The 70,870-nt window shown below is 43.5% G+C and overlaps 3 protein-coding genes across 5 annotated transcripts; 2 read left to right on the top strand and 1 right to left on the bottom strand.

The window, feature by feature from the left end:
• Nucleotides 1-16,400: 16,400 nt before the first annotated feature.
• PYROXD1 (pyridine nucleotide-disulphide oxidoreductase domain 1) lies at nt 16,401-34,616 on the top strand. The gene is made up of 12 exons (XM_054168032.1): nt 16,401-16,556; nt 20,279-20,359; nt 21,838-21,957; nt 25,134-25,262; nt 27,014-27,087; nt 28,046-28,206; nt 29,100-29,200; nt 30,283-30,412; nt 31,383-31,495; nt 32,505-32,627; nt 33,357-33,494; nt 33,958-34,616. Exons 1-12 carry the CDS (start codon nt 16,476-16,478, stop codon nt 34,204-34,206), a joined length of 1,500 nt encoding a protein of 499 aa, XP_054024007.1. The 5' UTR covers nt 16,401-16,475; the 3' UTR covers nt 34,207-34,616.
• A 3,360-nt stretch (nt 34,617-37,976) lies between these two features.
• On the bottom strand, nt 37,977-57,154 carry RECQL (RecQ like helicase). Of its 2 annotated transcripts, none has more exons than XM_054167956.1 (15): nt 56,888-57,154; nt 54,773-54,845; nt 52,744-52,941; nt 51,476-51,655; nt 50,623-50,729; nt 49,305-49,503; nt 47,894-48,060; nt 47,288-47,369; nt 45,567-45,715; nt 45,116-45,233; nt 43,436-43,574; nt 41,778-41,869; nt 39,926-40,145; nt 39,055-39,184; nt 37,977-38,854 (listed from the first exon to the last, which is right to left on the bottom strand). In XM_054167956.1, exons 2-15 carry the CDS (start codon nt 54,786-54,788, stop codon nt 38,681-38,683), a joined length of 1,971 nt encoding a protein of 656 aa, XP_054023931.1. In that variant the 5' UTR covers nt 54,789-54,845; nt 56,888-57,154; the 3' UTR covers nt 37,977-38,680. The 2 variants fall into 2 exon arrangements, with proteins under 2 accessions (XP_054023931.1, XP_054023932.1); XM_054167957.1 differs by lacking the exon at nt 56,888-57,154 and adding an exon at nt 56,399-56,533.
• A 304-nt stretch (nt 57,155-57,458) lies between these two features.
• On the top strand, nt 57,459-69,808 carry GOLT1B (golgi transport 1B). 2 transcript variants are annotated; one of them, XM_054168202.1, is made up of 6 exons: nt 57,459-57,559; nt 63,191-63,282; nt 65,041-65,219; nt 67,003-67,084; nt 68,043-68,076; nt 68,431-69,808. In XM_054168202.1, the coding sequence occupies exons 1-5, from the start codon at nt 57,535-57,537 to the stop codon at nt 68,049-68,051; spliced, it is 387 nt and encodes a 128-aa protein (XP_054024177.1). In that variant the 5' UTR covers nt 57,459-57,534; the 3' UTR covers nt 68,052-68,076; nt 68,431-69,808. The 2 variants fall into 2 exon arrangements, with proteins under 2 accessions (XP_054024177.1, XP_009904464.2); XM_009906162.2 differs by lacking the exon at nt 68,043-68,076.
• The last annotated feature ends 1,062 nt before the right edge of the window (nt 69,809-70,870 follow it).

Below are 70,870 nucleotides of genomic sequence, written 5' to 3'. Positions count from 1 at the left end.
TTTTCCTCATCTTCAGTCACAGTGTTCCCCTCCAGGTCCAGTAAGGAGTGGAGGTTCTTCTTGCCCCTCTTTTTAGCATTAATATATTTGTAAAAATGCTTTTTGTTATCTTTCACAGAGGTGGCCAGCTTAAGTTCTAACTGGGCCTTTGCCTCTCTAATATTTCTCCTACATAATCTAACAACTTCTTTAAACATATCACGAGAAGCCTTCCCCTCCTTCCAAAGGTGATACAGCCTCTTTTTTTCCCTTAAATCCTCCAGGAGCTGCTTGTCCATCCAGGCCGGTCGCCTTCCCCGCCGGCTCATCTTTCGGCATATGGGAACTGTCAGTTCATGTGCATTCAAGAGCTCCTGTTTGAAGTAGGTCCAACCCTCCTGGACCCCTCGGTTCATGAGGGTTGGTACCCAGGGAACTTTACAAATAAGTTTCTTAAACTGGCTGAAGTTTGCCCTCCGGAAGTCCAAGGTGAAGCTTCTGTTGGTGCTCCTCCTTATCTCCCTGCATATTGAAAACTTCACTATCTCGTGGTCACTGCACCCTAGACAGCCTCCCACCTTCATGTCACCCACCAGCCCTTCTCTGTTGGAGAACAGCAGGTCAAGCAGAGCCTGACCCATGGTAGGCTTACTTAACAGCTGCATCAGGAAGCAGTCCTCCATGCGCTCCAGGAATCTTCTGGACTGATTCCTCTCTGCTGAATTAAGTTCCCAGCAGATATCTACAGGTTAAAGTCACCGACAAGGACAAGATCTGATGATCTTGAGACAGCCTCCAATTGTTTGTAGAAAAATTCATCAGCCGCCTCATCCTCCTCATCTTCCTCATCCTCCTCATCACATTTGTTAGGCCTCTCTCTGATCTTAACCCACAGGCTCTCAATCCTTTCATCCTCCACCTCAAGCTCTGTGGCACAGAGTGACTCCCTAATATGCAGAGCCACCCCTCCTCCTCTTCTCCCTTGCCTGTCTCTCCTCAAGAGCCTGTAACCCCCCAGTGCAGCACTCCAATCGTGTGTTGCCCCACCATGTTTCTGAAATGGCAACTATATCATAGTCATCCTGGTGGACCAGGACTTCCAGTTCTTCTTGCTTAGTGCCCATACTGCGTGCATTGGTGTACATGCACTTCAGCTGGGCTCTCGATTTCTCAGTTAACCCTAATTTGTGTCCCACTCTCTCCTCTCCAGAGAGACTGGTTTCCTCATCCACCCCCTTCAGACCTAGTTTAAAGCCCTCTTAATGAGCCCTGCCAGCTCCAGTGCTAGTACCTTCTTGCCCTTTCTAGATAATTGGATGTCTTTCCCACTTGTCTCCTGTTAGGCTCATGTCAGCTTCTAATACAGACAGCTCCTGGCAGCCTCCTGTCACTCCAGAAATCCAAAGAGATTCAGCACCTCTGTGTCCTGATGGCATCAATGTACATTGTGCCCCTGTATCTACCAATGCCTTATATTTCTGTGTCTCTGATGTGCCAGGCCATCGAATCCACACAGTCCAATACACTCTGTCTTCCCTCTCCTCCTCCTGGACAAAGGCAGGGACCCTCTACTCCTGGTCCTCATTAGAGCATTCACTATCTGATCTGCGTGGTACCTGACCCAGAGGTCCCCTCATCAGGATCAAAGGATGTAACCTCAGTTCCTTTTCTCCTGAGAGATTGTTGATTACTCTCTTGGCTTTTTACAGCAGATACCTTTGCTGTTTTCTTAAATGATCCCTTTTTAACTGTTGTTTTCCCTTTCAGTTCACGCACCCGAGCTTCCAATTTATAAGTGGGTTCAGCATCCCACTTCCTCATGTCCTCCCCCTGGTCGCAAAAGAAAAACCATAGTACTCCATGTGGTGTGCGTTTGGGGCTCCCTTTCCCTCTGACTGAGGCAGGAGGGGATGGATTTCTTGGAGTACACCTGGTCAATGAGGCACTGGCTCGTGGGAATGAGTTGGTACAGAGGTTATCTTCAAAATTCTGGAGCCAGGCTGACACAGTCTCCACAGACCGTGCATCCTCCTCCAAATAATACATCAGTTAGGCTGTTTGAATACAATGCTGGAGCACCTTGGATCACTTTCCTCCCTATGGCCCATGTGCATGGGACATCCTCTGGATCTGTGGATACACTTTAATCATCTAAATCACTATAGATAACTTCCAACACAGCTAATTCTCTTAATTTTTGGAATCCTTCATCTGCAGTGTTCCACTTCCCTGGAGAAGTCATGAGGTCCTCCTTGCATGGGTACCTGGCCCTCCAGAGGCTCCAGAGGCTGCATATGCCTGTCTCTTTTGCAATGCCTTTCTCAATGCCTCTGTTTCTAGCAATGGGTCCCAATTGTTGGGCCTCTTTCCCTTCCAGCAGTTGGCTGTCAGCCCCATTATCCCAGCACCAGAGCAGCCAAGCAGCAATCCTCTCTCCTGGCTGGTGACTATAATCCTTGCGTATGTCTCTCAGTTCTGCCGAAGTTAAGGACCGAGTAGTCTCTGCTTCTTGTTTAATCTCACTCACTTCCTCTAATTTCCCACTTGATGGACCAACCTCTTGATCATAATCTTCCTCATCCCTTACCAATTGATGAGAGGGACCTGTTGACCTCCTTGTCCACTGCTTCTTTTTTACGACTGGGGCAATCTCTCTGGTTGCTGTTTGGGTCCCCATCTCCACCTCAGGTAGTGTTTGGTTGCCTGCCTCAGCCATAGTCCTCATAGAGTATTGAACTGTGGCTCGGTGAGCACAGGCCAGGCCCCAGTAGAGTGCAAGAAGTTGTTGGTTCTCACTGGGATAAGCGAGGCACCCTTCCATCAGATGGCAAGTCAGTTTAGTAGGATCACTCGCCTCTTCTGGGGTAAAGTCCCAGGCTATGGGAGGTGATAGCCATCCTAGGAATCTACCCAAGTCCTTCCACACACCCTGCCACCCAGGCACTGACCGCCTCAAGGCACATTTCAATATATCCCCACCCAAAGGCTGTCTCCTTTCATGCCATGATGGAACCAAACTCCACAAAACCTGCAACATGCCAGTAATGTTGATTAGCAGTACTAAAGAGCTCATGTAAGGATGGATCAAAATCTTGGGGGCCTGCATAATAAAATTCTCTACATTCATTTCAGGTGGGGAGAAAGAAATGATGACCTCTCTAGCATAGCTCCCACAAAGCAGCAGCCCTACAATCAGGAGAAAGAAACACATAGCCATTATCTGCTTTGGCATGTTCCTAAACAAATGAAGTATTTCCAAAACAAAGCAAAAGTTATCAACAAGCCACATGACCAGCACAGAAGCCTGTATCATAAGCAAGCTTATAGAAAAATGGCAGAAATTACAGCTATGTTATATTTCATTTCCCAGTCAGGGAACCAAAAAGGACTGTGGTGGTTTGGCTCTGGCCTGGAGGCCAGATGCCCACCAAAGCCACTCTATCACTCCCCCTCTTAAGTGAACAGGGGAAGAAGGGAAGAAAATATAACAGAAGCCAGGAATAACATAGGAGCAATTTAATAACACTAATAAGCAAACAGCAATAGCCCACACAGAAGCAAAAAAAAAGCAGAGAGAGAGATGTTAGTCTCTACTTCCCATCAGCAGGATGATGGTTGGTCTCGGGCAGCAGGGCTCTCTAAGCTTGGTGGTTCCTTGGGAGGATAAATGCCATGGACGAATCCCCACATTCTGCTTTCACTTCATTCTTATACCTGGGCTGACGTCATATGGTATGGAATACCTCTTTGGCCAGTCTGAGTCAGCTGGCTCATCCGTGTCCCCTCCCAAGATTTTGCCCACCCGTCAATGTACTCTTGGGGCAGGGAAATGTTGAAAGGACACAGCCTGGATACTGGATTCAGCAGTAGCCAAAACACTGCTGTGTTATTAGCTACTGCTGCAAAAAACTACAGCACTAGAAAGATGCTGTGAGGAGAATTAACTCCAGCTCAGTTCAACCCAATACACCAGTGCAGTGTACAGGGGCAGAATGACCTCCCTGCTCCTGCCAGACACACTATTCCTGATACAGGCCAGGATACCATGGGCCCTCTTGGCTGCCTGGGCACACTGCAGGCTCATGTTCAGACTACCATCTGCCTGGCTGCTCTCCAGCCACTCTGACCCCAGCCAGTAGCACAGCATGGGGTTTCTGTGGCCAATGTGCAGAACTCAGCACTTGGATGCATTAAATCTCATACCCTTGGATACTGCCCATTTGTCCAGCCTGTCGAGGTCCCTCTGCAAAGCCCCTCTACTCTCCAGCAGGTCAACTCATGCCCCCAGCTTGGTGTCGTCTGCAAATTTACTGATGATGGACTCAATGCCCTCATCCAGATCATCAATAAAGATCACAGTATCACAGCATCGCCAAGGTTGGAAGAGACCTCGAGGATCATTGAGTCCAACCTGTCACCACAAACCTCATGACTAGACCATGGCACCAAGTGCCACATCCAGTCTCCTCTTGAACACCTCCAGGGATGGTGACTCCACCACCTCCCCGGGCAGCACATTCCAATGACGAATGACTCGCTCAGTGAAGAACTTTCTCTTCACCTCGAGCCTAAACTTTCCCTGGCACAGCTTGAGACTGTGTCCCCTTGTTCTGGTACTGGTTGCTAGAGAGAAGAGACCAAGCCCCTCCTGGCTTTCAGGTAGTTGTAGAGGGCAATGAGGTCACCCCTGAGCCTCCTCTTCTCCAGGCTAAACAGTCCAAGCTCACTCAGCCTCTCCTCTGGGCTTGTGCTTGTGCTCACCAACCTTGTTGCCCTTCTCTGGACATGTTCAAGTGTCTCAATGTCCTTCTTAAACTGAGGGGCCCAGAACTGGACACAGGCCTAGCTAGTGCAGAGTACAGGGGCACAATGACCTCCCTGCTCCTGCTGGCCACACTATTCCTAATGCAGGCCAGGATGCCATTGGCCTTCTTGGCCACCTGGGCACACTGCTGCCTCATGTTTAGGTGGCTGTCAATCAGCACCCCCAGGTCCCTCTCTGTTTGGCAGCTCTCCAGCCACTCTGACCCCAGCCTGTAGCACTGCATGGGGTTGCCATGGCCAAAGTGCAGCACCTGGCACTTGGACTTGTTGAATGCCATCCCATTGGACTCTGCCCATTTGTCCAGTCGGTCAAGGTCCCTCTGCAGAGCCCTTCAACCCTCTAACTGACTAACATCTGTTCCCAACTTGGTGTCATCTGCAAACTTGCTGATGACTGACTCAACCCCCTCATCCAGATCATCAATGAAGATGTTAAAGAGGATGGGGCCCAGCACTGATCCCTGGGGGACGCCACTGGTGACTGGCCGCCAGCCGGATGTGGCACCATTCACCACCACTCTCTGGGCTCAGCCCTCCAGCCAGTTCCTAACCTAGCACACGGTGTTGCGGTCCAAGCCACGAGCTGACAGCTTAGCCAGCAGTTTACTGTGGGGGACGGTGTCAAAGGCCTTGCTGAAGTCCAGGTAGACTACATCCACAGGCCTCCCCACATCCACCAGACGGGTCACCTGATCATAGAAGGAGATCAGGTTGGTGAGGCAGGACCTGCCCTTCCTAAATCCATGTTGGCTGGACCTGAGCCCTTGGCCATCCTTCAGGTGCGCAGCTATTGCCTCCAGGATAATCTGCTCCATCACTTTCCCTGGCACTGAGGTCAGGCTGACTGGCCTGGAGTTTCCAGGTTCCTCCATCCGTCCCTTCTTGTGGATGGGCACCACATTGGCCAGTTTCCAGTCATCTGGGACCTCTCCAGTGAGCCAGGACTGGAGGAAAATAATGGAGAGTGGCTTGGCCAGCTCATCTGCCAGCTCTCTCAGCACCCGAGGATGGATCCCATCCGGTCCCATGGACTTGTGGGTGTCCAAGTGGCTCAGCAGGTACAGAACTAATTCCTCATGGATTTCTGGGGCATTACACTGCTCCCCGACCCTATTACCCAGCTCAGGAGGCCACTCATCCTGAACTCCTACCTTGCTGTTAAACATCGAGGCAAAGAAGGCGTTCAGGACCTCAGCCTTTTCCTCATCTTCGGTCACCATGTTCCCCTCCAGGTCCAGTAAGGAGTGGAGGTTCTTCTTGCCCTTCTTTTTAGCGTTGATATATTTGTAAAATTGCTTTTTATTGTCTTTCACAGAGGTGGCCAGCTTCAGTTCCTACATAATCTAACCACTTCCTTGAACATACCTCGAGAAGCCTTCCCCTCCTTCCAAAGGTGATACAGCCTCTTTTTTCCTCTTAATTCCTCCAGGAGCTGCTTGTCCATCCAGGCCGGTCGCCTTCCCCGCCGGCTCATCTTTCGGCACATGGGAACCGCCAGTTCCTGTGCCTTCAAGAGCTCCTGTTTGAAGTAGGTCCAACCCTCCTGGACGCCTCGGTTCATGAGGGTTGGTACCCAGGGAACTTTACAAATAAGTTTCTTAAACTGGCTGAAGTTTGCCCTCCGGAAGTCCAAGGTGAAGCTTCTGTTGGTGCTCCTCCTTATCTCCCTGCATATTGAAAACTTCACTATCTCGTGGTCACTGCACCCTAGGCAGCCTCCCACGGTCACACCCCCCACCAGCCCTTCTCTATTGGAGAGCAGCAGGTCAAGCAGAGCCTGTCCCATGGTAGGCTCACTTAACAGCTGCATCAGGAAGCAATCCTCTATCCGCTCCAGGAATCTTCTGGACTGCCTTCTCTCTGCTGAATTAAGTTCCCAGCAGATATCCGGCAGGTTGAAGTCACCGACAAGGACAAGATCTGATGATCTTGAAACAGCCTCCAGTTGTTTGTAGAATAATTCATCAACCTCCTCATCCTGGTTGGGTGGTCTATAACAGACTCCAACCAGGATGTCAGATTTGTTGGGCTGCCCTCTGATTTTAACCCACAGGCTCTCAATTCCCTCATCTTCCACCTCAAGTTCTGAGGCAGAAAGTGTCTCCCTAATATACAAAGCCACCCTTCCACCTCTTCTCCCTCGCCTATCCCTCCTAAAGAGCCTGTAGCCCCCCAGTGTAGCACTCCAATCGTGCCTGTTGTCCCACCATGTTTCTGAGATGGCAACTATATCATAGTTGCCCTGGTGGATTAGGACCTCCAGCTCCTCTTGCTTATTGCCTAGGCTGCGTGCATTGGTGTACATGCACTTCAGCTGGGCTCCCGACCTCTCAGTTGATCCTACCTTGTGCCCTATTCTTACCTCTGCAGAGGGACCGATGTCTTCACCCACCCCTTCAGACCTAGTTTAAAGCCCTCCTAATGAGCCCTGTCAACTCCAGTGCTAGGACTCTCTTGCCCCTTCTAGATAAATGCACCCCATCAGGACCCAGCAGGTCGGGTGCTGTAAAAGTTGCCCCATGATCAAAGAAACCAAAGTTCCTCCGCTGGCACCATCCCCTGAGCCACTTGTTGATGGTGTGGGTTCTCCCGTTCCTCTCAGTGTACTCCCCTGCCACTGAGGGAACTGAGCAGAACACCACTTGAGCTCCTGCCCCATCAATCAATTGCCCAAGGGCCCTGAACTCCTTCTTAATTGCCCTGGTGCCCTTCCTGTCGATCTCATCACTCCCAGCCTGTATTACCAGTAGAGGGTAATAGTCAGAGGGACTGATGAGCTTGGGGATTCCCCTTGCAATGTCCCTTACCCGCGCCCCGGGTAGAGAGCAGACCTCCCTGTGGGATGGGTCGGGACGACATATGGGTCCCTCAGTACCCCCCAGGAGAGAGTCCCCAACAACTATAACCCTTCTCATTTTCTTTGTGGAGCTGGTCGTTATAGCTGGTGGGAACTGCTTGGCCTTAGGCTGCTCCCTGGAGCTGGTTGTTACAGCCGGCAGGGACCGCTTGGCCTTGATCTCCCCTCTGGATGGCTGCTCCTCAGCCCTCTCATCCCCACCGCCCTCAGCCTGCAGGGCCTCATACTTATTATGCAAGGGCAGCGGAGGAGGAGGAGAGGGCCGGGGTGGATTTCTCTTGCCACCCTTGGCAGGGACCTGTGTCCATCCCTCTCCGTTTTCAGGGGCCCTTCCCTCAGCAGGGGAGATCTGCAGAGCCTTCTCCGACAAATCTAACTCCCCTTCGCTTTCTCTTATTGACCTCAGCCTAGACACCTCCTCCTTCAGCTCAGCCACTTCATCCTTCAGCTCAGCCACCAGGCTGAGGAGAAAGTTCACCTGCTCACACCTGACACAGGTGTCCTCTCCCTCTCCCTCTATTCCAACTGCCAGGCTTAAGCACTCTCTGCAGCTGGCAGCCTGGACTCCAGCATGCTGGAGAAACAACTCTGTCTGGGTAGATGCTGTTTTTCTACCCTTGGTCCGAGTAATGACCATGGTGCAGCCGAAAGGCTCTCGAGCCAAACTGGCACCACACGCACAGCCCGCCCGGGATTTAAATCTCCCGCGACTGACGTCAGGCACTCGCTCCCGTGCACGCTCGCGAGAGCACGAGCCCGCCTCAATCCCTGCCCCCCAGGAGTCCTCCCGACCCGCAAAACCCCGAAAGCAAGGCGAAAAGCCAAGCAGAAAGCTCACAAACCAAGCGGAGCTGTCCCGAAGCAGTGGTGCCGAGCGGCTATCGAGCCAAAATGCGGGTTACTACATGGAGGCTGAGGGGCTTGCTGATGGGAGGGTATCAAATTCCCTGTTCCACTACGAGTTACCCCCTGTTATGGTTTTGTAGAGGTTAGATTATGGAAATAGTCAATTTTCTTTTCGCAGTCTCTTATAGTTCCTAGCCTTTCCGCCTCTTCTTTTAGTTCGGCCACCATGTTCATCAGATCCCTGATCTGCTCACACCTAACACAGGTGTTGTTCCTGCCATTTTGTGCCCTTTTTTTTGCCACTTGTTCCCTTTTTTTTGAGGGAACAACTCCTGATGAGGGGGGCAGGCTGTTTTGCTTTAGGCAACACCTCGGATGGTGTCTCTTCTGTCATCAGAATCACCTCACCCTCAACTTACAGTGCCCCGTATTTGTTTTGCAAGGGCAGTGGGGAACTTTTTGTGTGACAGTGTGTCTAGGAGCTCCTTGCTCATCCAGGCTGGTCTCCTAATATTCTTTCCTCTTTGTTGGTATACTTTGCTCCTGGGCACAGAGAAGGTGATCCTTGAATACAGAACCACAGAATCACAGAATCATTCCAGTTGGAAAAGACCCACAGGATCACTAAGTCCAACCAATAATCCTACTCAATAAAGTTCACCCTTAAACCATATCCCAAGCACCACATCCAAACCACCTTTAAACACATCCAGGGTTGGTGACTCAACCACCTCCCCGGGCAGCACATTCCAATGCCTGGACACTCCTGTGAAGCATTTTTCCTAATGTCCAGTCTAAGCCTACCCAATTGTAGCTTGAGGTCATTCCCTCTTGTTCTAATACTAATTACCTGTGAGAAGAGACCAGCACCAGCTTCTCTACAATGTCCTTTCAGGTAGTTGTAAACAGCAATGGGGTCTCCCCTCAGCCTTCTCTTTTCCAAACTAACTATCTCCAGCTCCTTCAGTCACTCTTCATGAGATTTATTCTCCAGCCCTTCACAGTTTCCTTGCCTTCCTCTGCACTGGTTCCAGCACCTCCACATCTCTCTTGTATTGAAGTGCCCTAAACTGGACACAATACTCAAGGTGTGGCCTCACCAGAGCTGAGTACAAGGGGACAATCACCCCCCTACTCCTGCTGGACACAGCATTTCTAATACAGGCCAGGATGCCATTGGCTTTCTTGGCCACCTGGGCACACTGCCAGTCAGCTTTCCAACCACACCGCCCCAAGCCTGTAGCGTTGCTTGGGATTGTTGTAACCCAAGTGCAGGACCTGGCATTTGGCCTTGTTGAAGCTTATGCCATTAACATTGGCCCATCTATTATCAGCCTCTGGGGGCCCCACACAGACATGAAGGCCATCTAAACATCCTATTAGCTAATCCCTTTAGGTTCCTACACAGATGAATCAGCCAAGCCAGGCCATATGGCTGGGTATGAACTGCTGACATTGTACCTTCAGCCCTGCAGCAGGACTCAATTAACCTTAATGAGCAAAGGACAAAAAAACATGCATCCTGGGGATGGCAGTGAGCCACGCTGCCTGGCAGGTTCTGGCTCTACAGTGACTCTCAGGCAAATGCCATGAACCAATTGTGAGTATCCAAATAAGTCTAAGGAAAATTTTTACAGATTTTCTCATGGATGCAGGTGCTCAAATGTCAGTAAAACATAAAGAGACTGCAGAACACCTAAATGTGACCACCAGCTACTGCAAAATAGCCTTTACTGAAGTTGATGGGATCATAAAGAAATAGCCCACAGCGAAAAATTACTTTGTGGCTCCCAGGGGAGAAAAGGTTGACCCAATCTGAGATTGTCCTAGGAGCTGCTACAAAAACATATTAGGAGTTGACCTATTGTATGGCAGAGTGTGAAAACTCCCTGATGGAACAATATGGAGTTTGGTGGGATGAGGTGAACTATCAATTTGCTAGAAATAGCTGTAGTTCTACCCCCATCAATAATGCTGGAAAATTCCATTGATTTAGTACCAGATGGGTAATGCCTTCTCTCTAACCCAATGTGTGCCGGCAAGACAGAAGCCGAGCAAGTCTCTTGTTTGTTTTTTCCAGGTTGTTGGTGCACCCAGACCTCAGAAAACTGCACCTGGAACCAAGGACTCTCCCAGTCCAACCTTGAGAATTCACAGAGATTGTTCATTTATATGTGTGGTGTGATTTTTGTTTTGATTTGTATAGCTGCTTGTAAACCAAATGCTTTGAGAAGGTAACTTTTGATTGTGAACAAGAGTGTTGGATTCAAGTTTCACATTCATGTGCTTAGTTAGGTAACGATTGTAGTTGGAATCAACAAACATGACATTTACAACCCATGTGGGGAAGATATGTTTTGCTTTAATATGTTATGGAAATGGATAGCACCCTGCTGGGATCCAGGAGATACTCAGGGTGATATTAAGTGAACTTTATCTGTCCAAACCCCCCCATGTCTTGACCTTGATACAGGGGGTTTGGGCATAAGTATGCTTGTTCCTGGTTTAGATCTGACAATGGCCCTCAAGGTTTTACACCATTTGACAAGGGATTCTCTTTTGCCCCAGTATCAAACTGGCAGTGTTGTAGACTGTCACTGTATAGGGATAGGGATAGGGTGATGGTCCGAGTGATGAAGATCAAATGCAAGCAGAGCATCTGAGCCAAAAGGCTCCATTTATTCCAGCAAGCAACTTATATTTGTGTGTGTTGTTAGTGTGGCTGCCTGCAATTGGTTAACAAACATGTCTAAAGGTTCTCACTGGGCACTGATAGCATTGCCATGGTTACTCATTCAGCCAGCCCAGGTGGCTCCTATCCCATCTTGTGGTTTCTCATCCTCAGACACTCAGTCCAGGGAGTTTCCAGATTCTCATGGGAACAGAGTGATGTTTTCTCACCAGAACTCTTCAGAAGGTTCACAGATACATCACAGTCCCCCACAGTGGACTTGTCAAAATATGATAAATTGTTCCAATTGGAAATAACGTCATTGTGTTGAATACTATTGGCCAGTTTACATCCCCCTAAAAATGGGCTGGCTAAGACAAAAGGCAGTCAGAGCAAATTTTGCACCCCCTAATGATTGTTGTGTTGCCTCTGGTGATGCTCTGGCTGGTTTGATCTGGGCCTACAGTGATGGTATGATGTATGTCTTTTTATGGGTTGGATTGCCTGAGCTTCAATGTACCTTGGGCCTCCCAGCATTGTGTCCCAAGTGAAAAGGATTTCTGTCTGACCTCACTGGGTGGCTTGCACTAAAAAGGCAAACATAAAACTAGGGTAGAAGGGTGGTGAGACCCAGGAGCAGCTACATGCATAGCCTGGGGAATGGAAGGATTTGGGGGATTAGGATTTGCTACTGTGCAAACACAGTCATAGATGAGTTAATTAGCCTGTCATGTGGAGAAATTAGCTACTGCTACTGATATCAGCCCATTCCAATGACGAACGACTCGCTCAGTGAAGAACTTTCTCCATACCTCGAGCCTAAACTTCCCCTGGCGCAGCTTGAGACTATGTCCCCTTGTTCTGGTGCTGGTTGCTAGAGAGAAGAGACCAAGCCCTTCCTGGCTACAACCACCTTTCAGGTAGTTGTAGAGGGCAATGAGGTCACCCCTGAGCCTCCTCTTCTCCAGGCTAAACAATCCCAGCTCCCTCAGCCTCTCCTCATAGGAAAGGTGCTCAAGGCCTCTCCCCAGCCTCGTTGCCCTTCTCTGGACACGTTCAAGTGTCTCAATATCCTTCTTAAACTGAGGGGCCCAGAACTGGACACAGTACTCAAGGTGTGGCCTAGCTAGTGCAGAGTACAGGGGCACAATGACCTCCCTGCTCCTGCTGGCCACACTATTCCTAATGCAGGCCAGGATGCCATTGGCCTTCTTGGCCACCTGGCACACTGCTGGCTCATATTTAGGCAGCTGTCAATCAGCACCCCCAGGTCCCTCTCTGTTTGGGAGCTCTCCAGCCACTCTGACCCCAGCCTGTAGCTCTGCATAGGGTTGCCGTGGACAAAGTGCAGCACGCCTGGATTTGTTAAATGCCATGCCATCAACTATAAGCTACTTCAAAAATGGCTCTACAGAACTGCATGGGACTGAATTAATGCTGTTACACCAAAATGGACTTTGTGGATACCTAAATCTCTCCAGTACAGACTGCTGCATTCACATCCCTGATGTTACACAGGACCATCGAGAGGTGATTCTGCCACTTAACTTTGCTCTGGTAAAACCTCACCTGGAGTACTGCATCCAGCTCTGGAGCCCTCAATACAGGAAGAACATGGACCTGATGGAGCAGCTCTAGAGGAAGCTCCACACGGCTCTGGGCAGCCTGATCTAGTTGAGGATGCCCCTGCTTACTGCAGGGGGAGTTGGACTAGATGACCTTTAGAGGTCCCTTCCAACCCAAACCCTTCTATGATTCTATGATTGTATGACCTCAACATCCAACTATCAAAACTACAGTAGTCAGCAAAGGACACCTGTGAACTCTGTGAATGGACTCTGTGAATGACAGATGGCTTTCTGGAGTGGTCAGCTGGTTTGGACTTGGTATTAGTGGTTGGATCCAATGTGTAATGCAATATGTGATGATAATTATACTATGTATAGCAAAATCTTGTGAAAAATCAACTTTAATGAAAACTGTTAACATTAAGATGATTCAGCTTGCTGCTTATACCCCTTTAATGGGAGAGGGTGACAAGGAGGATAAGCCAATCAATGTCCCAGGTACTGATTTCTGAATCTGAAACCAAATTTAAGTTTGGATGTGTCTGTAGCCATGTGATGGGAATGCTGGAAGCACAAACATTTGGAACAAGAAAGCATAACTTGCTGATAAGCATCTAGGTCTGAACCAGACACTGCTACTGGGTGAAGGCCCAGCTGTCTGTGTTTGGTGATGACACCCAAACAGGGATGTTGGCTGAGGCCAGGTGTGGCCCTGGAATGCCTTCATCTTGCTTATCACAGCGGTTAGCTGTTCCTGGCAGAAGAAATCAAGTTTCGAAGGCCATGAAGAAATGTTTGTGCAAGTGAAAATCCCACTTAGCAATATGGCTACAGTCCGACCCTCACACTTTACACAAGAGTAAACAGAGGTGCCAATATTTTGGAACCCACTTGGTGGATGAGAATTCGACAAACAAAACACTGGGGATACTTTGATGGGTTTGTCCTCCTCACCCTCCCCAGTGGGGATACCCTTTGGCTAAGCTGGGTCCTGGCATTACCAAGCGTACTCTGTCCTGGGTAGTTACGTGTGTCATTAGAATTTTATTTCCTTAAAGCTCTAGAGTGATTTCTGCAGCTAAGTTCCTATTCCCAGCAATCGTAAAGAACCTGTGTATATGTTGCAAGTGTAAATAAACCCTGTTACTCGTGCATCTGACTGCTTAAATGCAACCAAACCTACAGCAAAACTGAGCTGTTTGTGAAGCTGGTATCAGAACTATAACAACCCACCCTACCTGGCATCCTATTAAAAGATAAATCTAGCTGCCCCTAGCCCCTCTAATCTCTGAGGGCTGGCTAGAAAGCAAAGGGGTTCATCTCTTACTAAATCTACCCTGACTTCATGCAACAGCACCCCATGCCATCATCTCTCATACATCACCTAGATACAGGCAGCCTTCTGCACTCCTGCTGCTATCTTGGGTAATCATTTCACCCAGATAATTAGAGGATCTCCCCTTTCTCTAGGGTACACACCCCAGCCCAGTTAGCTAAACAGGACACTTGCTGGCCCAGAGCTCAGAAACACTTGAGATCCCCAAAAGCCTAGTGCCTCACCATCAGTATCTGATTGCCTCCAGTTAAAGAGTATTCAGTCTCACTTTCACTCATCTTACATAAAAACTTGTTCTGGAGCTCATTTAGCTCAAATCCTGGCCAGAGTGTGGTGTGGACCACAGTTTCAGGGGTTTCTGCCACATGGCCCTGTATGTGTTTTAATAGCAGGTTGCACATCCTTTTCCCCAAATTCCTCTGTTTCATCAGAAATACTTTGATCAGCATCTCTCCACATGTCTCCCTCTGAATCCTTGGGCTCTGTTACTTTTGGATTTGAAGAGCAAGTGCTGAGGGTGCACTCAATCCTCTCATCCAAATCATCAATAAACATTTAAACAGAAGTGGCCCCCATATTGAGCCCTTGTGAGCACCTACCAGATGGGTTTAAATCCTTTTACCACAACTCCTTGGGCCTGGATATTCAGCCAGTTTTTAATCCAGAAAAGAATGTACCTGGACATGCCATGGGCTGCAAGCTTCCTGAGGAGGATGCTGTGAGAGATCTTGTCAAATGCTTTACTAAAGTCCAGGTAGACAATGTCCAGAGGTTTTTCCTTAGTTGCTAGGAGGATCACTGGGTCAAAGAAGGAGATCAGGTTGGTCAAGCAGGACCTGGCTTTCATGAACCCATGTTGGCTGGGCCTGATCCCACCATTATCCTTGCCATGTGAATGCACCCAAGGTGAACCACTCCGTAATCTTCCCTGATAGTGAGGTCAGGCTGACAGGTCTGGAGTTCCCCTGATCCTCCTTTCAGCCCTTTTTGTAGATGGGTGTCACAGTTTGCAAGCCTCCAGTCATCCGGCACCTCCCCTGGTACCCAAAACTGCTAATAGATAATGGAGGGCAGCTTGGCAAGCCCCTCTGCCAGCTGCCTCAGCACTCCCAGGTGAATCCCATCAGACCCCATAAACAGTTTGTTGACTGCTTCCTCCTGCATTATGGGGAGTTGATGCTGCTCTCCATCTTTATCAGGCGGCTGAATACCCTGAGGATAATGGGTCTGACTATAAAGACTGAGGTAACCAAGGCATTAAGTCCCCCAGCCTTTTCCTCTTTCTTTGTAGCAATGTCCCCCCCTGCATCTCATAAAGGGTGGACATTCTCCTTGGCTTTCTTCCTGTTGTTAGTGTATTTGTAAAAACCTTTTCTGTTATCCCTAACAGCAATGCCCAGGTTGAGGTCTAGCTGGGCTTTTGCCTTTCTGATGGTCTCTGTGTGATCTAACTAGATATCTGCACTCTTCTTGAGTTGTCTGCCCCTCTTTCCAGAGGTGGTAAACTCTTGTTTGGTTGGTTGGGTTTTGTTTTGGGATTTTTTTGGGGTTTTGCTGTGGGGTTTTTTTTCCCCCCTTGAGCCCCTGCAAGAGCTCCAAGTTCAGCCAGGCAGGTCATCTTCCTTGACAGTTCAGTTTGTGACACATGGGGACAGCCTGCCCCTGCAAGGCTTTCTTTTGAAGTGCGTCCAGCCTTCCTGGACCCCTATGCTCTTCAGGACTCTGTACCAAGTCTGAAGTTTGCCCTCCAGAAGTCCATGGTAACAGTTTCACTAATCCCCTTCCTTACCTCACCCAGAATGAGAATTTTGTTATTTCATGGTTGCTAAGTCCAAGACAGCCTCCAACCACCACGTCACCCAGCAGTCTTTCTGTTGGCAGACAGCAGGTCTAGCAAAGCACCTCCAATGGCAACAAGAATGCGTGAAAAGACATCAGCCATAAGATAGCATCCTTTTCTGTAGTGCACACCATTAGTTTTATCTTTCTATAGCTTATTCTTTCCTCCAAGAGGAAAAAAAAGGATCAAACGTCAGATTTAGAACGAAAATCATACTTAGCAATATGCTGAAAACTCTTAAATCAGAGTTTTAAAGCCTGCAAATGCTTCAACTCATTTTGAGCAGTCCATACCGGCCTATAAGAGTGTAGGGCAGCTTTATCTATCTCGGTTATTTGGGATGCGGTTTCCGGGCGGGTGACACTCCCACTCCGTCCCGGACCTCGCGGGCGGAGCGGACCGCCAGTAGAGGAAGTTTGGGCGCTAAAGCGCACCGTAGGCTGCTGCCACCGCCTTCCGTGCTGTATTGTGAGCGCGAGAGCGAGATATTGTCTCCGTAGGGAGCGGCGATTTGTTTCTCTTCGTCAGCCGACGCGCTCGGGAGCAGGGGGGAAATGGCGGCTGCTCCCGACGTCGCGCGGAGCCGGTTCGTGGTGGTGGGCGGAGGAATCGCAGGGGTTACCTGCGCGGAGAAGGTAAGGGTCGCGGTACCCCTCCTCGCGCATGCGCGCGCTCTCCTCCAGCTGCCGGAGGGCCCCCCCCCCCCCCCCCCCCCCCCCCCCCAACCCCACCCCCCACCCCGCGCGGGGCCGGCTGCCGGGGCCCGCGCCGTGTTTGGCTGTGGCCGTGGGCGGCAGTTTCGGTCCACTCGTGTCGGCTCCGGCCGGGGCAGGCGGGGGCACTTCTGCCCTTAAGGCTGGAGTTTGAGCCTTGGACGCCCGGTGGAGGCTTTTCGGTCTTGTGGCGCTGTCGTAACTTCAGGAGGGTGTAGGCAGGTTGATACACTAATTACATAAGCGTTCTCATTTGTACAGTAATTACACCTTCTGCTCCTCCCTCCCGATTTGTTACAAATAGCTTGTATCTCTGAACACAACCAACCAACAGGGAACACAAAACCAACCCCAAACAAAATCAGCCCTAGGAAAACTGTGTTGTAACATAGCAGTATTTATTTCTCTGTCTGCAAATATTTCTGAAGAGGTTAAAAGGGTCCTGCAGCTAACCTAATAAGGTTTTATCGTTGCTTCATAGAAAGGGGACTGAAGCTTTGTAACGTGTCTGTATGTTAGTTAAGAGAACAGAAACTTGAAGGAGTACTGCATGCCTTACTGCCCCTTATGGCCATGGAGGATTGCACTGCAGCTAAGGTAAAGGCTGTTACTGTGCCTGAAAATCTCGGCTTCAGACTCTGAGACCAGTCTGAAGGCTGTGGGGAGCAAAAAGGCATTTATTTATGGCTGGGTGCATTTCACGAAGTTCGTGAATCGTGAGCAGGGTTTGGATACAGCCTTATGAAATATACATCAATACATACCTACTGCTTTGCCCCAAAATCTCCAACATACTCATTAGTCTTTCAAAGCTCATGCTAATACAGGCAAATGTCTCTTCCTCATGCACACTCCCATCCTCTGGCACATTTTGGGGAAGGGGCTTCAAGAAAAATCACCCTAACTTGTGCCCTGATGCTCTGATGTTCTTCATCAGCCTGGTCCCTAAGTGGCCCCGAGGTTTGTGCATGCTCAGAGAAAGGTGGACTCATTAGTGAAACTCATAATTGTTTGGAAGACTTTCTGCGATTTTTAACCTTAAAGAAAACTGCTTAGTTCACAATTTCTTACCTTTCCTTCTGTGATTCATCATCTCTTTATCCAAGGCCTACTCTTTTCCCAGTTGTATTCTGTGTTGCCTTAAACAAGCTAACAACTATGGTTTCTCTACTGTGCTCTAGTTACTTCATTTGCCTCTTCTGTTTCATGTGTATTTGTAAAGACTCATTTGTTTCATTGTCTTATTTTTACTTTGTTCAGTGTTTCTATTCTGTTTCATTTTCTACTTACATTTCTCCCCTTTTGAGGTTCATGAAGTAACCAAATACTTCCTGAGTCTCAATCTTACATTAGCTTACCAGAAACTTGAAGGAGCACTGCATGCATTACTGTCCCTTATAGCCACAGAGGCTTGTACTGCAGCTAAGGTGAAGGCTGATCTTTACATAAATATTGCTCTGTATTTATTGGATCCAGCTTGGGGCTGTACACTCGTGGAGATTGTCCAATCTCTTCAGCTTTCCAAGAGCTCAAACTCTAAAAAGAAGTTTGCTCATTTTTTCTTCATTTCAGTGTTTTTGATTTTTAGAAGTGACTGTAGCTAGAGGTAACCATGTGCCTATAATGTGGAATAATATTATATGGGTAGTAGTTCAGTAAAGAATATCTCTACTTAAAACTACAAAGTACTGTAGAGATGGTGTTTCAGATGCTTCTGTTCTCAAGTGATGCAGTGATACTTCATTTCTGACATAGTATAAACCACAAAGAGAAAAAAATACAAAAGATATTGATACTATTCTCTATGGAAGTGGTTCTACCATTCATTAGTTTGAAGGGTTTCTTCCATTTATTTGTGGTTAATGTAAAATATGGCCTCTGGTACTACAGACACTTAAATGCTATATTAGTGTGTATAATCACTTAAATGTTGAATAAACTATTCACATACTTAAGAGATGTATCCTTTTGTAGTTCCAAGAAGAAGGTTTGGGTTAGTATTTAGTATTTGTTTTACTGGATGTAATTTGGAATTGTATCAAATGGCTATGATGCTGTTTCACAGTACAGTTATTCCCAATATATACTGGATATCTGGAATCATTAAGATAGCTATGAAGGGACTAAAATCTATTACTTTCTTTAAAACATTTTTCTGCTGTGTTAGAGCCATGGAGTTTAGGCTTTGTTTGGGGCCTCTTTAGCTTGGAGGAGACTGAGGGCTGACCTCATTCATCTATAAAGGTGTGAAAAGCAGTGCAAGTAGGAGAGAACCAGGCTCTGCTCAGTGATGTCCAGTTCCAGGACAAGGGGCAATGGGTGCAAGCTGGAGCAGAGGAGGTGCCACATGAACATAAGGAAAAACTTTTTTACTGTGGGGGTGACAGAGCCTGGGAGCAGGCTGCCCAGAGAGGCAGAGAGGTTGTGGAGAGCCTCCTTCTCTGGAGACATTCCAAACCCGTGTGATCTACTCTGGGTGATCCTGCTCTGGCAGGGAGGTTGAACTGGATGATCTTTCATGGTCCCTTCCAACCCCTAGCATTGTGTGATTTGTTTTCTTCCAAAACTCATAGAGCACACCACTTGCTGCATTATTGCACACTTCTTATGCTCTTTCCTTTCTCTCACCTTTATATTTTTCCTGGAAAACCCAGATCAAATTGTTACATAATGGCTGAGGCTTGCCTTGTCACTTAGAACTGCAGGAAGCACATTTAGCAGAGTGCTTAGTAACACTCAGGAGATGATCATGAATTTATCACTTTAGTGAACATTTTAGTAGTAAATAGGAATCAGAATTTCCTCTGCCAGAATGGAATGGAATAGAATAAGAATAGAATAGAATTAACCAGGTTGGAAGAGACCTTTGAAATCATTGAGTCCAACCTATCATCCAACACCATCTAATCAACTAAACCATGGCAAGAAGCACCCCATCCAGTCTCTTCCTAAACACCTCCAGTGATGATGACTCTACCACCTCTCTGGGCAGCACATTCCAATGGCCAATCACTCTTTCTATGAAGAACTTCTTACTAACATCCAGGCTAAACCTCCCCTGACACAGCTTGAGACTGTGTCCTCTTGTTCTGGTGCTGGTTGCCTGGGAGAAGAGACCAGACCCTACCTGGCTACAACCTCCCTTCAGGTAGTTGTAGACAGCAATAAGGTCTCCCCTGAGCCTCCTCTTCTCCAGGCTAAGCAACCCCAGCTCCCTCAGCCTCTCCTCACAGGGCTTGTGCCCAAACCCCTCCCCAGCTTTGTTGCCCTTCTCTGGACACATTCCAGCAAGTCAACCTCTTTCCTAAACTGAGGGGCCCAGAACTGGACACAGTACTCAAGGTGTGGCCTAACCAGTGCTGAGTGCAGGGGAAGAATGACCTCCCTGTTTCTGCTGGCCACACTGTTCCTGATACAGGCCAGGATGCCATTTGTGTGTGAATGAAATGAAATCTTGACTTTCCAGATTGTGTTCATTTCAGGCATTATCAGAGTTCATCATCTTGAAGTAGTGGTTATCTAATAGGATTCTACAGAACTAATGTAGAAAGACCTGTTACTTTTCACCAATAATTTTATTAAGTCTTAAGTCAAAATCTATTGATAACTGTATTCACTCATCATAATTTCTGTTTCTTTACCAGCTGGCCATGGATTTCCCATCAGAAGACATTTTTTTAATAACAGCTTCCCCAGTTATAAAAGCTGTAACAAACTTCAAACAGGTAAGAGATACTTAATTTTTCTTATGGTAAGGCCTCTTCAGAAGTTTGTAAATATGCCTTAGAATGTAATCTGGAAAATGCTTATGTTTGAAATTGTTTTCACATTAATGTGGTGTTAGTAGGACTGGTGAGATATTTTCACAGAGTTGTAGGGGTTGGAGATCATTGAGTCCAACCACCCTGTCAAGGCAGGGTCACCTAGAGAAGGTCATACAGGAACACATCCAGGTGGGTTTTGAATGTCTCCAGAGATGGAGACCCCACCACCTCTCTGGGCAGCCTGTTCAGGGCTCCAGGATCTTTAAATTAAAGAAGTTGTTTAGATGGATCTTCTGATGTTCAAGTCTGTGCCCATTACCCCTTCTCCTGTCACTGGGCATCACTGGAAAAAGACTGATCCCATCCTCCTGACCCCTGCCCTTGAAGTATTGATCACCACTGATGAGATTCCCCCCTCAGTTTGCTATTTTCAAGACTAAAACCACCCAATTCTCTCAGCCTTTCCTCATAAGGGAGATGTTCCAGTCCCTTCAGCATCTTTGTAGCCTTTTGCTGTACCCTCTCCATCAAGTCCTTGTCCTCCTTGAACTGGGGAGCCCAGAACTGGATACAATGTACCAGATGTGGCCTTACCAGGGCTGAATAGAGGTGGAGGAGAAACTCCTTTGACCTGGCCACACCCCAGAATGCCACTGGCCTTCCTGACCACAAGGGCACATCGCTGGCTCATGATTGTGCTGCCATCCACTGGGGACTCTGGAGTCTGTTTCCCCAGAGCTGCTTTTTATGAAACAGTAGTTAAAACATACTGAAAAATTGATTTCCAGTCATTGGCAGCTTGGTTTTCATCTTGCTGAACATAGGGCATGGCCTGTTAGGTTTGCAGTGATTACAGTGTTTTACCTCACGTATTAAGCATGAGTGAGGACAGTACTCTCAAGCAACCTTACCATGCTGCTAAAAATACTACAGAATGTTTTTATGTCTCAGCAGGAAGTTTATGAACTTTCTGAAATCCTTCTACCTCTCAAGGTTGTGAACAAAAGTGTTGCAGAGTGTTAAAAGTGTTCTGGATTTTAATGAACAGGAATTAAAGATTATCATCATTTGCTGCCAAATAATTGCTATGGTCGAACTGCACAGTAGCCTAAGGCAGGAAACAGGTGCCTGGCTGAATGCAGAACTTCAGTATTTCTTAATCCCATTACAAAAATCCCAAATCCTGATTCCTGAGAATTACAACATCAACAGAGATGGCAGAAAACTACTAGCAGGTGCACATGGATAAACTCAGAGATAACTCTATGTGCTTTAACAACAGAGATCTTCATCCAAGGCCTATGATACCTTATCCTATTTGCAATGGAATCAAAAGGCCTGATGTTTTTCTTTGTTATATTCCAACTGAAAAGAAAAGAAAAAATATTTAAGAGAGAGCTAAATTATTAATATTTTGAATACTTCTATTTTTCTTGTAGGTCTCCAAAACACTTGAGGAATTTGATGTTGAAGAGCAACCAAGTTCTCTATTAGAAAAGCGATATCCCAATATTAAAGTTATACAGTCTGGAGTAAAACACTTGAAAAGTGCTGAACATGTAAGGAAACTTCTTTTTTACTTTTATGTGTTGGGTTTTTTTCCCCCCAAATGATTTATTAAAAAACTAATCTAAGAAACAGATGAATGTTTGGGATGTTAAATTCTGTTAAAGAATATTCTGGCCATTCAAGTGTTAAGATGCCAAAGTTAGGAATACTTCCTAACTTTAATTTTACTTATCACTTACACTGTTGTTCAAGTAGAGTTGTTGTTCAAGAGGGGGGGGAATTTTAGATTTAAAGAGACTTACTAATAAGGAAACTGTATCTTTTAGATTTAAATCTTTGATACCTTAGAGATACTACACTGGTTAGGAACTGGCTGGAGGGCCGAGCCCAGAGAGTGGTGGTGAATGGTGCCACAGCCAGCTGGCGGCCAGGCACTAGAGGTGTGCCCCAAGGATCAGTGCTGGGCCCCATCCTCTTTAATATCTTCATTGATGATCTGGATGACAGGGTTGAGTCAGTCATCAGCAAATTTGCAGATGACACCAAGTTAGGAGCAGATGTTGGTCAGTTAGAGGGTTGAAGGGCTCTGCAGAGGGACCTCGACTGACTGGACAAATGGGCAGAGTCCAATGGGATGGCATTCAACAAGTCCAAGTGCCAGGTGCTGCACTTTGGCCACAGCAACCCCATGCAGAGCTACAGGCTGGGGTCAGAGTGGCTGGAGAGCTGCCAAACAGAGAGGGACCTGAGGGTGCTGATTGACAGCCACCTAAACATGAGGCAGCAGTGTGCCCAGGTGGCCAAGAAGGCCAATGGCATCCTGGCCTGCATTAGGAATAGTGTGGCCAGCAGGAGCAGGGAGGACATTGTGCCCCTGCACTAGCTAGGCCACACCTTGAGTACTGTGTCCAGTTCTGGGCCCCTCAGTTTAGGAAGGACATTGAGGCACTTGAACATGTCCAGAGAAGGGCAACGATGCTGGGGAGAGGCCTTGAGCACAGCCCTGTGAGGAGAGGCTAAGGGAGCCTGGGTTGTTTAGCCTGGAGAAGAGGAGGCTCAGGGGTGACCTCATTGCTGTCTACAACTACCTGAAGGGAGGTTGTAGCCAGGTGGGGTCTGGTCTCTTCTCCCAGGCAACCAGCACCAGAACAAGAGGACACAGTCTCAAGCTGCACCAGGGGAGGTTTAGGCTGGAGGTGAGGAGAAAGTTCTTCACTGAGTGAGTAATTCGTCACTGGAATGTGCTGCCCAGGGAGGTGGTGGAGTCACCATCCCTGGAGGTGTTCAAGAGGAGATTGGATGTGGCACTTGGTGCCATGGTCTAGTCATGAGGTCTGTGGTGACTGGTTGGACCCGATGATCTTTGACGTCTCTTCCAGCCTTGGTGATACTGTGATACTGTGAATACATGATTGGCATAGGAGGGAAAACAGTCAGTGAAACCAATCCTGTATATCAGTGTAGGTATCTGAAAGTTTCTGCAGCCCTTGGTTGAAGATCTGTCAGATTCCTGAGGTACTGTGGGTTGCTACAGAGCAAAATACTAGAATGTCATGACAGGAAAAAAATGAATTCTTGAAGGAACCAACATTTCCACCTTTTTATCTTTCTTTGTAGCAGGAGATAGGCTGCAACTATGAACATTGTACAGTATCTAGGGATCCTTGTTACCATCTGTTTCAACTCAACATATTATTTCTCACTTTGGCATGATCAGAAACTCACATTGAGATCCAAAAACTGGGTTTGCTCACTTTAAGTCACAGAGATATGATTCCAGTTATATTCTGCTGATACTCTGAATGCAATGATATTCTCGTGTCATTACTTTAATGGTGTTTTAGTTTAGGTTTACCTCTGTGGACATAAATATTTGTTGTATATGGAAAACCACTATAATCTATTTGCACTCTATAGTGCAAAACCACTATAACCTATTTAAATTCTGGTTTGGAAAACAACAAATGAAGTCATAAAGTCTTAAAATGTAAGCATTACCTGTTTCACAATGATGTAGCTTGTGTAGTGCCTGCCCATCTTCTTTAGCCAAGAATGGAATTTGCAGTCTTTGTGAAGGGTATTTTATCCTGTGCCTGGTTAGCACATGTCTATCTTTGTTGAAACGTTTGGAATGAGATTCTTAATTGCTAAGGTGTAGTAGTGTATAGGTTTGCATCTCTGAATGGAGTGGGACACAGCCAGTGAGTGCAGAGTGCCACCATGTGGTCATCTTTGTTTCATCTGCCTTCGTGTGCACTTCAGTTTTATCAGTCATATGATGTCATCTATTTAGAATAGAATAGAATAAACCAGGTTGGAAGAGACCTTCAAGATCATTGTGTCCAACCTATCATCCAACACCACCTAATCAACTAAACCATGCAACCAAGCATCCTGTCAAGCCTTGTCCTGAACACCCCCAGCGACGGCGACCCCACCACCTCACAGTTTCACAGTATCACAGTCTAACTAAGGTTGGAAGAGACCCCAAGGATCATCAAGTCCAACCTGTCCCAACAGACCTCACGACTAGACCATGGCACCAAGTGCCATGTCCAATCTCCCCTTGAACACCTCCAGGGACGGTGACTCCACCACCTCCTCAGGCAGCCCATTCCAATGGGCAATCATTCTCTCTGTGTAAAACTTCCTCCTAACCTCCAGCGTAAACCTCCCCTGGTGCAGCCTGAGACTGTGTCCTCTTGTTCTGGTACTGGCTGCCTGGGAGAAGAGACCAACCTCTGCCTGACTACAACCCCCCTTCAGGTAGTTGTAGACAGCAATAAGGTCACCCCTGAGTCTCCTCTTCTCCAGGCTAAGCAACCCCAGCTCCCTCAGTCTCTCCTCATAGGGCTTGTGTTCCAAGCCCCTCACCAACTTCGTTGCCCTTCTCTGGACTCATTCCAGCAAGTCAACCTCCTTCCTAAACTGAGGAGCCCAGAACTGGACACAGTACTTGAGGTGCAGCCTAACCAGTGCAGTGTACAGGGGCAGAATGACCTCCCTGCTCCTGCTGGCCTTACTGTTCCTGATGCAGGCCAGGATGCCATTGGCCCTCCTGGCTGCCTGGTAAGTAATGCAAATAAATGACAGTGAAGGCTTGCTTTTTAAGTAGCCAGTGACAGCTTTTAATAGTTGCAAAACACTGTGACGTAAAGGGGAAAACGTTGCTGATGTTGTCTTGGATGTCTCCAGTAGCTTTTCTTTTTCTTTGGAATTTTAACAGAAAGTTCTCACTGAAGATGGGAAAGAATATATATATGACAAACTTTGCCTGTGTGCTGGAGCAAAGCCAAAATTAATTTTGGAAGGGAATCCTTATGTATTAGGAATCCGGGATACTGACAGCGCAGAGGTAAATGTTTTGAACATAGTAAGTTAATAGAATATTAAGTGTATGATATTCTTGCTTCTGATGCAAAATACTAGACATGATTATTGAGTGAAATGGAGAAGCATGAGATTATAGTTGTTGTTATATATCCTTAAATAGGAGCCCTTTCAGTAGCAAAGAGCCTTAAAATGCCATTAATTAATTAAGTAGTCCCTAAATTTATGAAGTTTATGGCTAGCTCATAGACACTACTTCTAAAATGATAATCTACAATAAATGGTATTCTTCTGACCTCCAGGCAGAGGCCAATCTGAAAATAATAACATGAAGTAGACAGCACAATGAGAAGTTGTATCTGGTGCATGGTACAAAAGGCTACTTCTTACAGTTAAAAGCTACTGAAGGACTTTTTTCTGTTTCTACCTCATCTTACAGAAACAGGTACAGAAGTTTTCACATGAGCAGTGACTTCACAGACTAGAGCTTTAGCTTGGAAGTGGAATGTGAAGTTTTGCTGCTGTAAGTCATCAGTGTTAGAGGAGGAATGGTGAAAGTGAACCCTGCTTCTCCATAATGTAAGAGCTGTAATTCATCAAATGAAATTTCACCTTGAGAATAAACAAGGAGTCATTTTTTCAAGCAAACTGAACACAACTATGGAATTGTTGTGGATGTTAAAACTTTACCTGAGTTTAAAAAAACAAGGTAAATAGAAGAAGGAAGATAGAAACACACAAAAAAAGACAGTTTTTGATAAATTTCTCTTGTCTGAAGAGAAAGATGCCACCGGAGCGGTGCTCAGGACAGCATTGCCATGTGTTTGTTGCCTTCTGGATGAAGCATCCGCTGTTGGCCACGGGGAAAGAGTAGACTGATAGCAGGCTATCACTTGTCAAAACTGATGTTGACCTTTGAATGAGGCTGGAAATCCTTGTTTCTTTTTGTTTGCTTTTAATGGTGATTGGTTGCATTCACCAGTCCCCTCTGATACAACTTCAGTGTCCTTCTTTGAAGGGATTGAAGCACTGCAGTTTCCCTTCTCTTTACAGTTTAGGTTCTGTAACACAATTAGGTAAACTGAAAGTGTGGGTGAACATATTTTTACAGTTGCAATAGCTGGTCTGATTGTCATGGTTCTTGCTTTCTTTGAAAGCAGATCCTTGAAGTGGTTATACTATGATCTAAAAATGCTGTCTCGGCTGTATTTTGTTAGTTTTGGGTTTGTCTCCTCTCACTACTAAGGTGAAATTTAGATGAGATTTGGAGACTTGTTTCTTTTGAGAAGTTTTTTGCACCAATTAACCTGTTCCTCAGATTTGCTACAATTTACTATTTTTTAAGTTCCTGATTTCTGATCAGCAGTTCCTGTATTTTTCAACTTATGTATCTTTGCTTGTTTTGCTGTTACACAAATTCCTGTGAAAGCTTTGCAAGTTGTGATAAAACTGGATTAACAGAGAGCACAATGCTAATGGTCACAGAGAAGTCTCTTGGATTCTATTAACACTCACTTGAATTGGCTTCAATGCAGTTTCTTAACTTCTCCTGTCTCAGCTGAAGACTTACAAGGCTATATCAATAACTTCATCCCTTCCACAGCTCTCATTAGCTTCTGTAACAGGCCTTAGCATAAGTAAATGTGTGTCATTAGTCTGAGAAATTCAAAGTAAGGTGACTAAGAGGGTAAGAAAATACTGAAAAGGATATAGTTGATGAGTGTGAAGGAACATATGATGTAAGTTGTTTGACTTTTTTGCCTTTTTTTAATGCAGGCTTTTCAGAAGAATTTGGCTCAAGCTGAGAGAATAGTAGTGGTAGGAAATGGTGGGATTGCACTCGAGTTGGTGTAAGTAAACAAGTTTTAAAGGTACAGATGTAAATAGAATCTTTAACAATGCAAACTTAAGTCTAGTCTGCATGACTTTGGGGGAAGGTTCACCTACAACATTGTAGCTTGAAGGCATTTAGTTGGAAAATTGATTAAAATCACTTTTTTCAAGTACAGTGGTGCTTACTGATGCATCAGAAGCAGCTTTGACACAGAGATATTGAGAACATGCAGCACTTTTGTGATCTGGCATCAACAGATTTCTATTAAGACTATCAAGGGCAATATTTAAGTTGCAAAATTTGATTTCTGGAGACAGAAGGTGTAATGGGAATGAAGAGGCAGCTTATCTTGCACTCAGCCTCATTTGACAGCTTTTGAAGTGTCTGACGTGGCCTTTGTCACAAGTAGGATACTGAACCATGTGGTCCTGCAGTCTTCTAGATTCTAGAACCACCTGTAGTATGCAATTATGTGGTCTTGGTTTGCATTGCAGGCATTAACTTTCTCACTTGCACTAAATTGTCCTCTCCGTGTCTCTACTAGTTCATCTACCAGGTAATGCAAACCAGATCCAAATGCTTGTTCTAAGCAGTGGGAGCAGTGGCCAAGCTGGCCAAAAATGCACTTTTTTTTTTGCTTTTTGTTGTTGTGGAAAGCTGGAAATACTAAGTAGAATGATTGTAATTTTGATCTGCCTTCTCTCACCTCCTACCCCAGTTCAGTAAAGGTTGTGCTGGTGAGAAATTACAACCTGTCAGCTTGAAGAGGTGCTTGGTTTTGTTTGTTTGTTTGTTTTAATGGGTTCCTGATGTAAATATTTAGAAGCAGTGGTGAATTTGCTAGCTTTAAAAGTAGCAGGTTTTATATTCCCAGCTTTTTGGAATGAAACCTGGCATGCTTCTAGTTGTGTTGCTAAGAGTCAGGATCATTTTCGTGTAGTTTGTCACTTCATGCATTGTTTAAATGTCCACAGGTATGAAATTCAAGGCTGTGAAGTAATCTGGGCTATCAAAGACAAAGCCATTGGGAACACCTTTTTTGATGCAGGAGCAGCTGAATTTCTCATTCCAAAGCTAACTGCTGAAAACCAAGAGACTCCAATTGAGTGCAAAAGAACCAAGTATACAATGGAAGGTAGGATGTTCTAGTCTCCTAACGCTGCAGCAGCAGCATTAAATATCAAAGGCAGTTAATTTAGCAGGCCATAAGGTTTGTTGTTGCCATCAATAGCATTTCATTCTTTAATAAAAACAGAAGAAGGTGATCTAAAAATCCATCCAGAATTTCTGTAGATGCCTGACAGCATGTAATACAGTTCCCTACAAACTGCAACAAATGTGTTTATAGCTGTGCCAAGTTTACATTTCATTTCCTGTATTCCATCCACTGTAATATTTTAACAGTTCATCTGACTTATGTCAGGAAGGAGTTCTCCTATAACCTACTGGAGGGCCAGGTGAAACCTCACAGGATGTTACTACAGGTGCAGTGAGACTGCAGTTTTAGTAACAACAGCTAGCTGGGAATGCATGAACATACATTACACAAACAGATTTATGACCAAAATAACAACAAACAAGAAGAACATGGTTCTAGGCTTCTGGTTGGAAGAATAAATTGCAAAAGAGTCAGCCTAAACATCACAAAAGAGCACCCAAAGTTCTTCATATGCATTATTCTATGTTAGAATTTGCACTTTGGTGCAATGGAGGGGACAGTGCATATATGCCAGCAAATGGACATCAGTTTGTGTGTTAGCAGTGATATTAAGCAGCTGAGTCTGCAGTGGCATGCTTGTTTCAAAGAAGAGTGAAGTCATGACATGCCTCAAGTCAAAAGGTGTTTAAAAATAGTGGCTTGGAGATAATTTGTCTGCAAAGCAATGTGGGTTTTTTTGTGGGGAATACACACTTTTGTCTTCCCTTTGGGCAACCAGATCTATTTCTCTTAATTGAGTCCTTGTTCTGAATTCTGCAGGCAATGAAGGATGCACACTAAATCTGACACTGCTTATCTCTTTCCTTCAGGAAGTGATGAAAAAGAAAGACCTATAGCAGCATCTGACAAACCAGGCAGTGCCTTAGGCCCTGATTGGCATGAAGGCTTAGCTCTTAAAGGAACTAAAGAGGTATGGTTATAATCTTGCTTATACATTTGTTCAAATGTTGCTTCAAGTGGGTAAGGTTGAGAAAACTTTAAATGTTACATTCAGCATTACTAGACCCCCAAAAAGGGAAAAAGGGGGCTAGTCAATTCCACTGGCATGGCTTTAGCTCTTCAGATTGTAACACAAATACTGGTTTGATGTTTCTGGAGAACTGGTGTCAGCCTTAGCTTTAACCAGAAGCAGTGGCACCTTTGTTGGGCTGATTTTAGCAGCCATGAAAAAACAGAGCACAGTAGAATTTGTACAGAGGTAACAGAGAACAGCAGTCTCTTGGCACAGATGATAATAAAATGCAAAATCAGTGGTGGACATGAGCACTGTGAAGAGTTTCATGTTTAAAATAAAGCAAAAATCCTCTTATTTCATCCTTTTTTTTTAATGAGGTTTTCATCTATTAATTTCTGAGCTGTTGGGGGTTTACATCTGTTGCATGCAGTTAAATAAAAAAGACCTTGCAAACGTGATCAGCCCTAGATTTGGCAGAAGTGGCTTTACAATACCAAGTAAAGAATGTTTAGGGTATTCAGCAGATGAATGGATGGTGTTTTGACTGTTGAAGGTTGTGGAAATGTTTGTGTAGTGGAGAATGAAATAGCTCAAGGCCTGAACCAACAAAATAGTTCAGAGAAATGGGTAACTTTCCAGTTCAAGCTCAAAATAGGAGTGGTTGCAACACAGGTTGGGGGAACAAAATCTATTTTCTTTTTACAGCCTTTAGAACATAAACTTACTGTTTCCAGAATGTAATCTGTGAGGGAAAAGTGAAGGATTTGAATTCCTGAAAGATAGCAAAGATGAGTGTTCTCTTCCTGTAAACTCAGAAGAACTTGATACCTAGATTGTCTTGGAATTTCAGGGACCATCTGCTGAAAAAGCAGGGAAATCACCACTTGCTGTTGTTAGATCTGTGCCACAAAAGGAAAAGGAGCTTGGCTAATGTGTTCACTTTAAGATGGAAAGGGGGGAGGTTTAGTAAGTGGAGATATCCTTGCTATTATAAATACTACTATTGCTGATCATTATGTTTACAATTTTTGCTTTAGTTTTCTCATAAAGTACATATTGAAATACTGTGTGAAGTAAAGAAAATACACCTGCAGCAAGAATTTCTACTACTGCAGCAAACTTCTTTGGCTTTTCCTAAGGAAGGACAAAAAGCAGAACCAGATGAGGGTAGGTAGCAATGCTGATTAGATGATGTTGAAGATAAAGCAGTGCTGGAGCATGCTTGATCTTGTTTGCTGGTTTAGAGCAAAGACACATCTAGAAAATAAATCTCTTATTTCTAGAAATTAACTGGAGGTTGAGCAGTTTCTAGTAGTTGAGAATGTGATTTATGGGTTGCAATTAAATTACAAAATGTTAGGAGTCAGGCTCTTTTCCCACACACACTCAAATCCTGTATGCAGAATATTCCCTCCTTGTGTGATAGTCTAATAAAATCATTTACTAACAGTGAAGTTAAACAGAAGCAAAAAAAACATTTAGTGTCAAAAGTGAAGTAATCCTTCAAAGAAAGAAAATATTGTTTCATAAACAGTTGTATCTCTAAGTTCCACTGAAAGAAAATTAGTATTAAAGTACTGTTTTAATAGCCAGTTACTTCCAGCATAACATCCTTGGAAGCCAAATCTTTGATCATAGAATGGCCTAGGTTGGAAAGGACCTTAGAGATAATCTACATCAACCTCCCCACCATGGACAGGGACGCTGGCCTTGAACACTCTCAAGGAGGAGGCATCCACAACCTCCCTGGGCAGCCTATTCCAGAATCTTTTTGCTTTCATGGCATTTCCTCTGTATCTGTAAATTTACAGATATAAAAGAGTATTTTGCAATTGCATAGTTCAGAGAACATCCCACAGATCTGAAGCAGTGGCAGGACATGGTATTTTTCCCCCCTACCAATGAGGGTCTTTGAGGAAAATCCCAGAGAAAGTTAACAGCAAGACATGGGGCAAAGCTCCAAAATCTCATGTTTTACTAGTCCTGGAATGAAGGTAAGGGATGTGATAGGTAACCTCTTTTTCTTCTTTCGATGCATTTCTTTTTATTTAGTATCTTGATATATTAAAGACATAATTAATAATATTATTAACTTCTGTTGATTACATTCTCAGGGCAAAATTTTCCCCTTTTTCAGTTCTGTGGCCTGTATATGTGGAATTAACTAATGGCAACATTTATGGATGCAATTTCATTGTCAGTGCAACTGGAGTCGTGCCAAATGTTAAACCATTTCTTGATGGCAATGATGTAAGTATACTGATTTCTTTCAGAGTTTAAGTTGGGGTTTAAGTCAGTTGAAATAAGTGTCTTCAGCTGATTTATGCTTTTATTCTGACATGAAACATTTGTACAGCGTTTCAAAATGGCTGCCTGGGGAAGTGGTGGAGTCACCATCATTGGAGGTGTTCAGGAGACTTGATAGGGTGCTTGGTGCCATGGTTTAGTTGATTAGGTGGTGTTGGATGATAGGTTGGACACGATGATCTTGAAGGTCTCTTCCAACCTGGTCTGGTCTGGTCTATTCTATTCTATTCTACTCTACTCTACTCTACTCTATTCTACTCTAAAATAAGGTAGGTGTGGCGTCACATGGAGTACTGTGTCTAGCTCTGGTGCCTTCAACACAAGAAGGACATGGACCTGATGGGGTGGGTCCGGAAGTGGGCCATGAAAATGATTAAAGAGCTACAACACCTCTGCTACAAGGACAGGCTGAGGGAGATGGGGGTGTTCAGCCTGGAGAGGAAAAGGCTCTGGGGAGACCTTAAAGCAGCTTTCCAGTACCTGAAGGGGGCCTACAAGAAGGCTGCAGAGGGACTGTTTCCAAAGGCCTGCAGTGATAGGATGAGGGGCAATGGTTTGAAACAAGAGAAGATTTAGATTGGAAGTTAGGAACAAGTTCTTTGCCAGGTGGGTGCTGGGACACTGCAACAGGTTGCCGAGGGAGGGAGCTGAGGCCCCATCCTTTGAGATATTCACGATCAGACTTGATAGGGCTCTGGGCAGCCTGATCTAGTAGAGAATGTCCCTGCTCATGGCAGAGGAGTTGGGACTAGATGATCTTTGGAAGTCCCTTCCAACCCAAACCATTCTATCAGCCCATGTTTTGATTAAGCAGAATAGTGAATTTACTAAACTTTTTTAGAAGTCTGCCTTTACAGAGTAACAAATGAGATGACTGCTTAACATGGATCAAGTTGAATTACTTGGTTTAAATGATTATTTTTCTTGCTGCTGATCTGTGCAAATACTTTAGTTTGATGTAGGTGAAGATGGAGGTCTGAAGGTGGATAAACACATGCACACATCCGTGCCAGATACATACGCGGCTGGAGATATCTGCACAGCATCGTGGGAACCTAGTCCGGTGTGGCATCAGGTACACCCAAACACAGGAGCTCAGCAGTGGGCTGATCTACAAAGTAAATCATCATGCACTGCTATGGAGGCAGGAACTGATAAACAGCTCTAGAGCCTTCAACACAGGGACATGGACCTGTTGAAGTGGGTCCAAAGGAGGGCCATGAAAATGACTGGGGGGCTGGAACACCTCTCCAAAGACAGGGTGAGGGAACTGGGCATGTTCAGCCTAGAGAACAGAAAGCTCCAGGGAGACCTAACAGTGGCCTTCCAGTACCTGAAGGAGGCCTACAGGAAGGCTGCAGAGGGACTTTTTCCAAAGGCCTGCAGTGATAGGGCAAGGGGCAATGGCTTGAAATTAGAGATTTAGTTTGATGTTAGGAACAACTTCTGCACCATGAAGGTGGTGGAACACTGGAACAGGTTGCCCAGGGAGGTATTTGAGGCCCCATCCCTGGACATATTCAAGGTGAGGCTCAACAGGGCTCTGGGCAGCCCGATCTGGTGGAGGATGTTTCTGCTGACTGCAGTGGGGCTGGACTAGATGACCTGTGGGGGTCCCTTCCAACCCAAACTGTGCTGTGATTCTATAATCCCAGGTGTGTTAATGGCAAGCACCTCCCTTTCTGGCTGAAAGCTGGGTGCAATGTAAATCCATTGTATGCCCTGCTGAGAGCTGTGAGTGTGGGGCACTGCACACTGACACAGTTCTGTGCTTGTAAAGTCTTCTAATGGTGTTTTTTTTCAGATGAGACTGTGGACTCAAGCCAGGCAGATGGGATGGTATGCAGCAAAATGCATGGCTGCAGATACTTTAGGGGAATCTATTGATATGGATTTCTGCTTTGAACTGTTTGCTCATGTTACAAAGTTTTTCAATTACAAGGTAAAGTCCAATAGTGTTAAACTATGGAATAACACAGAGTGCTGTTTGTATTCCCTTGCTAATACTGAGCAGATGCTTTAATGAGAACAAACCAGTTTGCACTGTATAATAGTCTTAGTTTAGATTTTCTCCATTCATACTAACTTTGAGTGCTGACCCTGAAAATTTTATTTGGTGACTGACAACTGATCTGCTTTGCATCTTTGTATTGCTCATTTCAGTAAATTTCTGTTCATGGATAAATTCCACACATTTGAGCATGCTCCCTGGGTCATTACTGGGGGGTTGTGAATGGTATTTCAAGATGAAGATTTTAAATACTCTGGAAGGGAGGGGGATAGTCCCCAGGGACAAATAGTTCCCTGTTTATATTTGTCTTTTAAAGCTTGGAACTGTTATCACTAGAAACACTAAAAGCCACTGCAGCGTTCTTACCAGTGCTTTTCCTTTTTCCTTCTGTTAGGTGGTGGTTTTGGGAAAATACAATGCTCAAGGCTTGGGTTTAGACCATGAACTGATGCTGAGGTGTACCAAAGGACAAGAGTATGTTAAAGTGGTGATGCAGAATGGCAGAATGATGGGAGCTGTGCTGATAGGTGAAACAGACTTGGAAGAAACCTTTGAAAACCTAATTTTAAATCAGATGGACCTTTCAGCCTATGGTGAAAATCTCCTCAATCCAGATATTGATATAGAAGATTATTTTGATTGAACAAAACCCCATTGCCCTTTTGTGTAGTGTTTTGACAAAGAATGTCTTATAAAACCCTTTCCTCAAGATTACCAGAAATGAGAGATAAATGCATTTCCTTAAGATCTTGTGTTGATCTTGTCAAGATACTGGCTGGCAAACTTGGTGTAGAAATGCACCAACAAAAACAAGTGGTTGAGTGTTGGCAAAGAGGTTTCATCTACATTAGATGAGTCTGTGAGAACAGAGCTGCAAAAGTCTTAAAAAGTGGCCTTCACAGTGCTGTTAAGACAGGACTGCAGCCACCTGAATGGGAGGCAGCCTTCACTCTTTAAAAAAAGTAAATACATGTTAAACCCTGTGTCAGCATCATAGCTCACTTCTTCCCCAAACCATGCAGAATTCACCTGCCATGGTTAGTAAAACCCTGTTTACCCATGGCTCACGAGCGTGCAAGTTCCTTACATCAGCCAGGGATGCTTTGATGTGATGGTGCTGCCTTTACCTGCCTCAAACTACCTCCAGATTTGGGTGGTGTTGATATGGGCTAGGATGGGAAAGCCCTTGCTTCCTAAACCCACTTGCTCAGGTGAACATTTAGAAGGTAGCCATGCAATGGGGTACCATTTCACTAGCACCCTGCCACTGCTCAAGCCCGTGAGTACCTGCCACATGTTTCAAGACTCCTGTTACAGCTAATCCTGTACAATCGCTGCGGAGCTAACTCAGATTAACAGAGGATACCTTTAGGACAGAGGGCATTCAGAGCTCTCACTACCTGGAATGGGGCCTGCAAATAGATGGCAAGATGAATGCTTTATCTGTTTGGGGGTGGGGGGTTGTGTGTTTATTTCTCAAATAAATATATTTTCTACTCAGCTAAGTATGGAACACAAAAAACTTTGACATCTGGTCCTGGCTTTCATTGCTTAGTTGAGAGCATGTTTTTTACAGCTTGTCACTGCAGCTCTTCAGACATTGCAGTAGAGCGGCACTGCTGCATCCTATCAGCTCTCCAGCTGGACCCAGGTGCAGTGCACTCCAAGGACAGGCCAACACAACAGCACTGGTGGATGGCACCTGTCAAGAGCCTGTGGGGCAGGCTGCTGTATCCTCCTTACGTGGTAGGGGATAACATTTTGGATGAGTCCTGTATCCTGATGGGATTCCTAACAGACAGCTCCTAGAGTCACTTGATGGAAAAGTCCATGGGGATTATGTGTCTTGAATACTTTCTGCCCTGTTCTCATTTCCACCATCAGGCATTTTTGCAGGTACTAAAGTCCAATTTGACTTGTAACTAGTGACAGAATATCTGGCTAGTAAGTTGCAAATGTGTGTTAAAGCTGTTCTCAATCATCACTAGCCCCCTGGCTACAGGTTTAGTTACACAAAATGCACTCTTTACGTGCAGGCTCACTTGAGTTAAATTCCTTTTTCAGTTGCTAGGCATAATTTAGTGCCTAGGTCATAAAGCCCAACAGTTTCAGCTATTTCTTAATATCCTATTCCATAGTGAATTAATTCAGTTAAATAGATGAAATACTAAGCAATGTTGGACAGCAGCAGGAGCTGTTGGGCTGGCAGCACAGTAACTTTCTTCTGGAAACACTGGTGTTCATCAAAGGCAGTCAACAGGCATTCAGAGGCTGCTTCACAGAGGTATTCTCCCTGCTGAAATGAGGGGCAGGAAAATTCCATAGCTGAAGATTTTCCTTGGTCTGTAAAAATTGCTGAGGAAAGAGATTGTGACCCTTAATGCAGGGCAGCCATGGCTTGGCTAGCAGAATGTAGAAGTCATTGGGAATTCCAGAACCCTGAGGGGCAAGGAAAGGACCACTTGCTCAAATTTGTTAACTTTCACATGGCTCAAAGGTTCTTTTTAATAAATAGCACAACCACAATATCTGCATTTCTGGATTAAACACTGCTTAAAGGTTAAATGTAAACAAAAGGAAAGCCCAACAGCTGTTGCTCCTCAGGCACTGGAAGTGTGGGCAGAACTGCTCTTCAGGCCTCCTCCCTCAACCCAGCTCTTCCACTCCCAGCTCTGACCAACACAAGTGGAACTGAAAGCACTGTGTTCACAGTAGCAGCAAAGGCTCTGCTGGTTACCAGCACTAGGATTCCATCACATGTTTTTCCAAACTTACCAAGGTAACAGCTCAAGCATTCCTTTTATTGTCTAGCCCTTTGCACCTAGGTTTCCCATGTTCAGTCTCAGGTTCTGGCAATGTTCAAATATAATTTTTTTGCCTTTTTAGGGACAAAGAAAAGGGGGAAAAAAAAAAAAAAGAGTTTCAGCCTAATTCCAAACCTCAACCTCCTCAAAACACCAGTAGTCAATTCCTATGTGTGAAAGGTTCTGCAAGCCAGCACAGGTGAAGCGAGTGCTCAGCCAGCCCACGCACAAAAAGAAGGCAGGAGGTACAAGGTACCCAGAACAGAGAGACATTGCCTGAGCATGCAGGAAGAGAGTTAGGTGGAACTAGAAAAGGATATGAAAAGCAGTAAAGAAGCTTCTCGAAGTGTATTAGCAGTAAAAGGAAAGGTAAGAAAATTATGGTCCCACTGCTCAGAGGGGTAGGGGAACTAGAGACAGCCCATGGAAAAGCCCAAGGGACTCCCACTTTTTGCCTCATTTTCACTGGTAAAGTCTGCCCTGAGACCTCTCATGTCCCTGGGCCTACTAACAGTCCATGGGAGTGAAGAACCACAGGAAGATGGAGTTACAGATCACTTAAGCCAACTGACTGTATTGAGTCACTGTATTGGCAAGCCTGCACTGAGGAAGCTAGCAGAGGTCACTACAAGACTGCTGTCATTTCTGAGAGGACTTGGGAGACTGGGGGAAGGTTCCTGACAAGTGGGAAAAGGCAAATATCTCAGGTGTCTTCAAATAGAAGGGTTTAAGGAGTCACACAACAGTCGGCTTCACTGTAGCCCACAGAAAACCTAAGGAGCAAATACTCCCAGGAGACATTTTCAGACATGGAGCTGATTGGGAGCAGACAGCTAGATCTAGCAGAAATAAAAGCATACCTGATCAAGCTGACTGGGACAGCTGCCTGAATTAATAAAGAGGGTAGCAATGGATTTCAGAAGGCTTGTGACATTATCTCCCATAATTTCCTTTCAACTAACAAATAACAGTGAGATATACAAGGTAGGCAGAAAGCCATCTGCACCACCTGCCTCAAAGAGTTAGGATCTGTGGCACAAAATCCAGCTAGTGGCCATTTACTTGTGGCAGTGCTCACAGATCAATAATGGGGCACATACAATTTAGAGTGTTCACTAACAGGCTAGGTACAGGGATAGAGTGTGCTCCAGCCTGTCTGCAGATGATACCAAGGCTGGGAAAGCTGTTGGTACACTGCAGGGCAGGGCTGCTATCCAGAAGGACAGGCAGGATATATGGGCTGACAGGAACCTCTTAAGTTCAAGGCAAAAGCAAAGTCCTGCACCTGGGGTGGAGTAATACCATACAATGCTACAGACTGGGACCAGGATGCTTTAGAAAGTAGCTTTGCAGAAAAGGAGCCAGGTTCCCAGGAGATTACAAGCTGAAGTGAGTCAGCAGCATGCCTCTGGAGGGTAGGCTGTATTAGCAAGAGGAGAACCAGCAACGTGGAAGAAAAGATTCTTTCTGGGTATTCGGCACTTGTGAGATGACAGCCAGAATGTTGGGTGACATTCTGCACTTCCCAGGGAAAGAAACACACTGGTACACTGGGTTGAGTCTAGCAGAGCACTGCCAACCTGCCAAGGTACTCTGAGAGAAGCACCAGGGACTTAGAGAGGAAAACCAGAGAAATGAATTTATTTCAGATTAAAAGAGAGGAAAGGCAGGGGGGAGAAAGGCAGTGATAGTTGTGATCCTGCTGCTGTCTTCAGTTACCTAATGGCTAAGCATAGCTGCAATGCAACCAGACCCTTCTCAGAAGAGCACAGTGGCTGGACAAAAGGCAACAGATGAGTTGCAACACAGGAAATACAAATTAGCTCTAAGAAATGTCCTTTTTTGTTGGTCATGAAGGCAGTCAAATGCTGCAACAGGTGCTAAGAGGGGTTGTGGAATCTCCATCCTCAGGAGTAGCCAAAAATTACCTGACAGCCCTGAGTACCCTGTTCCCATTGGACCTGCTTAGAGCAGGAGGTTGGACTAGATGGTCTGGAAATCGCTCCCAGACAGCAACAGTGTTGTTACACACTACACCTTCCAAGAGTTGGAAAGGCAACAGGGTAGTTATTGACATTCTGTAGCCATTGCTGTATCCTAAGATACACATAAGCTATTTTGATATATGAATCCTTGCTCCCTTGACTACCAGACTTGTAGGCCTGAGGGTTTTAACAGCACTTGTTTCCATGTTTGCTTTTTGGTTTAAAAAATACACAAAAACTACCCTTACTAAAACACAAATTGAACTTACATCTTGCATTGTCCACAGAGAAGCAAACATGATTAGATCCTAAATGCAGTCCGTGAAGCTCAGTCCAGCACTACTGTTTGGTCATCTCCACCTGCCTGAAGCTTCATCTTCTTTGCTTTTAAGTTAGAACTAGTGTTAGGCCGTTTATGTTCCTGCGACTTCTTCACCACTGAATCCTGGCCAGTCTTTGAAACAGTCTGAGAATCTGAATTTGAAGACTGAGATGGTTTGTCCTGTAAAATAAAAACAATTCCAAGTCTTCCTTCTTTTTTGGTGTTCTCACCCAAGAATGAAGATACTTATGAGGTCTATTTTAAATCCTGTTGATTGCATTACTATTAAAAAAAATAACCATGCTGAGCAGCAATCAAGCTATTAAATAAGCTAGAATAGAAAACACAGCTACAGAGCAAGCCAGAACAGAGATAAATACCTTGTAAACACTTTTCTTCTTGGTTAGCCCTTCCATAGTCACGAGATGTGCCTCGTTTTTCAACAGACTTGCCTTTGGTCCTATCTTAAGGTAGGATATTGTAGCAAATGCTGTGAAGCTGAAGTCTTCTCTGCATAAATGAAATCAGTGATATAAGCAAAGGCTGGAGACAAAGACAGGCTAGATCATGCATGGGGAAAACAGGACACATTAACCCTTCTGATGGATATTCCAAACAGCAGCTTGATTCAGGCTTAGCTATTCAAATGGGTAGTTAACATCCAAGGGGTCCGGGCGACGCTTCACAGCTCATTGTATGAATCTATGTTTCATGTTTGAAGGCACCTTAAAGATCATCTAGTTCCAACCCCCCTGCCAGAGGCAAGGACACCTTCCCCTAGACCAGGTTGATAAGAAAAGCCAGAGCACACGCTCCACAGGCAGCCAGTGCACAAGAGCAGCACTGGTGCTATTTTCAGAATGCTTTGTTAAAATTTCAGAGTACCACTTTCCACACGGCCCAGCCTGTCCTAAGACTTCATCCAGGCAACCTCGTTTGCTTTGCTTACCCATGGCAAAGGAGACTCCATAGAAAAAGCAAACTTCTCCAAAATGAAGCCTGCTGCAGATTTAAAGGTTTAACCTGAACACAGAAGATCCCAACTTGTTAAAATTGCAAGAGATGCAGCATCTCTTAACTTCTGGTTTAACATTTTGAAGTAGAAATATAATAGCATTTGGGGGAAAAAAAGATCAAAAATGCATCTGAAATAGGTACAGAATGTATCCATTAATACTACACAGAAGTAGCACAAGAATAAAAAATTACTACTAGGTATTAAAAAAGATAAAAAGGAATCATCTTACATACTTCAGATACTGCTGCAGCAGTAAATGGGCAACAATTCTCTCCAGCTCCTCTCGAGGGTGCTTTGGTGGAGTGACTTCGGCCACTCTGAGTTTGGCTACACCTTTCCCAGACCATGCATCAATTAATTTCAGTGGGGTTAGTTTCTCACTCATGTTTTCAGCTTGCTCAAGTATCTTGATGAGATCCCTGCAGTATCCTGTTATATCCTTTTTCTCACATGCTACAAACAGAAGTGAAGTAATATTTACACAGGAAGTTATTTTATAGTGATTTTGATAGCATTCAGATACACATTAGAATCATAGAATGGCTTGGGCGGAAAGGACCTACAAAAGCCATCCAGTCCAACCTCCTTACAGTCAGGCAGGGACATCCTCCACTTAATCAGGCTGCCCAGAGCCCTGTTGAGTCACCTTGAATATCTCCAGGGATGGGCCTTGACTACTTCCCTGGGTAACCTGTTCCAGTGTTCCACTACCCTTATAGTATAGAGCCTGTTCCTAACATCCAATCTAAATCTACACTTCTCCAGTTTGAAACAATTGCTCTTTGTCCTATCACTGCAGGCCGTTGTAAACAGTCTCCATATTTTATTGTGGAAAGACTGAAGAGCAAAGCAAAATTGAAGAATATAAGCAAGACATTTCTTCTCTCAAAACACAGACCAAATGAGACAGAAAAAAAGGTATTAATTTCATTATACAAATTAGCTTTGTCATGAATAATTACTTCAAGTGCTAACCCATCCATATAGTACATAATGATCATGACACAGTATTACACCAACTGCCTCCTTCAACAGCAAGAATTAAGTACTGAAAAATCTACCACTGCTGCTTGGTTTCTTCAGACTCTCTTTACATATCAAAGAATGGAATAGGAATAGACCAGGCTGGAAGAGACCTTTGAGATTGAGTCCAACCTATCATCCAACACTACCTAATCAACTAAACCATGGCACCAAGCACCCCATCCAGTCTCTTCCTAAACACCTCCAGTGATGGTGACTCTACCACCTCCCTGAGCAGCCCATTCCAATGGCAAATCACACTTTCCATGAAAAACTTCTTCTAAGATCTAGCCTAAACCTCCCCTGACACAAGTTAAGACTGTGTCCTCTTGTTCTGTCACAGGTTGCCTGGGAGAAGAGACCAACCCCCACCTGGCCACAACCTCCCTTCAGGTAGTTGTAAACAGCAATAAGGTCTCCCCAGAGCCTCCTCTTCTCCAGACTAAGCAACCCCAGCTCCCTCAGCCTCTCCTCATAGGGCTGTGCTCCAAACCCCTCCCCAGCTTTGTTGCCCTTCTCTGGACACGTTCCAGCAAGTCATCTTTCCTGAACTGAGGGAACTGGACACAGTACTCAAGGTGTGGCCTAACCAGTACAGGGGCAGAATGACTTCCCTGCTTCTGCTGGCCACACTATTGCTGATACAGACCAGAGCCTAGATGTACAACAGTTTGGCATGTAGAGAGCAAGAGGCTTCTTCACAAAACAAAGCTTTCACAACCAAATAAATCCTGAAACAAAACTCAACAGACACCAGAACTTTTTCAAATCAGGTGAACAACCTCTCTCTTGATACACCTTCACTTTCAGAAACAGGTGAATGAGCCCAAAAAGATATCAAAGTGTTTGGCCCCAGGCAAAAAGCCAAACCAGGAAGTATCCTGCTAAACATCCTGAACTTGGCAACACTAAGCCACTGAAAATTAACATTCATTAAAAAAATGTGTACCTTGGAAACAGGCAGTATTACAAGCATAGCTCACAGTTTGTCCAAAGAGGGTTGTTTCTTTAATATAACCTTCTACATGTTCCCTGTCCTTGGTTACAAAACCATGTACTTACAGTTCTCTCTACAGCAGTTATCACACATTTTGTTGCAGTTGGCAGAGTCCCACACTTCATCAAAATGCTGGGCTATGAGGACCCGGCGACATCTGAAAGAGCACAGAGGGACTGTAGAACATCACTCGATACATTGCTGTTAAAAATCATCCAAGTGGCAAAAAGAAAGTCCCTTGGGTCAGCTCAGGTCTCAAAACAAGCACAGAGAACTAGCTCAGAAAAAAATAAATCATGAAACAAGTACTGTCCCATGGTATTCTCTGTCAGTTATGCTAGCAGCAGGAGCGTGTAGCTGTCAGTAAACACCTCTGCAGGAGCAGTCTGGTTAAAACAGAAAATCAGCAAGAATCTGCAGTTTCAATAGGAAGAATCACAGAATGCATTGCCTTGGAAGGCATCTTTAAAGGTCATCTAATCCACCCCTCCCTGCATTAAGCATGGATATCCTCAACTAGATCAGCTTGCTCAGAGTCTCATCAAGCCTAACCTTGAATGTCTCCAGGGATGGGGCCTATATCACCTTCCTAGGTATCCTGTTCAGTGTTCACAGAATCACAAAATGTTAGAGGTTGGAAGGGATCTCAAAAGATCATCCAGTCCAACCCCCCTGCCAGAGCAGGGTCACCTACAGTAGGTCACACAGGAACATATCCAGAAAGGTTTGGAATTTCCCCAGAGAAAGACTCCATAACCTCTCTGGGCAGCCTGCTCCAGAGCTCTGTCACCCTCACAGTGAAAAAGTTTTCCTTTATGTTCACATAGAACCTCCTTTGATCCAGCTTGCACCCATTGCCCCTTGTCCTATCACTGGACATCACTGAGAGGAGCCTGGCTCCGTCCTCCTGACACTTGCCATTCAGATCTTGATAAACATGAATGAGGTCACCCCCTCAGTCTCCTCCAAGCTAAAGGGACCCAGCTCCCTCAGCCTTTCCACTCCCTTGAGCATCTTTGTGGTTCTGGGCTGCACTCTCTCAAGTAGTTCCCCGAGGTCCTTCCTGAACTGGGGCCCAGAACTGGACACAATATTCCAGATGTGGCCACACCAGGGCAGAGTAAAGGGGGAAGGAAAACCTCCCTTGACCTACTAACCACACCACTGCTAATCCACCCTAGAAGCCACCACCCTCACAATGAGGAATTTCTTCCTAATGTCTAATCTAAATCTACCCTTCTCTAGTTTAAAACTCCTAAGAATGTGAGCTAATTCTTAGACTGAGGCCAAAACAAGGCTGTACTGAATACATCATTTGTCCACAACTTCAGCTTTTCCATGAAGTATTTGAAATAGCTCAGTGCAGCAGACTTGTGGATTCTTGCATGGCCATTAAACATTGGTACCTCAGAGTGAAGCCCAAAGCATTCCAGCTCTGCTCTGAAAGGGATTTGAAATCCAAACAGTGTTTTGTTGCCATTTTACCCCAGCACAGAACTTCAGGAAAGCAATACACCAACACTCAGCTGTGTGCAGGAGTACGCAAAACCACCAACTCCAAATTTAACTGTTCCACCAGTAGTGTTTCTATAGTGTACTGGGTGGCTTTGCTTTGGTGTTGTCTTGTTGAGTTTTGCATTTGAAAAGACACCCTCTAAAGAAAACAATCTACAAAAAGTAACCTATTTGAAAACTAAGCAATAAAGCCACCACAGTAACTTACTTGGTCATATTCTGGCAGTAAGACACCATATCATACAGCTTCTCTTGCCCTACATTTTCCATCACTACCATTGAGCTGATCCTGAATATATCTCCAAAACCATAATACAAAATGCAGTCAGCTTTTTGGTCATCTCTACCTGTAATGCATTGAAGTGAACAAAACAAAAAGTACAGACTTTAAGCAGAGCATTTTCTGGTATTCTCTACATGAACTTCTGCAGCCCCCATATAGAGTGGGCATGACTGTAACAAAACAGATTTAGAACAATCTTCTTACAAGTACAGAATCAAGCACACTGAAAATATCATGCAACAAAGATTTTGCCTTTTTTAACAACTAAAATCAAATTAATGTCCTACTGGAATTCAGAGAGAACTCATCCTAACACCCCTTGGAAAACCCTAGCCAAATACATGTTCAAGGGCAGATCCTGTTTGATTAAGAGACACTCTAAGCTTCAAATACCTTATTAGGTATTAATGGAAACAAATGAAGAGAGTTTGGTATCATTTAACAAACTATTCTGTTTAAAACCAGCTGTGCCTTCTATATCTTAACTTAGATCACCTCTTCTTTCCCAATGCCCATCCCTCCAAATGACATATTAATGGGTGCCTCTTGTTGTTTACAATACCCAGAAACAGAAAAGGCCTAAAACCCCTAAACTTTTTACAAAGCTTAACGTAAGAGAAAGGAACTAACTTCACTTGGATGAGCAGTCAAGGGGGAAAAGGAAGGTTTCATAAGGTAAGTAGTGTGTGCAAGCAAATGAGCAACAGTGTTTAATTAATCCCTCTCCAGTAGAATCTCATTTAAATCAAGTTATGAAAAAGAAACAAAGGCTTACTTTAATCATCCCAAGCTGATAAACATTGTGAAACAATTATTTCAGCACCTATACAGCCCCTGTATTGCCACTTCCAACATCTATACCTCCTGTAACCTCCAGCACTATCTAAAGTAACCAGGTTATCTCACGTAAGCAGAGGCAAATTCCCATAAACTTTGATGACTTTTGTGTTTCTTAGGCCAGCACTAAGGCAAATTTCTATCACACAAGCACAGTTAAAATCTGAATTCATTGCCCCTTGGCTTTCCTCCACATAGATTCAAATATTTGAAAAAGTAATCATGCTCAAGGTCAAAAAACCCCAAACCACCAAAACCCATTTTTGGTCAGCCATATCAGCTACTTGGTGGTGTTACACATTCATCCCTACAATTCCCTGCTCCAGACTCCCCATCTTACTTGTATTTATGCAGCCACTGACATTCATGCAGTTATTAGACATCACCTAGAAGCAATCTGAGCAAATCACACATCCCAGCTGCTATGCAAAGAAACCCGCCCCCTCCTCCCCCCCCCTTTCTGTAACATATATCCAATCAATGTCATGTTATGGAATTATTCTGGCAAGCCACAGATGTCACAAAAATCAAGTAACTTAATGAACTGATGCTCAGTTACTCTTTGCTACACTGCAGTACAGAAGCCTGAGATCGTGAATGTAATTTCTATTTGTTTTAAGGCCCCTTCACAGAAGCAGAGTGGCATGAATCAATTTGGAACTTGTCATGAAGACAAGACACTTTGTACACATGGCTGAAACTGAAGTATAAATGTATTGATTTAACAGATGTAGGAAATGGCTTTTGCAAAGTCACCATTTACATTACCTGCACGACCACTCTCTTGGTAGTAGTTCTCCATTGATTTGCTCATAGAATGATGAATTACAAACCTCACATCAGGTTTATCAATTCCCATGCCAAATGCAACAGTTGCCACTACAACCTGAAAAAGAAAGAAAATAAAGATTAAGAAACCATCAATGTATCAAAGCACAGTTTAAATGAGATGCAAGTCTATGAGGAGGGAAGATTTGGACTAGCTATTAAGAAGAAATTATTTACAGCGAGGGTGGTGAGACACTGGAACAGGCTGCCCAGGGAGGCTGTGAATGACCCCTCCCTGGAGGTGTTCAGTGCCAGGTTGGAAGTGGCCTTCAGCAACCTGGCTTAGTGGAAGGTGTCCCTTGTCCATGGCAGGGGGGTTGGAACTGGATGATCTTTAAGGTCCCTCCCAACCTAAACCATTCTATGAATCTACAAAAAGTATCTACTTAACCTGGATTTGATTTGCTGCCCATCCTTTATGAACTTTTGTCTTATATTTAGCATCCATGTTTGCATGGTAAGTCCCTGCTTTGATTCCCAGTTTCTGCAAACTCACAGTAACTTGTTCAGAATCCTTCTGGGAAAAACAGTACACAATTCCTGCACAAAAGTGGAAGATGAGATGCTTTATTATAATGTCTTTAAAAAAAAGAACCACCACCAAACAATCCCCACTGCTTAAAAATAAATAAATAAAACACAGTAAATCATCTTTGTGTCTATTCAGTCTGCAGTATAGGTAAGCATAAAGGGAATTTCAATTACTAACTTTGGTAGGACAAAGAGAAAATATGATCATGGAAGTATTCTATTAATGTTCAAGGAGAGCAATGGTTATTAATGCCTATCTGAAGAGGTGCTGTTCCTTATGACATCTCACCTTAGGTTCCAGATAAATCTGCTTTTTGTCTAGGTAAGGTGGGCTAAATCAAAGATTACACACACACAAAGCCACAGGATGTGTGATCATTTCAGCACCATCTGTACTTGGGGAGTTGTGCATCAAGGCCAGCAAGTTCCACAGCAGAGACAGGGCCAGACTGCTGCTCCAGAAAATTGGCCTTGTGTGGCCTTTGCAATATGGTTCTGATCTTTATTTGCACTGCATCATTTACTGAATGCACAAAGTCCAATTTCTAGAGTTCTGTTTTCATCACAAAAATGCAGTTCAACCCACCATACTCCATTCTGGGCACTAAATAACACATGAATCTTATGATCAAACATGAAAAAGAAGTACTACGCATAGATACCAACTGACATACACATGATGTCCTGCATCAGGACAGCAGGAGCAGGGAAGTCATTCTGCCCCCGTACTCAGCACTGGTTAGGCCACACCATGAGTACTGTATCCAGTTCTGGACCCCTCAATTTAAGAAGGACATTGAGACTCATGTCTAGAGAAGGGCAACAAGGCTGGTGAGGGGTTTGGAGCACAAGCTCTATGAGGAGAAGCTAAGGGAGCTGGGATTGTTTAGCCTGGAGAAGAGAAGGATCAGAGGTGACCTTATTGCTGTCTACAACTACCTGAAGGGAGGTTGTGGCCAGGTGCGGGTTGGTCTCTTCTCCCAGGCAACCAGCAACAGAACAAGAGGACACAGTCTCAAGCTGCACCAGGGGAAGTTTCAGCTTGAGGTGAGGAGAAAGCTCTTCACAGAAAGAGTTGTTGGCCATTGGAATGTGCTGCCCAGGGAGGTGGTGGAGTCACCATCCATGGAGGTGTTCAAAAAGGGATTGGACGTGGCACTTGAAGCCACGGTTTAGTAGTCATGAGGTGTTGGGTGACAGGTTGGACTTGATGATCTTTGAGGTCTCTTCCAACCTTATTGATTCTATGATTCTATGCAAAAAGGGTTTTTTTGGAGCCTTGTTTTAACAGTCTTAAAAAGTGCTATTTTATTCTTTTCTATGTGAACATTGTTCTATATACATGAACATTGTATTATATTACAATACATTACAGCAAACTGTAAAGGCATTTAAACGCTGATGAATTAAAAGAAATAAAACTCAAGGTACAGCTCTTATTAAATTTTATTCCTTCTAATGCTGGATGTTCCTGTATGGTGAAGGTAGAATTTCTCTGCAAATTTCAGGATCACTTGAAACCATCTCTGTAACACTGAAGATTTAAAATAACATGCCCTTCTTAATTTATTTTTCCCTTACCTGAGAGTCCTTTGTATCGGCCATTAATGATCTTAACTATGTCCTCAATGAAATCTTCGTTATTTGAAGGCTTGTGTCGAACCTCAAAAATACAATAAACACAAGCTGGAGAGTTCAAGTGGACACATAGTCTGCCAGACAATCTTCCTTCCAGTACAAAACCCACAACTATTCTACCATTTAACCAGAATTACTAGATTCTTTTTGAGTAGCCCAGTTACATATCAAAAGCCTGTTGAAAAAGAATTGCACAAGTCTTCCCATAAAGAACAATAAAAGAATCTGCAGTCAAACTGAAAATACAGGACAACACAATCATTCACAGCTTTCTGCAATCATATTTTCCAATAATTTGGAAGCAGTCTGAACCTGTTACCTACTTCTCCCTTGTACACAGTCCTACCTGCTAAGCCTTGCTCACAAAGACAGAACCAGCCAAGTTCCTCTGCAGATGACAAGTTCAGCAAGATGGAGTCATGAAAGAACACCACTATTCAGCTGAAAAACTGCTTCTTGAAATGTATAATTGAAAATCTATTCTAGGTTTCATCACTGTAACTTACAGAAGATAATATGAATGCAGTGCAAACAGGTACTAACACGTACCTCATAGTAAAGATTGGGCCGGTTGAAAGATGCAGTGAAGGTAATGCACTTCTGAACATGCAAAATTTTCTGAGCATCCTTTAAAACATGATTTGTAGCAGTTGCTGTCAATCCAATCAAGGGAGCATTAGGAAATTGTCTTTTCAAGATACCAAGAGACTTGTAGTCTAAGCAAGAAAACAAAAAAGAGAAAGAAAAAGGTGTTTCATACCATAGCTCCAAAGTTAGAAGATATTAAAGTAGCTAGCATTCAGTGGGGTAATACTGCAATTAATATTATTACTGATTAATTTGGTACAGAACCAACTGATAGATTGAAATCAAAAAGGGGAAAGAAAAAGGTTTCTCATACCAGAGCTCCAAGGTTGGAAGATAGTAATGAGATAGCAATCAATGGGGTAATACTGCAATAAACGTTATTACTGATTGATTTACCGCAGAACTGATTGATACATTGAAACCAAGTATTTATCAAAACAGATGCTTTATCTCCTAATTGAATTTTACATAAGTAGCCACAAGTCAGAAGGCAAAACATATTGAAACAGGTCTTTAAAAGTTAGAAAAATACAAGCAGCATGGCAATAACCAACATTCAGGTTCTTTTGCAAGCCCATTTTTACAAACAGCTGCTCAATAAACACAGCTCTGCTAATAAAGCAGCAACGTGGAATCGGGACTCATAGACCAGACTGTACTAAGGGAATATTTTAAAGGCTCAGTGCTGCTTTAGCACAGGAACGTAGCCAGAGGCATTCAACTTTGCCTGTTTAACTGGCATGGCTCTTTGCTCAGACACTGCTTTTAACAAAACTGCAAAGGCTGAAAGGTTGATTTCAGAGTTACCATTGCTTCAAATCAGGTTTTCTTTCAAAGGCAAAGAAATAGTAAGTAACAGTTACAGCTGACAAAATAGGAAACAAACTGAAGCACACTTCATTTCCCTACAAATCCAGGGCATTTGTTTCAACTTGCTTAAGAAGCAATTAAGAACATTTTGTAAATTCATGAGATATGTTTCTCTCTGTCACCCAGAGCGTCAGAGAGCAGTGTACAGAGTGATACTTTTTCATGCAGTGGTAGATTAAAGATGACTGTGTTGTCCATATTAAAGATGGTGACCAAAAACTTTTGGTTTATTAAGCTTCCATTAAACTGATAAGAGGAGGTTTTTTTCCATAATATTGACAGCAAAATCTATGTAGAACTCACCCTTATTTGCATAAGCTTAGCTCCTGGAGAAGGGTACAGCAATTTGGGAACAAAACTTAAAGTCCTTGAGCTACCACAGTAGCTCACACACCAAGTATTTACTTAACACGTGAAGAAAGCAACTAGCTTTATCTCAGGCCTAACTCATGATTTATTGATGCCTGAATAACACTGCAAGCTGAATTTCTAAGGAGCATACCAGGCCTGAAGTCATGGCCCCATTGACTACAGCAATGGACCTCATCGACAGCAACGCGAGCAAGACGCCCTGCTTGGTAAGCTTTCTCTAGCTTTGACATGAACATTTTGCTCTTTGCAATCTTCTCCGGGGTCACATAAATGAGCTTCAGCTGTGAATTTCTGGCTAGCATTTCGGTATGAACCCACTTCACGTGTTCCTGTTCAAAACAAAAGGAGAAATCAGGGGCTAACAAACTAGGACAACAAACTGAAGTTGCTTAGCGCTAAGATTCTTAAGATGTTGTTAACGAAGTCATAAAGGTAATTAACAGACTGGCAGACCGTCCTACAGTATTTACCACTACTGTAACTTGTTGCAGGAGATCATTACCTGTAAAAATGTTAATTTTAATACTTGCAAAATCTGTCACAGAACCTTGAAAAACAAATATTTGTCTTTGCTTCATCACATGACATCACTATTTTCCCAACCAATTACAACGTGCCAAACATGCCTTGTACACACAATTATAGCCTTCAATACTGAGTCTTCAAAGCACTCTCTCTCAAAGACAGCTCCAAGTTTGGCACCTTGGATCAAGTCCCTAATCTTTCAAATCCAGTGTCATGTGAAAGTTAATGACCACAGCCTTCTGGTAGTCAGGGAAATGTATTTCATTGTAAAAAAAAAAAACAAAAAACAATTGACCAATAACAGACTGGGAAATAAGCTGCTTCTTGGCCTCTGGATCAAACAGCTTACCATCCTAAAGTAAGACAGATATTTCATGTAAAAGCCTCCACTGCTCAACATGCTACTTCTTTAAAATCTCCAAATTGAGTAAAAACCCACAACACACACCAGCCAAAAGGTACTTCACATCATTCAGGCTAGATGTTAGGAAAAAGTTCTATACAGAAAGAATGATTACACATTGGAATGGGCTGCCTGGGGAGGTAGTGGAGTCGCCATCACTGGAGGTTTTCAGGAGGAGACTTGATGGGGTGCTTGGTGCCGTGGGTTAGTTGTTTGGGTGGTGTTTGATTGGTTGATGGGTTGGACGCGGTGATCTTGAAGGTCTCTTCCAACCTGGTTTATTCTATGTATGTATTCTATGTATTCTATCTAAATAGCCTCATTAAATCTACTTAATTCCATGAAAGGTGTGGTTTACCTGTGCTCTTCTCACTAAAAGGAGAATGTGAGATACTTATTCCCATTATCCATATGGCATCAGCTGTTAAAACTATGCCATTCATTCAGTATTCATACATAACATACACAGAGGCATGAGGCCAGCACATACACCACAAAAACCATTGAGAGTTAAACATACCTTGCTGCTTGAGGCATTTAATAAAGCTGCAGAAATGCCAAGCTGCTCCAAAACCATGAGCTGATCTTCCATAAGTGATATCAAAGGACATATCACAAGTGTGAAACCTGTAACAATCAATCATTGTACAAACTGAACAGTTCAGATGTCACAAATGTCTCCCCTAATATATTTTACTAATGCAACAGCCCTGTTCTGCAAGAACTGCTAAACTTGAGCTTGAACTTCATACACAGTAGCAGATTCCTCTCCATAGCTAATAAACAAGTACTATGTCACACAGGGATACGTATTCTGGGATTCACCTCTGTGTCATGAAGTCATGAGGTGCATTTACCACACAATTAAGCAATGCTAGGAATCAGTCACTGTAAATAAGTAAACTTCCATGTAATTTGATGGGTTATTAAGAAAAAAAAAAAGTAACTAAAACTGAGTGTTTAGTTCTAAAAATTAATAAGCCTCTCTCTAATACTCTGAAGCTAAAACTTGAGAGCAGACAGACAAACAGCAGACATACACCCTTCAGTAATTTCCAGTTCATATGGAATTAAAAGGCAAAGAAAAATATATTGACAAACCTTAAAGGTTCTTTCATATTGAAAGGAACCTAGATAAATTAGCTAAATCTCAATCACACCTAAAAGGCACATCTATTTTAAGGCTGCTATTGCATCTTCAGAGGAAATAAAGAGAGTAAAGCACATATTTTCAGTAAATCTTTCTCTCATATCTTTGCCCTTTTTCCCCATACTGTAATACTAGACACCAATGTAGTGTTCATTCTCCAAGTAACTGTAAAAAGAAGAAAATAAATCTAATTGCTTATATATGATCTTTTCTTCTTACATACCATCAGAACAGACAGCTGGTAACTGATAGCAAAGGCTCTTTCCACCACCTGTAGGCATGACAAGAAATATATCCTTCCCTGCCATTGCAGCATTTACTGTTTCAAGTTGCAAGGACCTAAACTTCTGGAGTTTAAATTTGCCCTGCAATGCAGTTGTTATCTTCTCATACCATGGAAAGTCTGTAAAGGGAAAAAACCAAAAAAGAAAAAAACACAACACATTTCATAACCAAGTTAAAATATAAGAAGGAAGGGTAATTTACACATACAGTAACTAAATGTGGAAGCAACACAGATTTAGATCTGGCAAAGTGTTCAAAGATTCAATAATGGCTCACAAAAAACAACACACAACCTGAGCCTGTCTCAATTAATCTGAAATGAAACTAATGTCTCAACTAATAGGAAATGTAAATACAATCCACCTCCAGACTACAGGCTCTTACTGCACAGAAATGTTAACTAATGTTAACAGCTTCAAATGCTAATGATCAAGTTAACTGATTAGTACAAAATCAAATGGAAGTGAGAAGCCTACCCTGAAAATAAAAAATCCCAGACACTGAGCCCTACAACAGTCTCATTACTAAGTTGCCCAAATACTTCCCTCCCACAGTGTAATGAGGGCAGGACTACCATTTTTCTCCATATATTCTAAAGATAATAAGCATTTAGTTTTAATAAGGAAGAGGGGGGAGTTTAATCTTCTCCAAAGTAATGACTGCAACATGCCTATAATCCTTTTTTCTTCTATTAAGAGCCAAAATCTGCATTATGTAAAGAGGCAATACTGAGAAAATTAAATTTCAGATGCATCAGGAAGCATATTAAGCATTTTTGCATTATTAAAATGCAGAAAAACTTGAGAACTCAATACTACAACACCACATGCAACGCAGCAGTTAACTTTGGGATTTGAGGCGACTTGGCTTCCCAATTTAGAGATCACAGCCAAGATCCCAGGCTCTCTGAAACCAAGAAAAGCCTCCCACTAACTTCAGTGAATTTGCATCAAGAAAAGAATAAAAACAGTTAGAACAAGCCATTCTTGTGATAATTCTGCTCAGGAGAACTCAGATTAGTGTTTAGGAATGTTCAGGGAGTGAAGTACAAACATTACCCTATGTAATTAAGATAGCAGGCCACCCTGCTGAACAAAAGGAAATAGGAAAATATCATTATCCAGATCAAAATCTACACAAACACATTTCCCCCCTACTGAATTAGTTTACTTCTAGGTTAGAATATTTGACTTTTACTCTGCAAACCTTTCTTATTCCATGCCTCAGCAGAAGTTTCGGTGTCTTTACTTCCACTTGCCTCCGAGTCTCCTGAGGATTGCTTTATCAGACTTTTTACCCTCAGCTTCTTTTGAATGAGTTCTTGCTGTTTATCCACAAGCTCCTGAATCTGCATCTCCACTGCCTGCAGCTCATTTTCAATGGAAACCAGAACCTCCTCTAGCACTGAAGGGAAAAACAAGGTGAAAGCAGAGTAAAGACAACAGAAAATTGCCAGTCTCGGTTTTAAAGGATACTTTATTTCACTGGCCCATTGAAAACAACAAAAAATAAGCACAAAGGATTCACAGATTTATAGAATGGTTTATGTTGGAAGGGATCTTGAAGATCACCTAGTTCAAATCCCCCCCACCATGGCCAGGGCACACCTCCCACTAAATCAGGTCACTCAAGGCCCCATCCAAACTGGTCTTAAACAACCACCAGGGAGGATGCATCCACATCCACAGTCCTAGCGTCTCACCATCCTCACTGTAAAAAACTTCTTCCTAATATCCAGTCTAAATCTACCCTCCTCAATTTTAAATCCATTCCCTCTCATCCTATCACTACCAGCCCTTCTAAAAAGTACCTTCCCAGCTTTCTCGTAGCCCCCTTCAGGTACTGGAAAGCTGCTCCAAGGTCTCCCCTGAGCCTTCTCTCCTCCAGGCTGAACAGCCCCAATGCTCACAGTCTGTCCCCATAGGAGAGGATCAAGAGAAACAGACAAGCTGACAGGCCCACTGATACAATTATAACATCTAATACTGTATGTGCTGTGTAAAAACACTGAGCTATGCTTAGCAATGTATTTCATATATTAGTGGGACATAAAGACCCAAGTATCCTCTAAGTTGTCATCTCCAGTACAGTACATGAAAGATGAGCAACACCATTGTTGCCTGCATTGATTGATAGGTAAAAAAGCATCATAGTTCATTTTCTCAAAAGCAGTGCCTCTCCAGAGAAACACTTGAAATTATTTTCTTTGCTGCAGCTGCATGTTAAGCAGTAAAAAACATATTGCATCTGCCCTGACATTAATGCTGCTTTTCAATGAAGATGAGCACTTCAGCCAATTCCCAGGTGAGAACAACATGAGCACGTTTTTAATGGGAAACATTTACATGTGAGAAGCAATATTAATACCATCAAGTAAAGGTCTTATGAAGATGGAAATAGGAGCATTATCACAAAGCTACATTTCAGGCACCCTCATCTCCTTCCTATGTAGAACCAGAGGATCTGCTGAATGTCAAGGTTTGAACACAGAGGACAAAAAGCTTTTCTGAACACCAGGTGTGCTTGGGGGGGAAGCAGCAAACATTCCCCAAAAGCTAGGATCTAGGGTTACATTAAGTTAATCTTTGGCAGGAATATGCATCTTTGTGTCCCAATACAAACCTAAGTTACAGGTTGTGTTCCAGAATTCAGTTCCACAGCATGCCAAGCATGTACCACTATCTCACAGCCAGGCCAGAAAGGCTCAGGGTTCTAGAAATGTCTTCCTCCCTCCCACCCCAAAAAGTAAGAGACTTTTGTCCAAGCATAACAGATAAAACAATCTGTCCATGGAACAAAATGATATGGGAAAAAGATGTGCGGACTACATATGGCACAAAATGGAGACACTTGTCTTCCTAAATGCTGTTGCTTAGCAGGAAAGAGCTGAAAGTATCTTAAAATACAAAGTGCATTTTAATATGGAATATGAAGCATATTTTCAAATATTGAAAACCAAATCATTTCCTGGACTAACTTGCCCTTGTTTTAGTTGTGCAGTAGAAGAACTTTTCCTTCAAATCTGAAGTATAAGGTGAGCCTGCTCTAGCAGAGGGGTTTGACTAGATGATCTTCAGTGGTCCCTTTCCACCCCCTATCATTCTGTGAAGACAGACTTCATACCATTTTCCACATACATTACATTAATAGAAATAACAATCAGTAACATCAGGTGAATGTGTCTGTTAGCTAAAAGATAGAAAAATCAACATATTGAATACCAATTCTGGATTACCTGCAACAGCTGACATCTTTGGAGGGTAGAGAACGTTATCCTTAGGAGGCCTTATTTAATCAGGCAGCTGTCACTAAGAATAATAAAAAAAGTAATATTTAATGAGTAATCCTTCTAAACTTAGAACAAATTCACTGCAAGAGCTTCTTCATTATTAGAAGAGGTGTTAATCCAGCAGTTCAAGTACTGGGTTAACCTCTCTATATAAATAGGTGTCTAGACAACAACACATTTTTTTGCTTTTGCAAAAGGGACAGACACCAACTCACAATCAGTTGCTGAGGCTATGGCTCACTGGCCTTCTAAATGACCCAAGTGAATTTTGACCAAGTCATACATTTTCTGAGAAGCATGGGTGATTCTGTCCCTCTGCTCTGCTCTCCTGAAACCCCACCTGGAGTACTGCATCCAGTTCTGGGGGCCCCAGCATAAGAGGGACATTGAAATGTTGGAGCAGGTTCAGAAAAGGGCCACAAAGATGATCAGAGGGCTGGAGCACCTCCCCTGTGGGGACAGGCTGAGAGAGCTGGGGCTGCTCAGCCTGGAGAAAAGAAGGCTCTGGGGAGACCTTAGAGAAGCCTTCCAGTACATGAAGGGGGCCTACAAGGCGGCTGGGGAGGGACTTTTTAGAAAGGCTTCTAGTGAAAGGACAAGAGGGAATGAATTAATGATTGAGGAAGGCAGATGAAGACTGGAGATTACAAAAAAATGGCCATAAGACACTGAACAGGGTGCCCAGGGAGGCTGTGAATGACCTCTCCCTGGAGGTGTCCAAGGCAAGGTCAATGACCCCGGTTGGAATTGAATGATCCTTAAGGTCCCTTCCAAACTAAACCACTCTATGAATCTGTGATACAGCTCATTCACCTCCCCTTCTCTGCCTTCCCCCTCCCCCCCCACCTCATCTCTTTCAAGACTACTTTATGAACAAATCATATTATGTCTCTTAGAAAAGCAGCCCCCATAACACCTAGAGCATCTTCTATGAGTAAGCAGAAATGTAGTTTGGTCCAGAGAAGTGGGATTTTTTTTAAGTGAGAGTAACTCAGAATTCCACTTACTAATTTTTTTTGGACCACATTCTTTGCCGTATTCTATGCCAACAATACAAAACTCAAGAATCTTTACACTCTCCCAGTCTTGTTGAATTCTGAACCATATACTATATCCATGGGAGCCCAATCTGACGGCAGATGAAAGGAAACAAATTCAGTGGATCCTCACTATAAGCTTATTTTACCATTACAAATCTTTGAATGCATTTCTATAGATAGAAATATATACAGATAAAAAGAATGGGTGAAAAAAGTCACTGTCTTTGCCGGAAAAAGGTTACAATTAAAAAAAAGGTCCACACATAGAAAGAAGTGGACATAACTCAGCAGCACCCAGGTCACCCACACAATCTGAGTTACATAGTTCTGTCTTTATGCCACCTGCCACTTTCCCAAGCGTATTTGTAACTATTAGCATCAACAAAGCTGAGAACAAGCAGGAACACAGAGAAAAATAACTAATTCTCTATCACTGCTGCCAACAAAGGCCCCCAATTATAATTTGATTCCTAAAAAAAAAAAAATCCACAGAAAAATATGCTAAGAAACTACATAAAGATGAACCTCCTACCTTACAAACCACAGTGGACAAAGGGCTAGCAGAGACATCTTGCTCATGAGACAGATTCAGCCCACTATAAAATCAGCTGAATTCCTGTGAATTCCTCCCATTACATCCTTTCCTAAGTAGTCCAGCAGTGCGGGAAAAGGGGAAAGAGCATGCTGGCCTTGCCTAAACCAGACAGATCAGTAGCCAATGTCACTTCCAACCAGCAGATTTAACTCGGCACCAGAAGCTTTTTCAGGCCGCATTCTAGGCAGTCTCCGAATCAAACCTCCTCTGCCCAGATTCTAAGAAGAGACGTTAATAGGGCATTATCAAACAAAGAACACTTAAAAAATTAGTGACTAAAACCAGCACTAAATGCACAAACACGGTGTATCAGAGGTAGTCTAACTGGATATAAAATTTTCCATTTGGCCATAAAACCCTGAGAAGCCACCTCATTAGGAAAGGAAAGGAAAACAAGCCAAACCGACAGCAAGGATATATTTATACCGGAAGCTTCAACGTCCGTCTCCTGCAAGCCGAACGCGAGCCGTGGGCACGAAAGGCAGTGAGTGCCCGCCTCACCGAGGCGGCCGCACGCTTTGTGTGGCGGAGCCGTCACGACTTGGCAGGGGAGCGACCCGCTTGGCGGGCCGCCGGGAGAAGCGAGAGCAGGACGCGTCGCGGAGAAAGCACAGAAGGGAGGGTGCCGGGACCCCACGCCCGGTGCAGGAGGACGTGGCCTTAGTCCCCACTACAACCTGTCGCCCCGTCCCTCCTGTGTGCGGCAGGGCTGGCCACAACTGCTACCCTACTCACACCGGGGCCACCGGCTCCCCTCGCAATTCCGCCTCTTCCGCTACCGCCTTCCCACAGCCAATCACCAGGAGGAGACGAACGTGGCCGTGACCACATGCGGCCGCTCTGCCCCAATCAGCAGCAGCCCCGCGAGGCTCCCGTCTGCACTACTCATCGCAGAGAAGCGGGGACCGAGACTGGCGGGGGCGCAGCTGCGCGAACAACGCGGGTGCTGATTGGCGCTGTCTCCTCCAATCGGCGGCGCTCTTTCACCCGGCGGCGAGGCGAAGGGGGCTGCGTGTTTCCGGAAGACGTGGCCGCTGCAGCCGCTGCTCCCCAGCCCCGCTCCTGCCGCCACCATGATCTCCCTCTCCGACACCCAGAGTAAGTGCCGCTGGTAATCCGCGGTGGGAGGTGGGGAGCGGATCGTTCACTGCAGGGTTGGGATGGCCGAGCTGTGGAGCGGGGAGATGGGGGCTTGGCAATGGACCCCGGTGGTGGCCGAGCAGCGTGGGGCGGGCCTGGTCCGCCGGGCCCAGAACCGCCCGGACCCTCGCTCTTTGTTCTTGTTCCAGCGGCGCGTCGGTTGTAGCTGCTGGAACGGCTGGGGCTCAGGGCCCCTGCCCGGTTCGCTGTGGCGGAAAGCTCATTTCCTTCCTCGGCCCATACCCGCACAGGGCTCTTGGCTCTGGGGCGAGAGTCACCGAGGAGGGGTCCGGTTTGTGAAGACGAGAGAGGGCCGTCCGCATAACCCTTTGTTACCCCGCGGCTCCCGGTGGGCACCGGCTGGAAGCCGGGTCAGGCTGCAATGGGAGGGCGCAGAGGAAGCTCTCTAGTCCGCACCTGTCGGCATCACCGCTTTGTAAAGGCTCTTAAAACCTCGCTGGCCCCGTCCTCTGGTGTGGCGGCGGTACAGTGAGTTGTAATGTAAAACGGACAGTGAGATGGGATGCAGAATAACAAAGGAACGCTCCAGGGCTGCTGGTCCTTTTATCCTTATGAGGACACTGTCTTTAGGGCTGCTACTGCAGCTGCGGGTGTTTGTCTTCGACTGTGAGCTATTTAGTGTTGTAAGGGGTGCTGTGATGTGATGGTGGCCAAAATGCATGAAAGCTGAATGGTAAATAAAAGCTAAAATTAGCTAAAGTCATCTAGTACGCCTCCGTGTGGACACGTGCTAGTGGTATTACTGTGTTTCTGTTAATTTTATTATCATGCTGGGAGTTTTCAGATGACAGTGAAGGTGTTCTAAGGTGAGGACCAGACACTCAGTGTGAAGGGGAAAGAAAAAAGTACTTGTGTGTCACCAAGTTCTGTTTTCATTGAATGAAAATACTTGGAAATAGAGATACTGAGAAGGAAAATACAAATGAATCAAAGTAAAGAGATTCATAAGAGTCTAAACTGCAAGGTAAAGGAGAATGTTATGTCTTTGATTTAAATTAGCATCTCACAAGTGATGTATTTCTGGCATGGCTGACACAAAAGGAAATGAGTCTGCTTGGTAAAGACCATCGTGTTAGTTATAAAGGGGAGTAAGAGTGAAAGGTGAAGTAAAAAGAGTTAAACCAACAAAGTTTACTTTCATAGTAGGATACTGGAAATGGAGGTGTTGGGGAGCCAGTCAAGGGCAGTGATTAAGCCAGGCGGAAAAGCAGGCAAACAGCATTCAAGGTCAAGGATTTGTTGTGAAATTCAGGTGCTGTTCTCTGCTACTGGGACAGATGCTAACTCTGTGGTTAATTTTTATATTTCTGATAGATTAAATCCATGTGAGTTTTGATTTTGCCCATTCTTCTCCTTTCTGGAGCATTCACTGGGTGGGGGGGAAAAGGGAAATTCTCCTCAGAAAGAAGAGATCTTTTTACTGTCTTTCATATTCCTAGCTCCTCATTTGGGAATTTCAGGTAACTCTAGTGCTGACTGTTGGTTTTAATTGTCAGAGCCAAGGGCAGTAAGTAAAATGCTGTGGAGTTTGGATTTTTTTTTGGTTTTTTTTTTAGTTTTTCCATACTTTTTCTGAAATTCTGAAAATATATAACCAGATATTTTCAAATTAACTGCTGTCTGGAAAAATATGGACGTTGCCATAGAGTCACTGGAGGAGTAGCGTGATAAATACCTGGAGAGAAACACTGCGTTAGTTGGTATGTGAAAAGCTAAATTTGCTTCTGTAATCTGGAACATTTTTTAGGTGATTTCTTCAATGGGCTTAAATCACCACGAATTGCAGAAGAATGCACTTAGTTTTTTCCAATTTCTTCACTGCTAAAACATGGTAGTAGCAATATAATAGAGCCTCTATTCCAGGAGGGATATGGACTTGCTGGAATGTGTCCAGAGAAGGGCCATGAGGATGATCAGAGGGCTGGAGCACCTCTCCTATGAGGACGGACTGAAAGAGTTGGGGCTGTTCAGTCTGGAGAAGAGAAGGCTCCGAGGTGACCTAATTGTGGCCTTCCAGTATCTGAAGGGGGCCTACAAGAAGGCTGGGGAGGGACTTCTCAGGATCTCAGGTAGTGATAGGACTAGGGGGAATGGAATGAAGCTGGAGGTGGGGAGATTCAGGCTGGATGTGAGGAGGAAGTTCTTCACCATGAGAGTGGTGAAGCCCTGGAATGGGTTTTCCAGGGAGGTGGTTGAGGCCCCATCCCTGGAGGTGTTTTTTAAGCCCAGGCTGGATGAGGCTCTGGCCAGCCTGATCTAGTGTGGGGTGTCCCTGCCCATGGCAGGGGGTTTGGAACTAGATGATCCTTGTGGTCCCTTCCAACCCTGACTGATAATATGATACTAAAAAAAAAATTCCTTTTTAACTAACCTATAAACTGCATTAACTTGTCTTCTGAAAACCCAAAATGCATGATTACATCCTTAGTTTTGTACACAAAAGGCATGTGCCTTGTTCTCCCTGAACGTTCAGAAGCAATGTGTCTTAATTTTAAGTCTCAATATTTACTAAGCTGTTTTGATACAGATACTGTATCACAGCTTACAGGATTTATGCAGAAACATTAAAAAATATTTGCTCCCTCCTCTGAATAAATCATAATAACTGAAAATTCAGAGTAAATGTCCTATGGCTAGTATGTTTTTCTGCATTTCTAGGAGCTGAAATGTTGGAGTTGACTAACGCAGCAAGATTCTTCTATTCACACCATCTACAAAAATTCTTTATTGCTGCAAAGAGTGTGGACAAAATGACAGTCCTCTTTTTTTTCCTTCTACCTCTTCTGAGAATTTCCTAATTCTGGTGTGATTTAAGTCAGTAATATCTCAGCAGAGGGTACTGGCATCAGAACATTAGTTCTGGACTGCTTATCTTCTTTCAGGAGTAGTTTTGGGACAATGAGAATGGGGTTCTGTCTTTTAGTTTTCCTTCCATTAACCAGAGGATATGGTTAACTTCTAAAGTGAATCTAAATCTGTTGTAGGAGTAGGTGATTACAAATGTGTTCCAAGTGAATGCAGGAGGAGTGTCAGAGTAGTAATTTTGGCAGCTGTTAGGAGTTGGCCTCTGCCTTCTTGCTAGATCCTTACTTTGTTCTGTCTGTGGGTGGAATGCACACTTGCCTCCCATGATTGCATATTTGTCTTGCTGGCAGCTGGTAAGTCCTCTGGAGTCCTGCCTCCAAGTGTTTTCCTTCCAGAAGAGATTGTTTCTGCTCTTCTGAAGTAAAGAGTACTAGAGAAAAGGGCAGCCTGCAATTGTCATGTTGCCTTCAGTCAGCAAGTTGGTTTTTAAAATAACTTGCTATTCCATTTTTCATTGCAAACAAATACTGAGAATGTCTGCAATAAATCACTTGTAGTAGGTTACTCAGTGCTTTAGATTCTGGTTGGTTAAAAGGCTAATAGCAAAATTTAAGGTTGCAGGTGATAGTACAGAACGACCAAGTTAACAGCATGTGGTCTACAACCTTGCTGAAAGATGACTTCCTGCAGCAGTTAGGGAAGTTCAGTGTTGCTGGGACAAACCTTCACTCTGAGATGATGTAAAATTTTTTTTGCAGTAATTACACAGAAGTTCTGAAATAGGCAGAGCTACTCCTGAGCTACTTGAGCAGTTGTAAACAATCAACTAGATCTATGTTGCACTTGAGGTGCAACTGGAATGCATTTAAGTGGATCTGGTTAACAGCAATGAAGGATAGGATAGTGAGGATTGGGTTTTTTTCTGATTCTTGTTTCAGGCTAGACTCTACAGAACTGCTGGGGTCTTCAAAATACATGCATACACACAGACACAAATTGGGCTGCTATCCTGTCTAAAGTATTATGGCTGGGTCTGCTACCTGTTTTTACCTGCTCTGTAGACTTCTAAATTCTCTGGGCCCAGGGATAGCAGTAATGTAAGGGTGGGTGAATGGACACATGCAAAGATTTTTGCAGACATGTTGCTGCTTGTGCTGTTACTGCTCTCCCATTTGGTGTACATGAGTCAAAGGAAGGCCTTTGGAGTTTCGTTTTAAAAGTAGGATGCGTTTCTAAGCATGGTCTTGCAGATCCATTAGAGGCTGTTGTCAAATGGTAGATATAATCATAGCTAGGCCACTTTTCTCAGCCAAACCTTCCATCCTAATCTTGCCTTCCTGGTATTTCTTGAGCAATTTTACAGACAGGAAAGGATATTTAGTATCTACTAGTTTTGAGAACTAGCTGGAGACCCAAACTAGAGCTTAATAGCCATCAGCGCATACGTAGCTTGGAAAAAGTCTGTGTTGTGTGCAGTCCAGAAGTTGGGAAGGTGAGATTGCTATGCAAGATTATGGAGGTGGAATCTGAGGTCTCAGGAGAGTGGAAAGGGCTAGCATACCGCAGTGACCATAATGGCATAAGAGTTGCAAGTGCAAACCAAGGTTTCATTATCTGCTTACGAAACTGTCCTTTTCTCCATACTAGCAACAAGTTAAGAGAGATGATTTTGCTATATGTATATGCATGCTTTATTTTTTACCTTAAATTTCAGGATAGAGTTCCAAAGATGTACTTTTTTGATAAGCAGCTTCCAAAGATCTCTCTGTTATTGAAGTATTTGAAGTCTACAAGATTTACTATATCTGTAGGCACTACAAAGATTTTAAGTGGTCATGGAGTAGGCTGAGATCACAGAATGTTAGGTATCAGAAGGGACTTTGAAAGATCATCCAGTCTGACTGTTCTGCCAGAGCAGGATCACCTAAAGCAGGTCACACAGGAACACATTCAAGCAGGTTTTGAATGTCTTCAGAGGAAAGTCTGAATCCTGTTCCAGGGCTCTGTCACCCTCACAGTGAAAAAGTTTTTCCTTATGTTCACGTGGAACGTTCTTTACTTCAGCTTGCACCCATTGTCCCTTGTCCTGTCATTGGACATCACTGAGCAGAGCCTGGCTCCATCCTCCTGACACTGCTCTGCAAATCTTTATAAACATGAATGAGGCCATGTTCCTCTTCTTTAAGCTAAAGAGACTCAGTTTCCTCAGCCTCTCCTTGTATAGGAGATGTTCCACTCTCTTCATCATCTTTGTGGGTCTGAGCTGGACTCTTTCAAGCTGCTCGCTGAGGTCTTCCTTGAACTGAGTGGCCCAGAACTGGAGACACTATTCCAGATGTGGCCTCACCAGGGCGGAGTAGAGGGGGAGGAGAACCTCCCTCCACCTACTAACCACATCCTTTCTTATACAGCCCAGGATGCCGTTGGACTTCTTGGACATAAGGGATCATTGCAGGCTCATGCTCATCCTTCTGTCCACCAGGACCCCCAAGTCCCTTTCCCTTGTGCTGCTGTCCAACCTGTACTGATCCATGGGGTTATTCTTTTCCAGATGCAAGACTTTACACTTGTCCTTGTTGGACAACTCTCCCCAACCAACTGTCCAGCTTGGCCAGGTCTGACTGAATGGCAGCAGAGCCTTTGGGTTTTTCTGTACATTTGAAATGTCTGTAGGTTTGAGGTTCTAAGTTTTTCACAATATTTATGCCTGAGATTTTGCTGGTACCATGCTTTGTTACATGCCTAAACTTGTTTCTTTTTCAGAGATTGGAATGGGACTAACAGGCTTTGGAGTTTTTTTCCTTTTCTTTGGAATGATACTCTTCTTTGACAAAGCTCTCTTGGCCATTGGAAATGTAAGTGTCTTCTGTTTAGACAGATTCTGCATTGCTTATAGTTAAGTATATGATATATTAAAAATAAATGGAAAATGAAGCAACATGTTACTGATTTGAAACAAGTGTGCAGTTTGGTATAGAGGAAAACTTATGCTCAGTGGTTTGAATGAATCATTTTTCCTACTTAAAGTTAGAACAGCTCACACGAATCCACATATCATACCTCCAGGTCAGACCTGCAGTATGTTGGTAAGACAAGAATCATTATGTTCCACAGTTGTTATGCTGCTGATATTCTGTCTTTAGATTGGCTGTTACTACTAAGACTTTATTGTTTGTTTTCTTGTCAGATAACTGTCACGTTTGAGTATATATTTAGACAAGAATAGTGAAGTATCCTGTACACCCCAGCAAATGTTACTTTGCTGTGCTTTATGAGGAAAGAAGTGTGAATTGCTGATAATCTGGCTTTAGAAAAGCCAGTCACCTTTCATAGCAGAGATATTTAATATCTTCATTTTTTAGCAAATCAAAGCTTTCACAGAAAGCAGCATAGGAAAGAAATCCTAGTTCTAGTACACAAAATTCCTAATCCAAAGCAAATATAAAATGACAGGGTGTTCTCTGGACGTGATAAATCTCTCCCTCTGCTGTTCTCAGCTTCACCAGCCAGCCAAAAACCACAGCCTGGTAGAAGTTCACAGCCTCTTTAGCTGATGCCTAAAAGTCTGTGGTCAAAACTGATCAGTTTTATTCTGTGGCAGCAGAATCAAATACTGAGATTCACTGAAGGAAAGTACAAAAATGTGTATTTGAATTCAGGTGCATTAGTTGGAGCATTGTTCTGAATCATGAATAGTGTGTATAGTGGAAGAGTGAAAAATAAATTGAAGCTTGTTAATTTTTTTTTCCCTAATGTAAGATGGAAATAAGAGCTCCTGCTTAGGCAAAATGATGGAAACTCAGTTAGGAAGAGATAATGACAGGCTGTGTGGCTACCAAGGGTAATAGAAGAAAAAGTTTTGTATCCTTACAGAAAGCTTTAAAAAAAAGTTGTATCAGAAAGGAGAAAAAGTAACAAAATGGTAACAAAACTTAAATTTTACCTTAGTAACATCTGAAGTACTATCACATCCCCAGATGTATGCTTACAAGCTGGAGCAATTACAAGTCTTGTTGCTAAGGGACTGCAAAAGTAGTTCTACCTAGTTGGGCCTAATGTCCTAGTACTCAGTCTATACTGGAACTAATGAAGTAGAAAGGATAGTTAAAATCCCTCAGACAAGTAAGATAGCTGATAATGCTCATCATCTCTCTTCCTTTTTGGCTTTGCACTGGTGTAGATCAGTACAAGCTGTTGAAGATGTCCATGGCTCAGAACAGAGGTGCTTTTGTAATATGTCTCCTCTCAGTTTGTAGGAACATTTGCTGTCAGTGGTATTGAACTCCGGCACTGCTTGTGGATAACAGTTGTACTTATGTTACAGATCAGGTGTAACTGTTGTCACCAGCTCTTGTGCCATGACTGTGTTAGTCAGAGACTACAAAGGCAGACTCTTGACTTTTTAAGCAGCTGAGAGAAGAATTTGGAATGCTACCTACAAATGCTATAAGATAAATTTTACAGAGGAGAATCCCTAGCAAATCTCTTCTCATCTATCTCTTGGTATTAAGACTTGTGTAAGAAATGCAGTGTAATTTTGAAGACTATATGTCTACTTCCTTAATTGAGGAACATAATTAGCTATTTTCTTTGTTGCTCTCTGTCTTTTCCAGGTGCTCTTTGTGGCTGGCTTGTCTTTTGTTATTGGTTTAGAACGAACATTTCGATTCTTTTTTCAAAAACACAAAATGAAAGCAACAGGCTTTTTCCTGGGTGGTGTGCTCATAGTTCTCATTGGCTGGCCTTTAATAGGAATGATTCTTGAAATTTATGGGTTCTTCCTATTATTCAGGTAAGACCTTTTTTCAACATGCATTTCTGGGTTTGCTGCATCTAGGAATGTATCTAGGAATAAATATATTGGTTTGGTGTTGCTGCTTTACAGCTGACAAAGCAGCATCCTTTAAATGTTTGCTTTAGATAGACTTATTTTTATATATGAATTGTTGGTTTACATTTGCTGATAAGTAAGAAGGGAGACTTGCAGTTGTTCTTGGACTTCTGTACAGACTTAGATTAATGCTTATTAATCTAACACTCCTAAAATACTTTCAACATACTCACCTACTGGCTGAGTAATGCTGTTCCTGTTAATCAGAGTCAAAGTACTGTTCTCTTGGTGCTCATTTTCTTCCAACTATGTAAAATTATATGTTAGTCTTGAGTTTAAGTCCTTAAATACTACTTTTGCCCTTAATCTCCTTTCTTCAAGCATCATTTTATAATTCCTCAGCATTCTACTGTTTGATTGCAAACCAGAAAACTTCCATGGTTGTCATTTGTCTCTGAAGTAGATAATTTTGTTAGGAAATATAGGAACTAGGGATACTAGATCAATACTTAGGCACCTTTGGATTTGTTAGGGCAGTATGATGTAAGGATGGGCATTCCTCTGTATCTTAGTATTTCTAGTGATATGGGTTATCAGGATTTCTATATGGTAAATCTTTATATCAAGAGCAATTTCGCAGTTCTGGTAACTCCAGCTCAGACTAAGATAATACAAATATAAATCACTGGATTGTAGTTTTTTCAGTCTTTTAATTTTTAGACCACTAAAGCAGTTCCAGTGTAGGTTGTTGTTTTATCTAGACTATTTCTGCACCAACACCTTTCATGCATCTAGGAGCAGTAATTGCAGAGTTGCTCTTGTCCACAAGGCAGTGGTTAGGTACTGGTGACCAAGAACAAAATTGCAAATATGATATTTTTATTAATTTTGCATCTGACTGAAATGGGAGACAAGCACAGTTATTCTTTTAGTCTGGTTTAAATCTAGAATGGCTTTCTTTTCTTGCCTTTGTTTAGCATGACACCACAAGTTTCCCAGCAGGCGGGACAGTTGTGCACTCTAAGCTGCTTTGGAGCTTTGTTCAGATTAAAGGCATCTAAAATTATGGCTAATACCATCATCCATCCAGTGTTGACTATTCCTTATTCCTGGCTACACCAGTTATTTTAATCTGTTACAAGTGACTTGTGTGTCCTGCATCACAATTTATTGGACCACTGAGATGATCTGGTCTTTGAAATAAAGTTTCTAGGAAATAAAAGGCTGGTATTGATATTACCAAGCAAATAGTTCTTACCAGCTTAGCAAAGACGACAACAGCTTCTAGAATCATAGAATGGGTTGGGTTGGAAGGGACCTCCAAAGGTCATCTAGTCCAACCCCGCTGCAGTCAGCAGGGACATTCTTCCCCTGGATCAGGTTGCTCAGAGCCTTGTTGAGCTTGACCATGAACATCTCCAAGGATGGGGCCTCAATTACCTCCTTGGGCAACCTGTGCCAGTGTTGCACCACCTCATGGTGCAGAACTTGTTCTTAACAGCCAGTCTAAAACTCTTCTTCTCTTGTAAGGAGGGCAAGGACAACAGAAAGGGCTTCTTCAAATACATTGCAGGGAAAACTAACACTAGAGGTAATATAGGCCCACTGCTGAATGGGGTGGGTACCTTGGTGACAGAGGATAGAAAGAAAGCAGAGTTACTGAATGCCTTCTTTGTCTGCATCTATACATGAGAAAGTTTAAATATAAAAAACTAATGCAATCTTCTGTTAATCTTATCTAAAGGGGGTTCTTTCCTGTGGTGGTTGGCTTTATTAGAAGAGTTCCAGTTCTTGGATATCTCTTGAATTTACCTGGTATAAGCTCGGTAAGTGTTTGGTACTTCATGCACAGTTTGCACTGTTTTATTCCATTGTTATTGCAATGATAGAAATGCATCAGCAATAGAGGAAATGTAACTTCAGAGTACTGAGTTTGTGTGTATTTGTGTACAGTTCTTGCACCATACTAATCACTTTCATTCCCAGTGAGAGACTTGTAGATGTTTAAGGAACAAAAGAGCACCTTTGCAGAAGCTGCCCCCAATTAGATGTGAAGTGGAAAAAGCCATGGGTTACAACTCAGAGGTTCTGCTTCCTGCTTCACTGTTGGCCCTAGGTGATCATATAGGTGAATCATGCCACCGTTCTGTACCTCTTCTGTCTGTGCAATGAGGAGGACACTCTTCTTGGTGCAGTGTTTAGATATATTTATGAAAAGTGGCCTGTAATAGCAAATAGTTTTCATTCAGTATCGAGCTGTAACTTCTATGGCAAATCCAGAAAGTCTCACAATGCATAATCATCCATCAAGTATATTTAGTCAGGTCCACTGCATCAGGCTATATCTTGCTGTTTACCAAGATCTGTATTTTTTCAAATGCAGTGTTCAGTTTTCTTAACTAAATAGCCAGGGATTTGAAGATCATTTACAGGTACCAGAAAAGATGGTAATGTAGGGTGTTTCAGTCAGCTACTTCTACTGTGCTGATTTCTGTGTGTAGTTTAACACAATGGTGTGGGTTTTTTAACCCTAGTTTTAAAAGCAATGGTTTCAATAGCTGCTACTAACAGGGAGTATAACTTAGATGCCTGTAGGGTGCTTTTAAAAGTTAGTGTTCAAGATCATCTGTTCCTATCTTACAGGTAGGCCAAGTCCGGGCTCATAATTTGTGATCAATTGAATGTTTAATTTGTCAATTGATCTTACTTAGTCATATTTAATTTGATCATAATGGGGTTAAATCTTCTTTTAAAATAAGATAATTGTTAATGTTTTATTCAAAGCCTACGTAGGCTCAGAAGAGAATCCACAGTAATGGTCAGTTGAAATATCTTACTTGGTCTACTAATGCATGTGTGGCTGGTACTGTATTGTTTTGTTTTGATCATTAAGCTAGCAGTGTTACCTGCATTCTTTTTTCCTTTTTCATCCTGTTGCATCTTCATGTTGCACTGTTGATGTCTATATGAGAAAAACATGTCATGCAGAAGCACAATTGCAATGTAAGATTGTTAATTTTCACAAATGTAAATCGTGAGGCCTCGGTGAGTATGATTTGACTCTCATTTTCAGTTGCATACTAACTGTGCAAGCAGCGAGTAATACTTGAGCATAACTTCGCTGTACAGAGACGTCACACAGCTTAAAACCTTTTTGTCTCCTTTTCTGCAGCTTGTAGATAAAGTTGGAGAAAGCAACAACATGGTATAATGGCAAGAGGGAAGAAGACTGACTCTAAACTTACTGTATTATTTATAAAATCCTTTTGAAGAATACTCAGCACAAAGATTAAGTTGTGTACAAAGGAAAAGCTTGTTACATTCTTTACATAAGTTTAATTTAAAATGTATAGTCAACAATATACCTTAGAAAAGAAGCTCAGCAAGTATGCTTCTAGGAAAGTAACTCCAGAGGTCAGGAAGTAAACTGAAGAGGTAAAAGTCATGGAATAACCCATGTTATAACTGGTCAAGACAATTTTTGTCGGCTTTGGAAAACACGATAGAGGCGATGAACCCTTGCGGAACTACCAGTGCCTGTACTTTACCTCCTTATTTTGAAGGTATAGTAGAGCAAACAGGCCTATATTTTTAAGGGTGGCCCAAACTTCCCCAGCTCTCTCCTTGCTACCTTCAGAGGGAAGAAAAAAAAACCCAACCAACCAAAATACAACCAGAAAACCTCTTGTGTAACAAGAGCTGCGTCTTTGCATGACGGTTAAGATGACTATTCATCTTTAAGTGTACTAGGACAAAAAGAATAATAAACCCCCTACACAGTTCTCTTGTAAACACTTTTTTGTAAATATGTGGCTGAAATAAAACATTGTTATCCTAATGTTTCAAAGCCAAATGAAGTTGATTGTATTTGCCTTCCCTTTTGGAATATGCAAAAGGTCAATCTTTAATAACTTCAGTTGTGAATGTTGGTTCTGACTATGTGGAGCTCGACAGGGGATTCTGGAGACTGACTTGCACTCCTTCCAGTTTGTTCTCCTTGAGTCATGTTACATGTGCATCCAGATGAGAATGTAACCCCTTGTCACTAACACAAAAACTTTCTGAAATATGCTTAGTTCACAGATTAAAAAAAGGGGCAAGGTTTTGGTTAAGGTGCTGATATGGACCCTGTGAAACGTATCTTCGCAGCATTTGAACCTTTGTTTTTAAATAGGTGGAAGCTAAGGGGGAGGGGGGGTGTTTGTTTACTCTGGAACTACAAATTGACTTATTTTTTATGGTAATAAAATGAAATCTGAAAGTTGTGTGTATGTGAGTCTCTGGGGAGAAAATTGAGCTAATGGGGCTAACTACAGATCAAGTGCCAATCTCCTTCTGTTTTGTACCTTGTTGCTTGGGTTATCTTCAAATAACTTTAAACTCCTATCAGTCACAGCAGCTACTTTGCTGCTGCAGCAATTCTTAGGTAACCTGGAGTAAATGTCCCCTGCTAATGCAGGGGTCACACTTTGGCTTCTATTGAAATGCTAAAACTTTGTGCACTTTCAATAGATTTGGTTATGTTGTGTCCTCACCTAACAAAATGTGATAAAGTACTTTGCATTTGTGCAGGCTTTGGGGGGGGTTCTGTTGTGTTCATCTTCCTTTTCCCTTAAATGGAATCCTAAAAAAAACCCCAAAACCCTCCCAAAATACAATGGTAGTATTTCAAGTAGCTAGGAGTCTTAAAAGATTTAATGAGTGGGGTTTGGGTTGGGTTTTTTCATCATTAAGCAGTTAAAATTGGTGTTTTCCAAAATAAGAAGAATCTTTCTATACCAACTGTTTTGGAAGTTGCTGTGAAGTTTATTTCTGTAAGGCATGGTTTATTTTCATTACAACTGTATAAATAGCCACAATCTACCATTCCCAATGTTTAGTTTGCTTCCTTCTTAAACAGGCACAAAATTACTCAGTGAAAAAAAGAAGAAAGGAAAAAACAAAAAGCCATTTATTTACAATGAGTAACATCTGAAAAATCAGTGATTTTTAGAAATGGCAAAAAAAAAGCCTATATTTGCCTGATGTGGCATGTGTGTTACAGTTTACAGACAGGACTAAGTATGACTTGTGGCTTCTACCTCAAGAGATAAATCAATTTTAACTGCTCTTGTAGATTTTTGTGTGTTAAAATGCCTAGAGAATAACACTACAGCAGTTTGGCAAACTCCTCATTTGCTGTACTGGACTGCTAGTCTGTATGTGGGAATCAAGTACTGTCTGAAGCAGACAGTGTTCATCATTTACATCAGAAGTCAGCTCCCTGAAGCTGTGCGTTCTTGTCTTTGGAAAAGCAATGTGATGGGAAAGGTGGATTGCACCACATGACTATGGAGCTCTGACTGAAAGCAAATTGCTTGGTAAGCTGAAGTGCTGAAGTACCTTCGTCAACAAGAAAGATGGTATCTTTCAGAGGTGATGAATGTGTTGCTGTACTTGATCTTTTGGGCCTCTGAAATGCCGGGATGCAGGCAGTTCATCACTTCTATTTAATTGTTTTAAATCAAAAGTCAGTTTTTGTCAAATGTGAACTATTGTGAAAAGTGTCTGAGGGAACAAAATTGTATGTTGAATTTAGTGTATGTGGAATTTATCCCTCAAAGTAATAATGT

Source organism: Dryobates pubescens, chromosome 15 (assembly GCF_014839835.1).
Source record: "Dryobates pubescens isolate bDryPub1 chromosome 15, bDryPub1.pri, whole genome shotgun sequence".
Taxonomy (NCBI): Eukaryota; Metazoa; Chordata; class Aves; order Piciformes; family Picidae; genus Dryobates; species Dryobates pubescens.
Note: the sequence above shows the minus strand (reverse complement) of the source record. Positions and strands in the feature narration are given on the sequence as shown.

Coding starts and splice junctions, on each gene's coding strand:
- RECQL (XM_054167956.1), bottom strand. Junction 48,061..49,304: donor GGGCCATGACTTCAGGCCTG/GTATGCTCCTTA, acceptor TTTCTTGCTTAG/ACTACAAGTCTCTTGGTATC. Junction 40,146..41,777: donor TAACTGCTGTAGAGAGAACT/GTAAGTACATGG, acceptor TTCTGTTTGTAG/CATGTGAGAAAAAGGATATA.
- GOLT1B (XM_009906162.2), top strand. CDS start 57,535: ATGATCTCCCTCTCCGACACCCAGA. Junction 57,560..63,190: donor CTCCCTCTCCGACACCCAGA/GTAAGTGCCGCT, acceptor TTTCTTTTTCAG/AGATTGGAATGGGACTAACA. Junction 67,085..68,430: donor ATTTACCTGGTATAAGCTCG/GTAAGTGTTTGG, acceptor CCTTTTCTGCAG/CTTGTAGATAAAGTTGGAGA.
- PYROXD1 (XM_054168032.1), top strand. CDS start 16,476: ATGGCGGCTGCTCCCGACGTCGCGCGGAGCCGGTTCGTGGTGGTGGGC. Junction 20,360..21,837: donor CTGTAACAAACTTCAAACAG/GTAAGAGATACT, acceptor TTTTTCTTGTAG/GTCTCCAAAACACTTGAGGA. Junction 28,207..29,099: donor AACCAAGTATACAATGGAAG/GTAGGATGTTCT, acceptor TCTTTCCTTCAG/GAAGTGATGAAAAAGAAAGA.